This window comes from Oryx dammah, unplaced genomic scaffold (genome assembly GCF_014754425.2).
Source record: "Oryx dammah isolate SB20612 unplaced genomic scaffold, SCBI_Odam_1.1 HiC_scaffold_10, whole genome shotgun sequence".
NCBI lineage: Eukaryota > Metazoa > Chordata > Mammalia > Artiodactyla > Bovidae > Oryx > Oryx dammah.
The window spans coordinates 18836232-18897179 of record NW_024070194.1 but is presented as its reverse complement, the minus strand read 5'-3'; the positions used below and the strand labels follow the sequence as shown (position 1 = coordinate 18897179).

The 60948-nt window shown below is 43.8% G+C and overlaps 2 protein-coding genes across 2 annotated transcripts in view; one reads left to right on the top strand and one right to left on the bottom strand.

Moving 5' to 3' along the window:
- Positions 1–612: 612 nt before the first annotated feature.
- Positions 613–29408, bottom strand: EDEM2 (ER degradation enhancing alpha-mannosidase like protein 2). Its single transcript, XM_040247469.1, has 11 exons — positions 29212–29408; positions 28869–28979; positions 26118–26157; positions 24038–24143; positions 21054–21179; positions 17998–18209; positions 15527–15668; positions 12982–13106; positions 7639–7783; positions 3974–4095; positions 613–1175 (listed from the first exon to the last, which is right to left on the bottom strand). The coding sequence occupies exons 1-11, from the start codon at positions 29316–29318 to the stop codon at positions 675–677; spliced, it is 1737 nt and encodes a 578-aa protein (XP_040103403.1). The 5' UTR covers positions 29319–29408; the 3' UTR covers positions 613–674.
- Positions 29409–51317: 21909 nt separating this feature from the next.
- PROCR (protein C receptor) overlaps positions 51318–60948 on the top strand; it is a 10526-nt gene continuing 895 nt past the window's right edge. Inside the window, 5 exon segments of the mRNA XM_040247468.1 lie at positions 51318–51563; positions 54211–54299; positions 54301–54463; positions 54834–55112; positions 55368–60948. The exon segment at positions 55368–60948 is cut by the window's right edge and continues 895 nt beyond it. Of these exon segments, the coding sequence (XP_040103402.1) occupies positions 51488–51563; positions 54211–54299; positions 54301–54463; positions 54834–55112; positions 55368–55486 (726 nt within the window). The 5' untranslated portion in view covers positions 51318–51487 and the 3' untranslated portion in view covers positions 55487–60948.

The window sequence follows — 60948 nt, the reverse complement described above, 5'->3', positions numbered from 1 at the left end:
AAACAAAACAAATGAAATATAACAAAACAGAAACAGACTCATAAACACAGAGAACAAACTGGTGGTTGCCATGGGGGAGGTGGGGTCGGGGGGAGACTAAAATAGATGACAAATTAAGAGGTACAAAATTCCAGTTGTAAGTAAGTCATGGGGATGTAATATACAGCACAAGGAACATAGTCAATAATACTGTAATAACTTAGTATGGTGACAGATGGTAACTAGGCTTTTTGTGGTGATCATTTTATAATGTATAAAAGTATTTACTATATTCTACATACAGTATAGTTCTTATATAGTTCTATATTATATAAGCCCTATGGAATTTATAGAATATTGTAAGTCAACTACAATTAAAAAAATAAAAAATGAAAATATCTCCCCCTGACCCCCAAAAAAGGACTATTTACAACACCCTCCAGAAAATGGGAACCTTGAAAGGAAGGGAGATTCAAGTATCAAGCCCTGGGGTCTTTGAAGCTGGCTAACTTTATGTTCAGCTATTTCTCCAACCATAAGAGAAAAACTAGATTTGCGACTGTTTTTAGTTGTGCACCCTATCTTTGAATAAAATCTCATGAGAAACAACCCAATTTGTAAAATAGAAAACCATGATCATCAAAAGCAGATTTATTGTTACAGTTTAGTTTAAAAAACAAAATATCATCCAGTGGTTATGAGGAATCTAGGAAAACCTGTCCCAGTAATGCCAGCTTCGAGGTAAAAGGCTGACTAGGGCAGCTGAGAAGTGGGATTTTCTGCTTGGCAGGCTTCTTTTCCCTTGCCTGCTCATGGTTTTCAGGGGAGGAGAATGTTCCGGGCCCTGTTGGGGGTTCCCATGGCCCCGAGCTCATAGTTTTCTTCTGAAATCTCGACCTTTTCCGTTTGAGAGAGTAGAATTCCCTCATCAAATCTTCCACTTCCCACTGTTCTTCCTTCAGCCTCCGGCAACAGTGCAGGGCAGCGGGGTCAATGGGGTGCGCTTCTGTGTTGAAGATATAACCCCCAGCCCCCAAGACGCACTCCCCATAGGGGGTGATCACCGCATCGAAGGTGGAGCCGTTGTTGTGGATAAAGTTGTCCGGATCAAACAGCAGGTAGAGGTATTTCACAGTCTCGGCCAGGAAGAAAGACTCCATGCGGTTGTCAAGCTTGTGGTCCCGCAGATCTTTGATCTGCCATGTGGAAGAGGGAAGTAAGTCAGACTAGCATCAGAGCAGGAGAAAGGGTTGGGGGACCCCATTAGGACTTCCTGCCACTAGGCGGCTACGGATCTTTGAGCAAATCACTGTCATCTCTCACCAAGCTTATCACAATTTTCAACTGGGCTTCCTTCTTCCATTCTTACCCTAAAGGATTTGTTGTTGTTGTTTAGTTGCTAAGTTGTATCCTACTCTTTGTGACCCCATGGACTGTAGCCTGCCAGGCTCCTCTGTCCATGGGATTTCCCAGGCAAGAATACTGGAGTGCCATTTCCTTCTCTTCCCAACTCATGGATTGAACCTGTATCTCCTGCTTGGTAGGCAGATTCTTTACCACTGAACTACCTGGGAAATGCTATGCTTAAGGATATTTTTTATCTTAAGTCTTACCTGTCAATCCTCTATGGAAAACCCTTTGTTAACATCCCATTTCCCGCAAACTAAAATCAAAGTCCTTATCGTGGCCTAACAGGTGTTTGCTGATGTGGCTCCTGCTCCTTGCTGACCTGGCTCCTGCTCCTTGCTGACCTCATCTTTTTCCTGCTCCTTCTGTGGCTCTCGCAGGTCCAGCCACTCAGCATTTCTGTTCTGTGAACAAGCTCATGCCTGGCCCAGTTCTTTTCAGTGGTGGTCTTGAAGCCTGGAGCCATCTTCCTGCAGGTATCTTCCCCCTCCTTCACTTCCTGCAGTATCTGCTCAAATGCTGCCTCATCAGAACTGTCTTTCTTGGTCCCCTTACGTGATACAACAATATCCTAGCCCCTTTATCCTATCCTTTTGTGACTTCAAACATTTCTTAATGATGTAAAAATGTAGCATCATTTACTTATTGGACATTAAGATGGTTACCAAGTTTTTTGCTCTTGTACACAACTGATTAGGAGTCTTTACAAAGAAAAATTCATACTGAGTTTATAGTCGGGGATGAGTAGGTTTACTTGCTACATTTATTTTAGTTTCTAAAATAAGTATTTATTTTAGAATTAGCAATGCATTTTCTTAAACAAAACTAGTTCTCAGTAGACATCTATTTTATACCCCAAAAATGTGACTAAATTATGGACTTGATGTACCAGGAATTATTATTCTTTTGTCCTATTTGCCAAAGGCCAACGAGTCAGATGCTTATTCCCATCATTCACCTTGGCAGGGCTCCAAAAGACTTCACTTTCATGGAAGTAAGTCAAGAGTTCTAAGGCCCCACTGAGCTCATCCACTTTGGCTTTTTACAAAATACAACATACTAGAAATTAAAGCACATCGTTGCTTTATATTTCTCCTACACATACAGGTCTTCTCCTTAAAAATATGCATCTATGTTTTACTCATAGAATATAATCAATTACAACTTTTTGAAAAGGAAGAGTTTTTTTGATTTGATTGTTTTTAATTCCATATCCTAAAAAACTCTGTAGGCTTTTTGGTGAATCTCTTTCCAGACTATTTGCTTCAACATCTGGTTTTTACATGTCTGCAACCACTGTTTATTTCTATCTTGCCTGCTTGGGTCCTCTAAGGATGTGATATGGCTCTCCTCCTTGACCCTTTCAATCCATTCTCCACAGAGGGGCCAGAGTGATCTTATAAAACATAGCACGTCACTGCTCTGCTGTAAATCCTACCAAGGCTTCTCGTTCCCAGCAGAATGAAATCCCAGCTCTTCCTCATGGCTAATACAAAGCTCTATGTGATCTAGTCCCTGCCTACTTCTGGGGATGTATCTTCTCCCACTTTCCCCCTTGCTCACCCACCTCCAGCCACAGTGGCCTCCTTTCTGTCTCCTAGATACACATTCACTGTTTTTCCTACTAAAATGTCAGCTCAGGGGCTTGGTCTTTCTTCATTGCTATAATCCTCAGTCTAGCACAGCACTTGGCCCATGAAAGACACTCAGCAAATATCTGTGAGACCAGTAAGGCTGTTTCATTAAGGATCCCTGGGTTTGCAAATAAGGCTTATTGTTGTTGTTTTTCAGTCACTAAGTCGTATCCAACTCTTCTGCAACCCCATGGACTGTAGCCAGTCAGGCCCCTCTGTCCATGGGATTCTCCAGGCAAGAATACTGGGTTGTCATTTCCTTCTCCAGGAGATCTTCCCAACTCAGGGACTGAACCCACATCTCCTGTTGGCAGAGGGATTCTTTACTACTGAGCCACCAGGGAAGCTCGCAAATAAGGCTGTGTGCGTGTGTGTGTGCATGTGTGCTTAGCTGCTCCATCATGTCCAACTCTTTGTGACCCCATGGACTGCAGGCAGCCAGACTCCTCTGTCCATGGGAATTTTTCCAGGCAAGAAGACAGGAGTGGGTTGCTATTTTCTCCTCCAGGGGATCTTCCTGACCCAGGGATTAAACCCGCATCTCCTGTGTCTTCTGTATTGCAGGCGGATTCTTTACTGCTGAGCCATCAGGCTTCCCTGCAAATAAGGCTATGGGACTGTAATTCCCTTCTAAAATCCATTTTATAGGCCTTTTCACAAAATGTTTCACAAAACAATTCTTTGCAAAATAGCCTATTCAGATAGCTAGAGGGTCTCTGAAGTAGGGAGAAGGCCAAGGGCAGGGAGTCTAGACCCCTGGGAACGAATCCTAGCTCCACCTCTACCTGCTTTGTGACCTTTAGCCAGGCTCAACTTCTGTTCCTCAGCCTCCCCGTCTATAAAATAAAGACACTACTTACACCTTTAAGAGTCCTTCCAGTGTTAATATTCCAGAGGCTCTTTAGTGGCAGGGGGAGAGATTTCCCAATTCTTGGGCCCATGGAAACACTTACTGTGGCAAATCCACACTCCACCTTGCTGATTTTCTCGATGGATTCCACAGCATCTCTTCCAAGTTCTAAGAGAGTGGGATCCCCCGTGGCACGGTAGAGGTACATGGCACTCTCAATGAGTTCTGCAAAGTTCAAAGTGGACCCTTCTCAACCAGTGGCTAGGCAGGGAAGGCTGGGAGCCTGCCTGGAGCAGCGAGAGACTCCTCCCCTCCTTACTGTGTCCACAGGGTCCCAACGAGGGGGAAACGGAGGCAACTCCCTCAAATTGAATCTTCAGAGCCAATCCACCCACAATCTGAGGCTTAGTAGAGACCAGCATTAAAATGGATCATGGATTCCCATCCCAAGGGAGAGACAGGCAGCCAGTTTCTGGGATGAGGAAGGGGGCAGGGGCTGCTGCCCACCGCCCAATATCTGTTCCCTCCTTCTTCCTTAGTAACAGAATCGCTAACTTTACTCAAGCACAAGACTCTCTGGATTAACAACTATTCCCAGCAGGCAGGTGTGGGATTAAGGTCCCTGACACCAAAGAGTACCACATAAGGCCGGAAAATCAGAGAATACATTAAATTTCCTGTTTTTCTTTTGACCACATGGTGTGGCATCTTAGTTTCCCCACCAGGGATTGAACCCAGGCCCCTTGCAATAGAAGCGAGGAGTCTTAACCACTGGACCACTAGGGAAGTCCCCCCAAAATAAACTTCTATTTTAATTAAGCTACTATTTTTTCTCTGCCACTTACAGCCTAACCTGATCCTAAAGCTTCAAAGAGTATGAGTCTGTCATTATAAGGCCCTTTCCAAGATGGGATAGGCAAAAAGATGAAGGTTAAGATATTCAAGAATCCACTTACAATCTAGCAAAGATGCAGCCATCAGTTCACTGGGCCCAGAACAAGGCAACAGTCTTGCCTTGTTCTACACAATTGGAATCTGACATTCAGACATGAGCCCCATCATAAGATGAATATTAGCCAACTAGCCAACAGGAGCTGGACTAGATGGGACTATTTATCTGGAGAAAAGAAAACCCAGCACGATATGTTTGTTGCTTTCAGATATCTAGAAGGCTGTTACGGAAAAGAAAGATGTGACTTCTGGGGTGGGCCTGGTGGGTAGCAGGAAGCTACAGCTCCACAGACTTTGCTACTTATTCACCTGTCTTTACTTGGACGGGAAAGAACTCTTCTCCTCTCCCTACACCAGCCTCTCCTCCTCATGTTCTACTTCCTATTTCCTCCTGACTCCTGATGAGTACTTTTTTCCCTAATGATTTATTACTGTAAATTCTATTTCTGGTTTTGTTTTTTTTCTGGCCATGGCATGCAGGATCTCAGTTTCCTGACCAGAGATCAAATCTGTGCCCCCATCATGTAAACGCACAGTCTTAACCACTGGACCACCAGGGAAGTCCCTTGGGCATTTTCATGTGTAATTCAAGGAATTAAACACATTGGCTTTTATAGATTTTGTTTCAATAAGAATTATTATTCCATTTCATTTTGGCAGAGTTGAGAAGACATCAGAATTTTATATTCAATATCTTTTTTTTTAAGCCATGCCACACAGCATGTGGGATCCTAGTTCCCTGACCCAGGATCAAACACAGGCTTCCTGCATTGGAAGTACAGAGTCCTAACCACTGGACGGCCAGGGAAATCCCATCTGTTTCTTATTTTGAGAGAAAATACTGCTGCTGATCTCCCCAGTGTTCTCTTACTTCTCCCTCCCTTTAACCCATAGGCTCGTGGACACTTACTAATCTAATTGCTCATATTCTAAGCATAGATGGGGGTACATTTACTGGTAGATGAACACACTGTGTGTGTTCAGAGATGGAAAAGATGGTGCCCTCGTGGGAAGCCTCCCCTTATGCTTCTCGCAGCTGTCTGGCTCAGGGCACCCAGGGCCAAGCATCTTGTTTCTTGTTTTCTCTTCCTCACACATAGGCCTGCGTCTGCTAGTGACTGCTTTAATTTCAGGTGTATCTGGTCAACTCTCTAGAAGAGGGTGAGAGCCCAAGGTTTGACTTGGACTTAGGTGAAGGTGAAGGCCTTCAGAGGCTTTTAGGCTAGGTTCTGTGCTCCAACACTGCTGGTCAGAAGCATGCCCCAGAGCATCGGCACTGGCCAACCTAATTATAGAAGAGTCCCTTATCTCCCATTTGCTATTGTTTGGGGTAGGAACAGTGACTGGTCTAAGGCATTTCTGGATTCCTGGCTGTGGTGCCTTACTTTCTGCTGAGCCTTCCTGCCAGCCTATCCTGCAAACAAAACACATTGCCTCCGTAAGTAGTGAGCCTCCTGTCATTGTTGGTAACCGAACAAAGACACGAGATAACTACATGGTAGGGCTATTGCAGGGGGATATCAATTAGAACAGGAGTCCCCAACCTCTGGGATCTAATGCCCAGTGATCTGAGGTGGACCTGATGTAATAATAATAGAATAAAGTGCACAATAAATGTAATACACTTGAATCGTCCCCAAACCATCCCTCCCCCAACCTTGGTCTATGGAAGAATTGTCTTCCACGAAACTGATGCATGGTGCCAAAAAGGTTGGGGCCACTGGATTAGGAGACCTCTCAGGTTCCCTCTATCTTTGAGAATGCACAAGCCTAGGTCTCACATTTAGTCCCAAACTCTGTCTTCATCCTATTTATTAGTTACATGGCATCAATACAATCTGACCATTGTCGCTTTAAGAGGAAAAAAAAAAAAAAGCTATGAGAATAAATGCATGAGCAATAGTAAAAACAGCAGCCTCCAAGGAGTCAAAAATGACTAATTTGCTCTTTCCAGTTGCTGTTTTATTCCCACTTCTGTTGCTTCTCCAAGATTCCTACGACAATGATTGAGAAGATTAGCAGGTCAGAGGAGGAAGGAAGTGGGGTAAAGAAGGGCAGAATGGGCAGAAGCCACTAGAAGGCCCATCCCACAGCTAAAAGGCATTCAGGTGGGAAGAGTCAAAAACAATGGGAACATAAGCTATTTTGGGGTGTGTGTGGGGGTGTCTGTGTGCTGACTCAGCTTCCTTCCTCTGCCCCCCTTTCCTTTCCCCTCCTTGTAATGTTTAACTTTCTTTCAGTGAATCAGAAGATTGGAGCTGGAAAAGAACATAAGAGAGTTATTGAGCATATGAGCCCTTCCTTCTCTACGTCTTGAAGACTGAGCTGCAAATGAGGAGGTGGAGGACAAGAGATGATTCACTCCTAAAGTCCATTCCTAAAGTCCCAACATTCCACAGATGCACAGTTTATCTGACCTGACCCATTGACTTATGATTAAGATTGCCTATGCATCCAAAATCCCAATGGCAGGAACTCAAAAGGTATCAACCTGGCTTTGTCCATCTCACTCACTTGTCCAAGTTTGAAGGAGCATAAGATATAATGAGGAGACCTGGGTTCCAGTCCTAGCTCCTACACCTAACAGCCTTGGGGAAGCCATTGCAACCAACCAGGCTTCCATTTCCTTCTCTGAAAATAAAAGGGATATAGAATTCCTAGCAAGAAAACTACCCAGAGTCACTGGAAGAAGCAGATGGGGGTAAAAAATGGAGCTGTGAGCATTTGTGAGGCATGGAACCTCATAGAGATGTTGAGGGCTTGGGGTTCGGAGAATTGGAGGCTGTGAGCTGGCCATGGGCCAGAGATGCTGCTTACCTGGCCGAAGCGGGTAGCCCTCTCGCTTCTCCACTGTATATCCCTGAGGAATGTTGTAGAATTCTGGGAGCCCCCCAAACTGCTTCCAGACAGTGTAGTAGTTGAGGAAGGTCCTCATGGCATTGTCAATGTCCCCAATGAGGCTCTGCAGGAGAGAATTGGTTGTCAGGAAAGCAGCCACCAGGCAGGAAACCCACATACAGAACCTCACACACACCCTCGGGGGAAAGAGAAGGCAAAGGCTTTGGAGCTCAAGACCTGTGATCAAACCCTGAGTTGGCCATTTACTCACTGTGCAACCTCAAATCAGATACTTAACTTCTCTGAGCCTCATGTACCATGTGCAATTATAATGTATATTTTATTTTGCTGTAAGGGACACAGGGTGTATACAAAGTCCCTGCCCACCAGTACTTGCTCAGTCAATACTGGCTACTAATAGTTAAATAGGTAAGTCAGCCATCTGATTTGAAATTCTAATAAGAAAAAGGTTGATTATACTAAGTTTCACTCCTACCCTACACCCCAGCAAGTAATCATTTGGCATTAGTTTGCAACATAAGCAAAGGTGTATAAGTATATATTACTTCCCCTACATGAAATGCAGCTTATTCAATATACTCTTCTGCAGTTTCCTTTATTCATTTAACAATACATCTCAATTTTTCCAAGTAAGTGCATCTCCCTCCTCCTGTTTGTACAGTTGCATAGTATTCCACTGCTTGGAGCACAATTTAATTAGCTCCTTATTGATAATTAGTTGACTTGCTTCCAATCTTTTGCTGTTTGCTATAATAATCAGTGCTACAACAAATAACCCTGTACTTATGTCACCTCAAACATGCGAAGTGTATCTGTAAGATACATTTCCGGAGTTAGGGGCTTCCCTGGTGGCTCAGACGGTAAAGTGTCTGCCTGTAATGTGGGAGACCCGGGTTCGATTCCTGGGTCGGGAAGATCCCCTGGAGAAGGAAATGGCAATCTGCTCCAGCACTCTTGCCCAGAAAATTCCATGGGCGGAGGAGCCTGATAGGCTACAGTCCATGGGGTTGCAAAGAGTCGGACATGACTGAGAGACTCTGTCCTTCTGTCCACAGGGAAGCAGCTGACCTTCCTGACATCTCTACTGGATGTCTCAGGAATAGAACAAATAACGTTTTCCAGGCTAAATTCTTGGTTCCCTTACTCTCTCACAAATTTGCCTCTCTATTTTCACCTCTCTCCCTTTTCAGTAATTGGCACCGCCTTCCACTGATTCCACTCTGGGGGTCATCCTTGGCTCTTCCTTCTTCCCCAACCCTTACATCCATTCTACCAGCAAAACCCATCAATTCCCTCTCTCTGAAACATCAATATTTTTCTCTACTTATCTCCAGAGCCACCACTTGTTCACTAGCATCTTGCACTGGGATGACCTCAAAGGCCTCCTCACTGGCTGGTTCTGACTTGTCTTCTCTAGTCCACTCTCCCCAGTACAGCCAGAGTAACTGTCTTACTCAGAGGCTTATGCTGACCAGACTCAGCATAAGGTCAAGATGCCACCATGGCGCTCAAGGCCCTGTGCAATCTGGCCACTGCTGACTTTCCATTAACTGTTCTTTTCCTTCCTTGGACTGTGGCCATCCTGCTTTTGTCTCTGATAAACACCCAACTCCTTCCTGCCTCCAAGACCTTCACACATCATGTTTCCTCTGCCTGGAACATCACCCCCCCCTCCTACTTCTTCACATATCAGCTTCAGCATTACCACTTCTGAGAGTCCTCCGTATCTAAAGTAAGTCCCCATCTAATATTCTTTTAGCCTCTTATTTGTTCCTTAATTGCAACTTATTATTTTATGAATTTGTCTTAAGTTTTTCTTTGTGTTTCACTCTCTATGAACTTTGTGAAGGCACCCAAATATCTGTTGAGGATATGAACAAATTTAGTGTCCTCCTTTCTTCATCTATGGAACATCACCTCAATGGACTATGATGATTCTGTATAAAATGCCCTATACATAAATCATTCTTTCATAAATATTTATCACCTCTATGTACCAAACTGTCAACTAAATGTTAGCTATTAGTGCTATTATAACCTCACAGAGAAATAACCCCAGAAACCTTTCTCAAAGCAGGAAAAGTGCCACACACAAAGCACACAAATCCTATACAAACTGGGATGGCAAAGTGTGATACATACTCACAAAGGCATATTATTCAGCCCAGAAAAGAAGGAAATTCTGATATAGGTTACAAGCATGAAACTTGACATTATCCTAAATGAAATAAGCCAGTCACAAGAAAACAAATACCATGTGATTCCACTGATATGATACCTGGAGTAGTCAATATCATAAAGACAGAAGTTATAATGCTGGTTGTCAAGAGGCTTGGGAAAGACAGAAAAGAGAGTTAGTGTTTCAAAGGTGTAGAGTTTTAGTTTTACAAGATGAAAAGAGTTATGGGGATGGATGGTGGTCTGCATAACAACATGAATATAAATTCCATTGAACTGTACACTTAAAAGGATTAAGATGGTAAATTTTATGTTGTGTGAATTTTGCCACAATTTTAAAAAAGGAAAAAAAAACAATCATTTATTTTTCTCTCATTACGAGACATCTGGATCATTTCCAGTTTTTCTTTGTCATAAACTTTGCTGCTAGAAATACCCATGTATGAGTTGCATCTTTCCCTGATCAATTATTTTCCTGGAAAATATGCACAGAAATAAAATCATGCAAAGTCAATAGGTGTGATCAGTTATATGGCTGGCTGGTACAAGCAGGTTTTTTAAGGAGAATGTAGTCACAAATGGTTTTAAGGAACTAGATTTCCAGATCCTCAACTTTTCTAAAATGTATCACCAACACAAAGGCAGGCTACCCATTCTGTCTCTTTCACAACTGTCCTTCTACCACTTGACAAAAGCAAGGTGCACCCCCCAACAATCTCCAACCTTACTGCGGAACACTGAACACTCAACTAGGTTAAATTTAAAACATTAGTGTAATGAAAAACAAAACCAAAAAATATTAGCTTAGGTGTTAAGAAAAATGACTGACTCTAACCACTGGGTAACAAATCCTTCTGCAAATCAGATGGCTTTCAACTCTTTGCTTTCAAAAAATGGAGAGAGGAACTGGTCAAGTTGTCAGCAGAGACATCATTAAAAATAATTTTTGATGACAGATCATTATGTGATTTTCTTTGAACAATATAATATTGCTACTTCTTCAGGTCAAAAAATGGTTGAATGCTGGCAATTTTATACAGTTCAATCTATTAACGCAATGATTTCAAAGAACTGAATGATACTGCAATTATCAAACTCCTTCCATCTCCATCTACTTATTTATGTGCTCAGGCTCCTCGGCACTTATATCTAAAAAAAGTGAAAAGCAGGAATAAAATTGATGTGTAACTGTGCCCCATTTCAGCACATTTGGGTTGCAAAAGAGTCGGACATGACTGAGCAACTAAAACAACAACATTCTTCATGCACAAATACATGAACTACTTAAAATTTTTAAAAGCCCCAAAAATCTCATTAAGAAATGAACCTCCAATTAAGTTGCTTTCAGGTTAATAATCATCAAAAATTGTAAGCTATAAATGTTGTTTTAATCATTTACATACTAATGATAACTAAATCCAGAAAAAAATAAATACTCAGAGCCTGTGAGCACAGGACATTTTAAAATATTTTAAATTTCTACATATGAATAAATTTTGTCACAGAGACATATATAGGGTGTCCAATAAAATGCTTTCAGCATAAAATTATAATTAGGATAAAATCCTATTGAGGTAGTAGAATGGAAATATGAGTTGGAGGAGAAAAAGGAATGGTATGCCACTATTTAAATTCATAAGATTAAAAACATGCAAGGGACACTATAATTTTTTTAAATCCTTTTAGGGGATACTCAAGTAATAAAATTTGAAGATCTTAGAAAACCAATACAGAATTGTAAAGTAAAATAAAAAATAAATAAATTAAAAAAAAAAAAAAAAAGAGCTGGACCAATATTCAATATTATCCACAAGTTCTCTCTGAGCTTCTTTCCCCATCTATAAAATGAAAGGTTTGGCTAAAAGTATATAATGGGGAACTAGTTAAATAAATGATGCTATGTCTGTTCAATGGAATATATGCAACTGTTTAAAAAAGTAAAATTGGGGGGGTTCAGTGTTGGGAACTCATGTACACCTGTGATGGATTCATGTCAATGTATGGCAAAACCAATACAGTATTGTAAAGTAAAAAAAAATTTTTTTAAATAAATAAATAAGAACTACCATAAAAAAAAATTAAAAAGTAAAATTGATCTATATGTATCAGTAAAGAATGATCTCCAAGACAGTCAGTGAAAAGTAATAAAATACTCCTATTTATATAAAGAAAAAAAGAGGCCATAAATATACACATATCTATGTATACGGATTTCTGGAAAGAGGTACAGAAAACTGGCAATAAGGGCTGGCTTGGAGAGAGAATCTGAGGGTGGGGGCTTGAGACTTATTTATCACTGTATTCCTCTTTTGGGGGGCATTTCTTTTTATGCTGAAAAAATTTACTACCATCTATGTGTCTGACTCTTTGCGACCCGATGGACTGTAGCTTGCCAGGCTCCTCTGTCCATGGAATTCTCCAGGCAAGAATACTGGGGTGGGTAGCCATTCCTTTCCCCAAGGGATCTTCCCAACCCAGGGATCGAACCCAGGTCTCCTGCAATGCAGGCAGATTCTTTACCATCTGAGCCATCAGGGAAGCCCCTACATGTTATAACCTTTTTTTAACTTCTTAAGGCTGAAAAGAAGTTTATAAAAATATTTTAAATATAAAGTATTTTAAAATATTTACAGCTTATAAAAATATTTTAAATATTTGAGGACACCCACAGGGTGGATTAGATGGGCTCTAAGATCCCTTCCCACTGCGATGCTGTCAGACCATGTAATGGGAAAGCATAATGATGGCAGCAGAGTGGCCCCAGATGCATTCACGCCCTTCTCAGGCCAGCTGTCAAGAATGAGGATATGTGACAGAAATGTCCAATGGAGAAATGGTCATTGCCAATGGCTATGACCGCCCAACCCAGAAAAGACACTGTGTACTTTAAATGGTACAACATTCCACAGCAAACTAGAAGCTCAGTTCCTGATACCTGAAAGCTCCCCCTGAAAAACTCAGTCTGGCAGAACTTTTAGATCTGTCTGACTCACTCTAAGCCTCTCTTCCCTCCCCAATCCACCCCTCTAATAAAACGTACTCAAGAGCTTTTGATTACACATCAGAATGAGCTTGTTTTGCCCGTTCCATAGAAAAAGGATCACCCTCTCTGACTGCTCCTACCTGAAGACCAGGCCAGTAGGCCTCCAGAGACTGGAAGACTGGCATGGACACAGTCCCCTTGTACATCTGCACCCACAGGTACCAGTCATCGAAGCGGGTGTAATTCCGAATGGCTTTGTTATATTCTGCAGAAGTAAGACAACAGACATGTCAATGATGAGGGACACAGAAGGCAGGCTTTGGCAACTGAGGAATGGATTCAAACATTTGAAAGACCCTCGGGTGACCCAGCCTAAAAGTAGACAAGGATGCAAGGAGATAGATGAAGGAATGTGGATTCTGGAGTCGAACTTCCAGGTTCAAATTTCAGCTCCAGGTCTGCTACTTGCTAGCTGTGACCCTGGGACAAGTTTTTCCCCTCTTAAGCTTCAGTTTTTGGTTTAATTTAAAATATTTTTATTGGAGTACAGTTGATTTACAATGTTGCGTTAGTTTCAGGTATACCAAAAAGTCAACAGTTATGCTGTTGTTGTTCAGTTGCTAAGCTGTGTCTGACTCTTTGTGATTCCATGAACTGCACCATGCCAGGCCCCCATGACCTTCACTGTCTTCCGGAGTTTGCTCAAATTCATGGCCATGCTATCTAACCATCTCATCTTCTGCCTCCCTCTTCTCCTTTTGTCTGCAATCTTTCCCAGCATCAGGGTTTTTTCCAGTGAGTTGGCTCTTCGCATCAGGTGACTAAAGTATTGGAGCTTCAGCTTCAATCCTTCCAATAAATATTCAGGTTTGATTTCCTTTAAGATTGACTGATTTGATCTCCCTGCGGTCCAAAGGACTCTCAAAAGTCTTCTCCAGCGCCACAATTCAAAGGCACCAATTCTTCAGCACTCAGCCTTCTTTACAGTCCAACTCTCACATGTGTACATGACTACTGGACAAACTATAGCTTTGACTATATGGACCTTCGTCAGCAAAGTGATACCTTTGCTTTTTAATACCCTGTCTAGGCTTGTCATAGCTTTCCTTCCAAGGAACAAGTGTCTTTTCATTTCATGGCTGCAGTCATCGTCTGTAGTGATTTTGGAGCCCAAGAAAATAAAATCTGTCTCATATACATATATCCACTCTTTTTCAGATTTAAGCCTCAGTCTTATTATCTATAAAGTGATGAAAGTAATGTTATACATCTCATGGGATTATGCACTCATTTGTTCACTCAACAGTATTTACCGAGCACCTCTAGGTTCCTGGGTCTGGAAGATCCCCTGGAGAAGGAAATGGCAACCCACTCCAGTATTCTTGCCTGGAAAATCTCATGGACAGAGGAGCCTGGTGGGCTACAGTCCATGGGGTCACAAGAGTCAGACACAACTTAGGGACTAAACCACCTAGGTTCCAGATATCTAGGGAGTGACAAACAAATCAAAGTTAAACCCTGAGGGAGCTTGCATTCTGAACTTATAACAACCCCTAGAGCGTAAAGCCATGAGAGTTAGGACTTTGTTTTGTTGATTGCAGGATCCCCAACATGAAGATAGGACATAATAAATATGCACAATAAACATTATCTGGGGACTTCCCTAGTGGTCTGGTGGTTAAGAATCTGCCTTGCAATGCAGGAGACAGACGTTTGATCACTGGTCAGGGAACTAAGATCCCACATGCCACAGAGCAACCAGAGAGTCCATGCATCTCAGTGAAAGATCCCTCATGATGCAACAAAGATCCTGCAGGTTGAAACTAAGACCCAATGCGGTCAAATAAATAATTTTTTTTTAAGGCAGATATTTAAAATAAAAACAAAACATTATCTGAATGATTGAAGTACCAAAAATACATCCAAATAAATAAGACAATCTCAGTGTTCTAAGGATTAAAAGAAATAGTCCATATTCAGTGCTTGGCACTGCAGTCGACACATCAATGGTACCCTACAAATGTTTGCTGAATAAATGAATGGTAGCCATAATTATTACTGCTGCTAAGTCACTTCAGTCATTTCCAACTCTGTGCGACCCCATAGATGGCAGCCCACCAGGCTTAATTCCTCAGTATCACTATTGCTAGTGACATTCATCTGCTAGCTACTTCCTGGAAAACACTGTGGGAAGTACAAAGATGAATAAGGCCTGGATGTTGCACTCAGCTGGTAGAGCTGTAACTTGTGATGACAGCTGATGGCCAAAAAAAGATGCTGAAGGTCCTAAATTCTGAGGAAGCATCAAGCTATTTCCTGGCCAAAATGACATTTAAGCTGAGCCGTAAAGGGTGAACAGAATTTGAACACATAATGGCAGGAAAAAAAGGCATTCAAGGCAAAGGAAACACAGTATGTGCAATGGCCAGGAAATTAAAAAAAAAAAAAATCCAGGGCCACCTACAGGCAGGCAGCATGGTTCAGCCGGGCTCTCACAGAACAGCATGAAGAGGTGTGAGGGGCCTCAAGTGGGCAGTGTAAGTCCATGGTAGTTTTGAATGCAGACTCTGGTACTCAGAACTAATTGTGTACGCAGGCCCTTGGGAGCAATTGAAAGTTTATAAATAAACGATATTTCAACAGGGGAAACCAAGAGGAAAAGCCCCCCTTCCCCGCCCTCTTTACCTAGAAACATGGCCATGAGCTTTTTATCCTGAAGCAGGATGGCTCCTTTCACCAGGTACTCAAAGTAGGAGTCCACGCCAGCCCCAATGCCTGCGTCCTGGGCCACCCATTTGCCAGTGAGCACATCGATATGGTTGCCAACCTAGGAGAAAGATACGTGGTCTCAAAGGAGGGCCCAAGATGAGCAAGGAGATGCACCCCCTGGCTGCCTGGTGAGATGTAAAGTAGGCACACCAGCGCTTCTTGGGAGACATGGATGTGCTTGGGGTACAGGGTTGGGGATCAAGGCTGGATCACAGCCAGCCCTCCTGCATATCTGTACAATGGAGACACATCTCATGTACATTTAGGGGGACTTAATTATACAAAACTGGTCAAAAACTGAAAAAAGTACTAGACTTGGAGTGTTCGTGCCAAGAACGTGTTCACATCTGGAATGTGCTCACACCTAGTGTCTAGAGTGAGTATGAGCTGGGATATGAGAGCATGCTGTTCCCACAGTCTGTCTCAGACTTCTCAGCCTGAGAATCTGCATGCGATTCCAGTGTCTAAAGACACAAGGCACACTCTGTACTTCTGTTAATCATTTTGGGCAGGACATCCAAGAAACAGAGCAGTTGCTTGCAAGGAGAGGAATTGGGTAACTAAGGGTACTTTCTTGTATTCTTTGACTTGTGAACCACTTAAACATAAATTTTAGGGACTGCCTTAATGGTCCAGTGGCTAAGACTCTGTGCTCTCAATGCAGGAGGCCCAGGTTCAGTCTCCGGTCAGGGACCTAGATCCTGCGTGCTGCAACTGAAGATTCCCCACGCTGCAGTGAAGATCGACGATCCCATGTGAGGCAAGGAAGACCTGGCGCAGCCAGATAAAACAGAAATACACTTTGAAGATTTAAATGAAGAGGTATGTTGTCCATATAACTGCAACCCCGATGGATGCTAAGAGCTTCACCTGGTATTCAAAGAAACAGCTAACTGTCCTGTTAGTTTGGGCAGGAAGTAGTTGATTTGGAAAGTGAGTTCCTGGAAACTCTGGTAGAGGAGAGGGAAAGTGAGGCAGGGCAGGGAGGCAGCCCAGGAAAGGTGTGCCATCAGGAAAGTTACCACCATGAGAACTGGAGCTCCATCCTGCTGGGCAACTTTGGGACTCAGTGTCGAGCGTGAGCCTCAACCCTTGGGTGGGATGGGGAAGTGAGGTGTTTATCGACAAACTCCCATCAGCATCTGTCACTGATTGAGAACTGCTCCAGGGGAGAATTAAGTTTTGGCTCTTTCAGCCAAGGACAAGCAAAGCAGGATCCAGGTACCAGAAAAAGGCAAAGAGACCTGGGTGATAGCAGCTGGAAGACAGGCCAGCATGCAGGGAAATGGTAAAGGGCTGAGGGAGTGTGGGCAGGCCAGCCATGGAGTCCACCATGGTTCCAGGGCTGGAGAAAAGACTGCCTGTGTTGGACTCACTAAGGGAGTTACTTGAGGACCCCAAAGTGGCACCCTTTTAAGGAAATGTTAAGGATTCCTCACACAACTTTCACTTTCAAGCTGACTTAGAACCAGAATTGGTATAAAACATGCCCCTACCTGAATCATTTTCAGACCACACAGTCTTCATCTGTCATAAAGACTCAGTGAGGAGGTATAAGTATGTCACGTTACTACTGAGGTAACTGTGGATAAGAAAGGTTGAGTGACTTGGCCAGAGTCACACAGTTTCAACAGAGTAAAGCCAGAACTCAACGTCAGTTCTGACGAAATCCAGAGCTATTTCCTGGACAGCTCTGGCTCAGTTACTGTTAGTTTCATTGGATGGTCCGGTTTAGGAACTGCAATCGACCTCAGAGATGACTGGTCACCTTTTCGTGGGTTAGTAGGCGTGGAGAGGAAAGGGAAGCCCTGGTATCACATAAGTTTATGAAACACTGTGTTAAGCAAAATTAAACAGATGAATTTATCAGAGGTTTTCATAACCTTTACACTGTTTGTGTTCATTATGACTCTTCAAACAAAAGATACTATTTATAATATCCCCCAAACATAACTGACCAGGAATCTTTTCTTTTCATGGAACAGCCATTTGGTGTCTCTTATATTTTCTGGTTCCAGGAAACATAGTTTCACAAAAATATATAAAAATGAGGGCCAGACAGGCTGATTATCTGTCACTGAGTGAGTCAGGGCATGAAGCATGCGACCCACTCCCTGGAAATCAGAAGCTCAAGGAGTCAGAGCTCGTCACAGCCCCCCTTCCTGGTAAAGGATGTGTGCTCATGCTCCCCTCCTCGCTGTGCCAAAGCAGGAAGTGGAGCTCTCATCTACTTTCCATGTCGTGAACCTAAGTCTTGGACCACTCCTGAGGTCACCCTTAGTTTCCTTCAGCTGAACTGCAATCTGTTGCTCAGAGCCCCAAGCCGCGTAAGCACGGGCCAAGGTGGCCAACTTGACCTTGATGGGAAGGGTGGCGGCGGGACCTACCAGGCCAATGTCAGACCGGCTCTCCCAGAGGCGCGTCAGGGCCACTCTGGCCACGTCTTCAAACACGGGGTCACCGGTGAGGCTGCTGAGGGTGGCAAACTCCACAATGAAGGTCCCGATGCCCGCTGTACAGGTGACAGGAGTCTCTCCCGGGTTCACGCCGTGAAGCAGGTTCACCGTGCCATACGGCATGCCAGTGGGGGTCTGAAAGGCTGAACAATCACAAAATTAAGACCCCAGACAGAAGCAGAGAGGTGGAGATGGTTGGATACATGCCTAAAGCCTGAAGCTCTGGCCAGTGCTTCCTTCTTGTACCCTAGATCCGCAGTCCACAACCTTTTTGGCACCAGGGACCGTTTCGTGGAAGACGGTTTTTCCACAGATTGGGGCAGGGGGATGTTTCAGGCAGTCATGTGAGTGATGGGGGCAGATGGGAAGTGGCAGATGAGCTTCACTCGCTTGCCCACCACTCACCTCCTGCTGGGTAGCCCGGTTTCTATCAGCTTGCACACCAGTACCGGTCAGCAGCCAGGGGTTTGGGGACCCCTGCCCTAGGTGATCTGCTAGAGACTGAGCGAGGGAAGGATAAATGTCACAACTGGAGACCTCAGTGGCCACTTAATCCAGATGCTGCCAAACACCGCTCCCCATGCCTCGGGCTCTTGCCTGTGGTGCGGAGGGGAATGAACAGCAGGCTGTGCTCCGGGTTTGCACGCATGCTCACTGCAGCTTGAGCAGCTCTACTTTTACTTATTTTATACTGTGCCTTCAGAGGCTAGGCAGGTAACTCAGTGTGAAGCAGGTGGGACTTAAGCCATAGGCAGTGGTGGGGCTGTTGGCACAAGGAGGGAGCCATTCATCTACTTTTTAAAACACCATTCTGGGAGGGGGGCTCATGTTTGGGAACGCATGTACACCTGTGGTGGATTCATGTCAATCTATGCCAAAACCAATACAGAATTGTAAAATAAAAATTAAAAATAAATAAATAAACTTAAAAAAAAAAAAAAAACACCATTCTGACAAATGAACCGTATCTGCAGACTCCAAACAGTCCCAGAGGAGCCAGTTCAGGATTCCTGCTCTAAAGAGTCTTAGGGGCTATTTTTTTTCTTTCTTTTTTTTAAATTGGTGTATACTGCTACTGCTGTCACTTCAGTCGTGTCCGACTCTGTGTGACTCCATAGACGGCAGCCCACCAGGCTCCCCCGTCCCTGGGATTCTCCAGACAAGAACACTGGAGTGGGTTGCCATTTCCTTCTCCAATGCATGAAAGTGAAAAGTGAAAGTGGAGTCGCTCAGTAGTGTCCAACTCTCTGCGACCCCATGGACTGCAGCCCACCAGGCTCCTCTGCCCATGGGATTTTCCAGGCAAGAGTACTGGAGTGGGGTGCCATTGCCTTCTCCGAAATTGGTGTATAGGTGCTTTACAATGTTGTGTTAGCTTCTACTGTACAACAATGTGAATCAGCTATACATATACATACATCCCTTCCCTCTTGGGTTTCCCTCCCACTTCCCCTCACCCCACCCCTCCAGGTCATCACAGAACCCTGAGCTGAGCTCCCTGTGCTATACAGCAGCTTAGCATTGACACAGATACACTACCATGTGTAAAACAGATAGCTAGTGGCTATGTTTTTTTTTTTTTAAGGATATAAACCATGAACCTGCTGATTGTAGTCCAATTCTCAATTCACAGGTAGGAAAAGACATGCTTGCAAAGAAGTGACTCAAAGGTCATACAGAGAGCCAAATGGAGCTAAGACGGGAATGACTGCCACGCGCCCGCTCCCTGCTCCCTCCCCACAGGCCTAGTGCCCTGCCCACCCCACCTCAGTGCTTTCCGATTCAAGGCAAGGATCTAGACAGCAAGCCAGAGGCAGAGACTTCCTTTCCAGGCTGAAAGGTCAAACAACCCCAGAGCAGCCTGTGCATCACCAAACTGTGAACAAAGCTGACAAAACTTCCAAGAACCACAAGGCCCAGCAACTCTACTGTAGGAGGAGAAACTTGCTATCTGGCAGACATGAATGGAAAGCAAGGAGGATTCAAGTCACCACCAAGAAGGCCCCAAAGAGACAGCTCTTTGGGGAAGAGAAGTCAGGCAGTCTTAAAAAGAGAGGGGAGTGACTAAATCCTGTTTCTCGGCCTGAATGGTGAGACACGGGTGCCGACTTCATCACGCACTTTGCAATATGTATATTTCTCAATTTAAAAAAATTAATGCAAAAGAAAAGTTTCCTCCAAGGATGAGTCACACAGAACATGAAGCTTTAAGGACACCTGCAGGATGTGAGAGAGTGAGCCTGAACTGGGCTCGCTCATTCTCCTCAGCTCGTCCCCAAGGATGAGAAGCAAGTCCTGGGTGAAGGGGAGAAGTGACCTGGTCAGGAGGCTGGTGGAAAGCACAGCATGATGTGTTTGGGTGTGAACAGCACTCAGAACCTCCACCACACCCTGAAGAGAACACAGTGTCCAGCTGATGCTGCCGAGCCCAGCTACTGCCCCACCGGACAAACACTGTGGCTTGGCCTGCAGCCCTGGACATGGCTTAGCTACAAAACAAGTCCCTCTTGTGTCTCAGTGGTGTTTGAGGTCCTCCAAGAACTTTCTCCATTCTGACCTCATTTAATGTCTCCCCAGAGGGAGGAAGGAATCATGACTGTCATCTGACAGATGGGAAAATTGAACCATTGAGAGATATGGGTCAAGAGATTGGCTGGCAGAGCCGAATCTGGAATCTGGGGTTGCAGATGCTCAGACCTGGAATCCTTTCATCCCAGCAGTGTGTGGGCCTGGGAGGGGGCAATGGCACTCACTCAAATAAGGGCAAGAGCCTTGCAGCCGCCAGGCTCCCTGCCCACAGTCGTGAGGTCAGCTTGTCCATCCTAATCTAGCCCTCCAAATGCCCAGGACTCCCCTGATTTCCATGGTGGGTGCTGAAAGGTAGAAACACCAAGTGTCTGGTATAATAATTCAGCCACTCTCTTCTCCAGCAAGAGCAGCAAGACCTCCTGGACTTCCTCTCTGGCCTGTCTTGACATGGGTCTTACCTGGGAGGAGTTTCCGGGCTGCCGCCTCCGCCATCCTCAGGAGAGGCCCTGAGCAGGGCCATCCGGCCTCCACTTCCACCCCAGCCTTCTTTGATAGCAGGTGAGCCGACAGAAGTCCTCCTACCACTACAGATGGCACAAAAAGCAAGTGTCAGACTCCCAAGGACCAGTCTTTCCCTTGTGCAAATTAAACCCAATGCTCTGTTCAGTGGTTCACTGGGAAGCGGGTAGAACTACCAAGAAAAAGAAGAGTTCATAACACCCATATTGGTACAGTGTTTTAAAGACAAGTCTTTTTTCCTCTTGGTAGGTCACAAAAACAATGACTATCACTTTTAGTCCCTAGCGTATACCAAACAGGACTTCCCAGGTGGCACTAGTGGTAAGGAACCTGCCTGCCAGTGCAGGAGACATAAGAGATGTGGGTTCAATCCTTGGGTCAAGAAGATCCCCTGGAGGAGGACATGGCAACCCGCTCCAGTATTCTTGCCTGGAGAACCCCATGGACAGAGGAGCTTGGCAGGCTGCAGTCCATAGGGTTGCACAGAGTCAGACACGACTGAAGCAACTTAGGATGCACACACGTACACCAAACACCAGGTATTGTGTGCTCTCTTCAGACAAAGATACTGGGGTTCAGAGGGGTAAAGAAACTTGCCCAGGGTTGCCCGGTCTGCCTGACTCCAAAGCCCATGCTCACTGTACTTGGTCACTGTCTCCCAATCATCAGGAAAAGAAGGGAAAGATACTTATTACCTTCATTTTATTCATTTCTCTATTTCAATTTATTACATAATATTTAGGACTCATGAAAAGGACTTAAAGGTTACATATCTGGAAATATGGTGAAACTGGTGACCTTGGGCTTCAGTTTCCCCCCTTCAAAGGCCAAACAAAGGCAGTGAGATAAAGACATTTTCCTACTAAGAAAAGCTGAGAAAAAATGCACCTGCACTAAAGGACATTCAAAAGGAAGTTTTTCAGATAAAAGGAAAGGGACCACAGATGTAAGGTCTGTGATACAAAAAGGAAAGATGGTTCCAAAGTGGCAAATAGTAGTAAATCTAAACCTTCAATTCTATGGAACAATAATAATATATGGATGGCTTAAAAGAAATAATTAAAATATATAACTAAGGTGTACAGCTACAGATAATCCTCAGAGCCAGGTTTTATATTATTCAGGAGGAGAATAAAGATCTTCATTAATTTTAGACTATGTTTGTTAAATTTTCCAAGAAAACAAATAAGCTAGATATACTGCATACTTTCTAGATTAGTAAAGAAAAATGGGATGAGGGGGAAAACAACTCAACCTACAACCTACAAAAGGCATAAAAAGAGGGACTTCCGCAGCGGTCCATGCTTCCGTTGCATGGCGTGCGGGGGGCGGTTCAGTCCTGGTCGGGGGAACTAAGACCTCATATGCCACATGGCACAGCCAAAAAAAATAAAATTGAAAAGAAAAAGAGAAAGAGTAGAGAGAAAAATGGGACAAACAGCACAAAGTAATACTATAGAAATGAATGCAAATATATCAGTAGTTACAGTAAATGTAAATGAACTGAATGCTTCAGTTAGAAGAAAAGATTGTCAGAAGGGATAAACATACTATGTAAATTACAAAAGACAGAGCTAATCATAAAATACAGCAAGATAGAAAATAAAAGAGAAGAAAAAGACATACTGGGCAAATGTCAAGCAAAAGAAGGCTGATACAATTACACGAGTATCAGAAACAGAGACTTGAGGACAACCTTAACTTACAGATGACAATCTGGGCTCAGCAGTTCTGGGACACAGCACTGAGCAAGGCCTCGAACTCAGGTCTGATCCCTACACCAGGATTTTATACCATGCTGTCCCTCTGCTTCATAGTCTTTTTTTAATTAAAAAAAAATATATATATGTAATACAAATTTCATTGCACATAACATGTAAAATAAAGATGAGCAAAATAAGGAGGAAGAAATATAACTGTATCATCCAGAGGTGATGGCTGTTAAGCCACCAATGGTCTAGAAGCTCACTGAAAAGAAGGGCTGTACTACTTTCGTTAGAATCATTGGATCAAAATTCACTGAAATGTGTAAATCTGTGCATTTCAGTATATGTAAATGTACCTCAAAAAAAGGAATGAATCATTAAAAAAAAAAAAAGATTCATTGCCACCTGCTAAAAATACTGATTCTAGGACCCAACTCAAAGATTCCAATTCATTAGATTTAGAGTGGAGTCTAGACAGCTGAACTTTTAAAAAGGTCCCAGGTGCTTCTTCCAAACCAGCAGCCAGGTTTGGAAACTAATACCCAAGACTCACACTATGTAATACAGCAAGTAGTAAAAACATGCCATGATTTACATTTGCATTCATTAAAATTAAATAAAAATAAAAATTCAGTTCTACAGTTCCAGTAAACACATTTCCCCTGGAGATGGAAATGGCAACCCTCTCCAGTATTCTTGCCTGGAAAATCCCATGGATGGAAGAGCCTGGCGGGCTACAGTCCATAGAGTTGCAAAGAGTTGGACACAACTGAGCGACTTCACTTTCCCTTTCAAACATGTTTCAGATGTTGCTACTGGACTGGACAACAGAGATGTAAAACATTTCCATCATCAGTGCAGAAAGTTCTATGGGTAGTGCATCCTAGGCAATAAGCTATGAGAAGGCAAGGATTACATCTTTCTTGCTCTTGGCTGAAAGCCTAGTACCAAGTATATGTTAAATATGTGAGTAATCCTGGCATGTTTCTCTTCAGTCTTTTCTCTGTCCCCTGCTCACTTTCATGTCTAAAACTGATGAAGGATCCTGAGACCTCCCTACCCCACTCCCCAGGAGGGAAGACCTCTGTCAATCTGTTTTGAGTCAAGTGCCCTGGCAAGGCTGGCCCTTAAGATCCTATTTATCACTTCCTGGTTTATACAGAGGCCAAAACTCCACAGTCTCCTTTCTTACAAGGACCCTCGAAGGCACCCCTCACCTCGGATGTTTGTTTCAAACACAGAGGCATTCACGTCAATATCAAAGTCCACATTGTCCTGGAGCACTTCAACCACTCTTTGGAATTCTGAGACATTCCCCAAAATCTGTAGGAAAGAGAGACCTGAGAGTGAGGCTCCCAGGCTTGTAGGCACTGGAGATGCTAGATCAGAGTCTGGGATTTCATGCTGGTGTGACTCTCACTTTTTCAACTGAAGACCTACAGTTTCTGTTCTAGAACTGCTGGTAACAGTTCAAAACACTGAGAGCTGGAAATCACACAGACCCAGTATCGAGACATTAATAAATTCTTTGGTACCAATTTAAGGATCCTATGTACTCATTTAAATGAAACCAATATAAAGACTGTAGACCACATAAGGAAATCTTAGTTTGACATTTTCAGTGGATATCTGTTGTTTTTAACCTTGTCACATTCATCCTGGTGGAAAATGCTGCAGGTTGGTTGACTCAACACTGATTCCCAGTCTTCTTTATACTTGTAGCTTCTGGCCATAGAAGCTAGAAATCTGCATACTTGTTTCTCAGCCTCATTTGCTACTAGAGGTGACTGTGTTATCCAGTCAATTCTGAGTGTTGTAGTCTACTAAGGGCACTTCTCAGAAATGACCTAATAAAAAGAAACAAGACACCGGTGGCATGGCTTTTACTCTTTTCCTTTCTACTTTGAAAGCAGACTTGATTTCTGGAGCTATGGCAGCCATCCTACACCATGAGGTATTAAAGCATGAGAATGAAAGTCAATACACTAATGATGGCAGAACAGAAGGATACCAAGACCATGGGTTTCTGATGACACAGTTAAGCAGCTGACCCAATGCTAGAAATTATTAATACCTTCAGATTTACTTTTACTTGAGAAAACTAAACCCTTTTTGTTTAAACTGTCAGTCAAATGCAATCCCGATACCTTTTATTCTGATATGACTGCTCCAATTTTCCCTTGAGGAATCACCCTTCTTCCACAGTCACTCTTATAATCTGAAGAAGCTGATTCCATTCCTTCAGCTGCAAAAATGGGCACTTCACCTACACCAGCCAGCATACTAAATCTCTTGACCAACTGATTAGTTCAGGGATAGATGTGTAACCCAAGCCAGATCACTGAGACTCAGTCATTGCAATTAATGAAAAATAACTAATTCTTTCCACACACAGGTTACTAAACGAGTGGGGTGTGAGTCTGGAGTTACCATTGGTTACCCTGTCAGCTTAAGGAGAGCCTGAGAATACAGCCAGCAAAGAAGGCAGAAATAAGAGACTGAGAGAGATTCCTACTGACATTATTTATATTGTCTGGAACCAGCTGGGTCCGAGGCTAGTCTTTACCTGGACTTTTTAGCTATGTGACTCAGTAAATTTCCTTCCTGTCTAAATCTATCACTTGCAATGCAAACAATCCTATCTCAGCATTTAAAGCCTTCTATGATTTAGACCTAATCTATCCTTTGTGTCTCTCATTGTTCATCTAGCCTTGTCTCATCCACTTGAGTAGAACTGTATCTACTATTCCTTGATTTTCTAACCTCAGACATGCTGTTCTCTCTACCAGAAATCACACCTTGTGTCTTCCCATTTACAAATCCAACTTACCCTCAATTGTCTACCTGTTACCTTCTCTAGAAAGTCTTTGAGTCCCCCAGCTGAAATTGATCTCTTCTTCCTTCAAAAGACTCCAGTTAAGTTTATCCCCACAACTCTGAGGCATCTATTTCTTTCCATGTGATGAGAATCTTTGCACAGGCAGGAGCCTCACTCGTTTCTACACTCCCCCAGAGGGCTGAGCACAGTGCATGAAGCAATTACTCAAAAAATATTTGTTAAATGAGTGCATGAATCTTTCTCCACATTATAGCCAGTGATCGTCTCAAAATGGAAATCTAATTTCCTGCCCTCATCTTGGAAAAGGCTTTCCACTGCCCTCAAATTAAAGATCAAAATCAAAGATGAAACTCAAAGGCCCAAATGAAGAATTCACTTTTCACCCACAGCCAAGCTACCAAAAGAAGGATATTGGTTATGCAATGTCGGAGAGAAAAAGGAATAGATGAGACACTTACCAGCAAGGTATCCAGAGCATCAATCAGAGTCAGAGAAAAACTGTAAAAGGACAAAAATATCAGCTGCTTGGTAACAAAATCAAACACCAGATATCAAGGCCTCAGATCAGATACCCCAGAAACTAGTAAGTGAGGCACAGCAATGCTTCTGCCAGTCCCACTTGCTGTCACAACAGAGATGCCATAGTGCAAATTGCCAGGAACCTCTGACCCTTTTAAGGCACTTGGGAGGTGGGCAGATGCAGCTGACTGTAGTTAAACACATCACCTATATTCTCTGGAATTCTTCTCCACCATAGGGAGGCAGTATAAGATTGCAGCTCACAGCACAGACCTCCCACATCTATGACTTTATCTCACAGTGCACAGAACTGTAGCCTTGAGAATACTTATGGCAGTATTGTTTTTAGAACAGCAAAAAGCTAGAAATAACCCAAATGTACACCAGTTGAAGATTGAGTAACCAAATCATAATATATTCAAATAATGCAAAACTATGAGGTTGTCAAAAACATTGTTATCAAGAGTTCTATGAGCTAATGTGAAAATATTCAAATTACCTAGTTCAATGAAAAAGACAAGCTACAGAATGCTGCTGCTACTGCTAAGTCGCTTCAGTCGTGTCCGACTCTGTGCGACCCCATAGACGGCAGCCCACCAGGCTCCCCTGTCCCTGGGATTCTCCAAGCAAGAACACTGGAGTGGGTTGCCATTTCCTTCTCCAATGCCTGAAAGGAAAAGTGAAAGTGAAGTCGCTCAGTCGTGTCCAACTCATAGCGACCCCATGGATTGCAGCCCACCAGGCTCCTCCGTCCATGGGATTTGCCAGGCAAGAGTACTGGAGTGAGGTGCCATTGCCTTCTCCAGCTACAGAATAGATAGCTACAGAATAGGTAGTGTCATAAGTTCTAACTGGATTTTCAAAGACATATATACAGAAAGCAGATTAGCAGTTTTTTGGGCCAGTGGTGGTGGAGGGATTAACTATAAAAGGCCACAGGGGACCTTTTTAGGGTGACAGAAATGGTTCTCTATCCTATGATGGTTGCTACACACTTAAAGTGGGTGCATTTCATGTAAGTTACACCTTAAAAAAGTTAATTTTAAAAGATACATATATACATATCTATACTGCTGCTAAGTCACTTCAGTCTTGTCCGACTCTGTGCGACCCCATAGATGGCAGCCTACCAGGCTCCACCATCCCTGGGATTCCCCAGGCAAGAACACTGGAGTGGGTTGCCATTTCCTTCTCCAATGCATTAAAGTGAAAAGTGAAAGTGAAGTTGCTCAGTCCTGTCCGACTCTTTGCGACCGCATGGACTGCAGCCTACCAGGCTCCTCCATCCATGGGATTTTCCAGGCAAGAGTACTGGAGTGGGGTGCCATTGCCTTCTCCTATAGATACATATCTAAGGATGGTATAAATCAAAAATTTTCTGGAAGGAGCCACAAGAAAGTTAATAGTGATTGGAGTTCTACCATATGGGAGATAATTATTTTTTTATATGACATTGTACTGCTTAAATTCGCCATTCGCATGCATTACTTTTTCAACTAAAAAACAACCCAACAAATTTTGGGGGCTTCCCACATAGCTCAGTTGGTAAAGAATCCGCCTGCAATGCAGGAGACCCAAGTTCGATTCCTGGGTCGGGAAGATCCGCTGGAGAAGGGATACCTACCCACTCCAGTATCTTGGGCTTCCCTTGTGGCTCAGCTGGGAAAGAATCTGCCTGCAATGCAGGAGACCTAGGTTCGATCCCTGGGTTGGGAAGATCCCCTGGAGAAGGGAAAGGCTACCCACTCCAGTATTCTAGCCTGGAGAATTCCATAGACTGTATAGCCCATGGGGTCCCAAAGAGCTGGACACGACTGAGTGACTTTCATTTTCACTTTACTTAATTTCTCCAGTTCTTAGCATATTCATTTGTAAAATGGAGATAACAGCACTTAACACCTAGGGATGTTAATTACATAAGATGAGGCAAGGAAAATGCTTAGCACAGTGTTTCATCAATGTCAGTTTCACCTAAATGCAATGATTCTTCACTCACTCAGCAAGGACCAAGACAGAGGATTCCATATCCTAGATTTTTTTTCATAGATTTTTATTCTAGTGGAAGTGAGAAACACAAACTAGCAGATAAGTGAAAATGACAGTATCAGAGTGAGAAGTGCTACAAAGAAGATAAAAAAGTGTGTTTGTGGGACTGACTAGTAAGTGATGAGTATTTAAGGAAACTGACACTAAGGTGACAGTTTGAGCTGAAATATCAAGAAGCAGTCAAGGATGTGAGGATAAAGGAGGAAGTGCATTTCAGTTACACTTACCAAGGCTCTGAAGTTTCACCTTTGGGAGAGTTATAGCTCCTCCTGGGCCTGTTTGACCACTTACAACATGAAGGGGTTGGGTCTTCTGACTTCTTGAAGTCCTTCCACACATCCTATGGCTCCAGAGATTTGCCCAAGTCCTAACAGCTGATGTCTGTTACTGCTGTGGCCAGAGCCCAGAGATCCAGCCCACTAGGATAACCCAGCCTTTTCCCACCTTGTGATACAAATTTCCAGGAGGCTGGGTGGATCCTGGTGGCGTGGGCCTGAATTGAGGGGAATGCGACCCCACCCTGGCTAGGAGCTTTTTCTGGAACCCCGTGAGGAGGCCATGAAGCCACCAGTCCCAGCAGACCCGCGGGCCTAGGACCAGACTGCTAGACCCAGGCCTCCCCCTTGCTCCTCCCCTCGCACTACCTGCCCCAGGTGTCGTGCCCGTCACAGGTGAGAGGTCGCAGCTCATCGTAGGGAAAGGCATTCTCCAGGTAGCTGTCGTAGGCGTGGTAGAACATGGCTTTGACTCGCTCCCTGTGCAGGGTACGAGAAATAAGGCAGAGAGTCGCCAAATGAAACCAGGCAGGGGAAAGGACAAGCAACAGGACGGAAAGTGGGAATTATCACTTGGTTTCTGCCAGCCCAGTAGCTGGGTCCCAGCAGGTCAGGATGGGGGTCCCGGGATGGAGGGACTAGGGAAGGGACCAAGTCTGGGCTTCCTATTCCCCAACTATGGAAGGGCAGGGAGCTTGACCACCCACTTCACCTGTAGTGGGCGGGATCGGGTGCGGTGCCATCAGGGCCGGGTGCACCATGGTGCAGGGGCAGCAGTGCACACAGGAGGCCAAGCGGGACGAGCAGCCGGAAAAGCATAGAGCTCGTGTCCTGTCAGCGCCGCCGCTGCAGCAGCAGCCGCCACCACCCGCTCATCCTGAGAGCCGCAGCGGGTTCTTCCGGGAGTTTGCGGCACTACGCCTGCGTGCCCATGAATCAGCCACTCACTTCCGGACTACAAGCCCCAGAATGCAATGGGCGGTGGAACTCAAGCGAAGAGAAGCTTGGGATATATAGTCTCTGAAGCGAAGATCAACGTGTCTTAAAGACAGTGGCTGTTATAGCTACTATTATTAATGAATGTTTTAGCAACAGTATGTTTTAAAGCTTTGTTAAATTTAATTATTTTTATTGACGTACAGTTGATGTATATTATATGTTATAGTATGCTGCTCCTGCTAAGTCGCTTCAGTCGTGTCTGACTCTGTAGACGGCAGCCCACCAGGCTCCCCCGTCCCTGGGATTCTCCAGGCAGGAATACTGGTGTGGGTTGCCATTCCTTCTCCAATGCATTAAAGTGAAAAGTCAAAGTGAAGTCGCTCAGTCGTGTCCGACTCTTAGCGACCTCATGGACTGCAGCCTACCAGGCTCCTCTGTCCCTGGGATTTTCCAAGCAAGAGTACTGGAGTGGAGGGCCATTGCCTTCTCCATGTTACAGTATAGTGATTCACAATCTTTAAGAGTTATACGAGATTTATAGTTACTATAAAATATCATCTATATTCCCTGTGTTGTAAAATGGATCCTTGTAACTTATTTTATACATAACAGTTTGTACCTCTTAATCCCCTACCCTTAAAACATTGATGCTCCTCACTTCCCTCTCCCCAGTGGTAACCACTAGTTTGTTCTGCATATCCATGAATCTGTTTCTTATTTGTTATAGTCACTAATTTGTTGGGTTTTTAAAAACTATACTTCTATGTATAAGTGATATTATACAGTATTTATCTTTCTTTGATTTAGTTAGCATAATGCCCTCAAAGCTAGTGGAGGTGATGGAATTCCAGTTGAGCTATTTCAAATCCTGAAAGATGGTGCTGTGAAAGTGTTGCACTCAATATGCCAGCAAATTTGGAAAACTCAGCAGTGGCCACAAGATTGGAAAAGGTCAGTTTTCATTCCAATCCCAAAGAAAGGCAATGCCAAAGAATGCTCAAACTACTGCACAGTTGCACTCATCTCACACGCTAGTAAAGTAATGCTCAAAATTCTCCAAGCCAGGCTTTAGCAATATGTGAACCGTGAACTTCCAGATGTTCAAGCTGGTTTTAGAAAAGGCAGAGGAACCAGAGATCTAATTGCCAATATCCGCTGGATCATGGAAAAAGCAAGAGAATTCCAGAAAAACATCTATTTCTGCTTTATTGACTATGCCAAAGCCTTTGACTGTGTGGATCACAATAAACTGTGGAAAATTCTGAAAGAGATGGGAATACCGGACCACTTGACCTGCCTCTTGAGAAACCTATATGCAGGTCAGGAAGCAGCAGTTAGAACTGGACATGGAACAACAGACTGGTTCCAAATAGGAAAAGGAGTACGTCAAGGCTGTATATTGTCACCCTGCTTATTTAACTTCTATGCAGAGTACATCATGAGAAACACTGGGCTGGAAGAAACACAAGCTGGAATAAAGATTGCCAGGAGAAATATCAATAACAGCGTCTGCCTCCAATGTGGGAAACCCAAGTTCGTTCCCTGGGTCGGGAAGATCCCCTGGAGAAGGAAATGGCAACCCACCCCAGTATTCTTGCCTGGAGAATCCCATGGACAGAGGAGCTTGGTAGGCTACAGTCCACGGGGTCACAAAGAGTTGGACATGACTGAGTGACTTCATTTTCATTTTCAGATATGCAGATCACACCACCCTTATGGCAGAAAGTGAAGAGGAACTAAAGAGCCTCTTGATGAAAGTGAAAGAGGAGAGTGAAAAAGTTGGCTTAAAGCTCAACATTCAGAAAACAAAGATCATGGCATCTGGTCCCATCACTTCATGGGAAATAGATGGGGAAACAGTGGAAACAAGTGTCAGACTTTATTTTGGGGGGCTCCAAAATCACTGCAGATGGTGATTGCAGCCATGAAATTAAAAGACGCTTACTGCTTGGAAGGAAAGTTATGACCAACCTAGATAGCATATTCAAAAGCAGAGACATTGCTTTGCTGACTAAGATCTGTCTAGTCAAGGCTATGGTTTTTCCAGTGGTCATGTATGGATGTGAGAGTTGGACTGTGAAGAAGGCTGAGCGCCGAATTGCTGCTTTTGAACTGTGGTGTTGGAGAAGACCCTTGAGAGTCCCTTGGACTGCAAGGAGATCCAACCAGTCCATTCTAAAGGAGATCAGTCCTGGGTGTTCGCTGGAAGGACTGATGCTTAAGCTGAAACTCCAGTACTTTGGCCACCTCATGCAAAGAGTTGACTCATTGGAAAAGACCCTGATGCTGGGAGGGATTGAGGGCAGGAGGAGAAGGGGACAACAGAGGATGAGATGGCTGGATGGCATCACCGACTCGATGGACGTGAGTCTGAGTGAACTCCGGGAGTTGGTGATGGACAGGGAGGCCTGGCGTGCTGTGATTCATGGGATCACAAAGAGTTCACACGCCTGAGCGACTGAACTGAACTGAATGCCCTCCCAAATCCATCGATGTTGCAAATGGCAAAATGTTCATTCTTCTTTATGACTGAGTAGTATTCCATTAAATAAATATATCAGTACCACATCTTCTTTATTCAATCATCTGTCGATTGACACTTAGGTTTCCTCCATATCTCGGTAATTGTAAATAATACTGGTATGAACATTAGGGTGCATGTATCTTTTTCAATTAGTGTTTTCATTTTTTTCAGATGTATATCCAGAAGTGAAATTGCCAGGTCATATGGTAGTTCTATTTGTGGTCCTATTGATGACAGCCATTCTTTCAGATGGGAGGTGATAGCTCACTGTGGTTCTGCTTGCATTTCCCTGATGATTAGCAGTTTTGAGCCTCTTTGCATGTGTCTTGGTAATCTGCATTACCTCTTTAGAGAAATGTCTGTTCAGATCTTCTGCCCATTTTTTAACTGGGTTGTTTGTTTTTTTTGATATTGAGTTGTATGAGCTGTTTATATATTTTCAATAAACCTATCATTGGTCATATCATTTGCAAACATTTTCTTCCATTCAGTGAGAGTGAAGTTGCTCAGTCGTGTCCGACTCTTTGGGACCCCATGGACTGTAGCCTACCAGGTTCCTCCATCCATGGAATTTTCCAGGCAAGAATACTGGAGTGGGTTGCCATTTCCTTCTCCAGGGGATCTTCCTGACCCAGGGATTGAACCTGGGTTTCCTGCATTGCAAGCAGATGCTTTTACTGTCTGAGCCACTAAGGAAGTGACTCCATTCAGTAGGTTGTCACTTTGTTTTGTCAATGGTTTCCTTTGGAATGCAAAAGCTTTTAAGTTTGATTAGGTCCCATTTGATTATTTTTGCTTTTATTTCCTTAGCTGTGGAAGACTGATCCAAAAAATACTGCTATGATTTGTGTCAAAGAATGTTCTGCCTATGTGAACTGAGTGAACTCCGGGAGTTGGTGATGGACAGGGACGCCTGGCGTGCTGCGATTCATGGGGTCGCAAAGAGTCGGACATGACAGAGCGACTGACCTGAACTGAACTGAACTGAACTTCCATTTATTTGTCCAAAGCTGCTACTGTCGAGATTTTCAGAAATCTCTTCAGTTCTAGGAATTCATGAGTTCTTGTCATATCTTTTTCCCCATTTGGGATGTGGTCACATTGTCATGGTCTCTTCAGTCTCTGTCCCAGTGCAGAAGCTTCTCACTCCCACTCCTCTGGACCAGCTCAGTGGCTGCAGCCCTGTGGGTTATCCCAGGTGAAAATCAGGCACCTTAGCTTCAAGAAAGGTGGGACCCATTTTTCCATTTTTCTGCTTGCAGGTTCCCAGAATTTCATCAGCTTTTTAGACCATAGCAACACACTTGACTGAAGAGTGCAGCATAATCAACCCCAGGTTTGAAGTGCAACTGGGACTTCAATTCCAACTTTACCAGTTAGAGCCTCTGTAGGTGACCCTAAGCAAGCCCCTCTCCTTCTGTAAACCCAGCTTCATCTTATATAAAATGAAGAATTTGAATAAATGGATCTCTGATGTCTTTTTAAACTGAGCTTTCTGTGATGCTAGAATTGGCCATTCTCTTTTCTAAAAAATGGCACTTCGGTTCCTTGAGCTAGAACAAAGACATGTTTGGCCTCCGTTGGTACATACTCCTTGAAAATATCCCTCAGATGAACTTGCCGAAACATCAGCAGTAGATATGAAAATTAAAACCCTGATTTAACCCAGAGAGCTGGAGGTAGTACAATATAGAAGTTAAAAGTATGGGCTTTAAATCTAAGCAGACCTGAGTTGGAATATTAGCTCCATCACCTATTATGAGTATGGCTTCACTAGCTTCCCTTCTGAACTTCATTTTACTCATCTGTAGAACAGGAATAACTTTAGGATCTACCTAATAGGATTTATGAGGATTCAGTGAACCTGTAAAGTACTTGTCACAGTGCCTGGCAGAAGAGATAAACAAAACACCCTAGGATGCTTTTGGAAACTCTTCTTGGAAGTACCAGATGGAAGGGGAAGGCGATGACAGTAAACTAAGATTTGGATAACAACACTGGGGCATGGTATTAGCTTCCTGTGACCATGGTAACAAATTACAATTACCATAAACTTGGTAGTTTAAAGCAACAAGAAATGTACTCTCCCACAGTTCTGGAGGCCAGAAGTCTGAAATTTCAGTGGGCCAAAATCAAGATATTAGCAGAGGCACACTCCCTCTGGAGCCTCTGGAGAAGAATCTGCTGCTTGCCTCTTCAGCTTCTCCAGGAGAAGAGAATGTTGCTGGCATTCCTGGCCTGTATCATTCTAATCTCTGCCTCTATATTCACACCAACTCCTCCTCTGTGGATCTGTATCATATCTCCCTCTGCCTCTCTCTGCCTTTCTAAGGACACTTGTGACTGCACTTGGGGCTGACCTAGATGATACAGTGTAATCTCCCATCTCAAGATCCTTTACTTGATCACATTCGCAAAGACCCTTTTTCCAAATCCAAATAGGGCATACTTACAGATTCCAGGGACTAGGACCTAACTGGGCCTCACTGGTGGTTCAGACGGTGAGGAGACCACATATAATGCTGGAGACCTGGGTTCGATCCCTGGTTTGGGAAGATCCACTGGAGGAGGGAATGGCTACCTACTCCAATATTCTTGTCTGGAGAATTCCGTGGACAGAGGAGCCTAGTGGGCTACGATCCATGTGATTGCAGAGTCAGACACAACTGAGCAACTAACATACACACACAGAGGACCTAATTACCTTTAGGGGACCACTTTTTTTTTAGCTTAGCACAGGTATTAAGCATTTTTCAGGTCTGAGCCCTTTCATGCTATGAAACTTGCCCAGGCCTAATTGTTCTTCTCCATATAAGTCCTGTGGCTTATCTTGTCTCCATTCAAAACTCTAGCGTGATTAAATGTTCACAGGGAGAGTGGAATCAGGTTAACTGGATTTGGTAATGATAGGTTTCTCTTTATTAGCATGATTGAAATATTCATAATTTTTCTTTGTTTTTTCCTTTTTTATAATATAGATCTTTTTTAAAACATGTGTTTGGCCTTAGTTGCAGCACATGGGATCTTCACTGTGGCGTGCAGGATCTTACATTGTGGCCCATGGCTTAGTCGCCCCACTGTATGTAGGATCTTAGCTTCCCAGCCAGGGATGGAAGCTGCATCTCCCGCCTTGAAGGCAGATTCTTAACCACTGGATCACCAGGGAAGTCCCTGTTTTCTTTTTCTTGCCTTGATGAAAATGTATGTTTCCACGTTGTCAGAGCAAATACGATCATGACTTTTATTTTCACAATTTATATAGTGGATTTCATGGTTGTTCATGAGAAAAAAACTTTTTTTTTTTTTAACCTTCTGGAAAGTATTAGGTCTCTTCATTCCTGACTTTACCTCTCACTCCATGGTTATCATATGAGATTCTAAAAGGTTGTAGTTCACCAGAGAAATGTCAGTCTTGAATACTTACTCATGAAAACTCAGAGTAACCTTAATTTCTTGATTCAAAATCTGGAAATTGATAATGCTGTAAAGAATATTTGGGGAGGAAATGGAAGAGTGGTGAAAATTCTAATACAGGGACCAGAACATATTGATTTCTTAATATATATCTCTTTTCTCCACTATCTTATTCCTCTTTTTTTAAAGTGGGGGTGTATTAACTAGTCCTATTTATTGAGCATCTGCCCCTAACAATCTGAGGTGTTAGGCAATAATTTCTGCCCTCAAGAGCCTGAAGCATAGTGCTGGGCATACAATGAAGATGATAAGGTAGTCAAGCACAGACCTTTCCCTTGAAATGCTTGCGATTTTGATAGAAAGGAAAGACATCTTTTGGAGAATACCTGGAATCATAGAGCGTTCAAGTCTTCCTGTGGGTGTTTGGAGGATGGGCAGAGTGTTTGTATTAATATAAGGTCAGTATTCTTGGACTCTGTGTCAAGTGGAACAAGCTGTGGACTCATCAGAAGTCCTTTTTTAGTCACTGTCTCTGTGTGCTCTTGGGCAAGTCGCTTTCCCTTTTGGGGATTCAGTTTCCACTGGAAAATGAGAGAATAAGATTACCTTCAGTATACGGAAAATATTATTAACAGATTCATAGAGTTACTGCAAAAAATCAGAAAGCAGAATTCAATACACGTTAACTACATAAATTTTCCCCCAGAAACTATAGGAAGACACTCCAAATAAAATAAAATGTGATTATTTACCAACTAAATAATAATGGTAATAATAACAAAGAGGAAAGGAGGAGGAGGCAAAAATGTATTGATAAGAGTAAGAATTTATATAGCATTTACTATGTCCCAGGCACTGTTCTTGGGATATTAGTCCTCACCACAATCCTCTGAGACCATACTATTATTAGTACCATTTTAAAGATTTTAAAAATCGAGACATAGATTTTTAAAACTGAAGAGAAGTTTAGTAATAATCAGCGTCTCACACTGAACAAGTAATAGAGCCAAGATTCAGAGCTAGTCTATATTCTACTACATTAATGAAACTGATGACAATTGTATAAATAAAAGCCCAAAACAGAATTAAAAAGTCGGGATACATTCACTGTTCCCTTTCTTTGTGCTGGAATAGAAGGGGAAAAATGTTCAATTCCCTGAAGCTGGAAGCCAAGGCATTTTAGTCCTCATTTGACCCCATACTTCATTACTTTGATCAGGGAAGTATCCGGGAATTCCTTTTCTAGCATCAAGAGGTCGTGTGGTTCAAGTGGATTCTCCCAACTCCCAGAGCAGAGTTTGCAAACGACATACTTTTGGACTGCCAAGAAATAATTAGTTTATCCCTGGGAAAATTTCCATCTGTTGCTTTGTCGAAATGCTTGAATTCCCCTTATCCCCAGTGTATACACAATTTAGAGCACATCAGAGCCCCAGAACACGTTTTTAATACTCATATTCCATGTAAACAGGGACATGTGGCTAAAAATCTGCCTAGAGAAACCTAGTCATCCTGGTTGTATTAAGGCAAAAGTACAGAATCAAGAAGTGACTACAGATGGTCTCACAGTCTAGTCAGTCCCAGGCTCTGAGCCAGATTACAATATTTGAGATCTCAAGCCCTGAAAATGGTATCCATCCCTCAAATGCAATTCAAAACAAAAACAATCTTATACTATAAAATAAAAGAAGGCAATAGCCAAAAGATGGAAGCAATGCAAGCAACCATCAATGGATAACTGGATAAACAAAATGTGATATAAATACAATGGAATATTATTTACTGTTAAAAAAGAAAGAACTTCTGACATGTGCTACCTTGGATGAAGCTTAAAGACATGATACTAAGTTAAATAAGTGAGTCACAAGAGAACAAAGTTTTTAAAAATATTTTGATGCTATTTTATGTATGAAAAAAAAATTTTGGCTGCACCACACAGCATGTGGGATCTCAGTTCCCCAACTAAAAATCGAACCCGTGTCCCTTGGAAGCAAGGAGTCTTAACCACTGGACTACCAGGGAAGTCCCCAAGAACAAATATTGTGTGCCATTATCTATACGAGGTACTAAAGCAGTCAAATTCACAGAGACAGAAGGCAGAAGTATGGTTGGCAGGGGTTGGGGTAAGGGCCATGTGTTGTTTAACAGGTACCAAGTTTCAATTTAGCAATATGAAAAGAGTTCTGGAGATGGATGGTTGCACAAAAGTGTAACTATACTTAATGCCATTGAACTGTACACCTAAGATGGTTAGGATGGTAAGTTTAATGTTATACATGGTGGTGGTGGTTTAGTCACTAAGTCATGTCCGACTCTTGTGACCTCATGGACTGTAGCCCGCCAGGCTCCTCTGTCCATGGGATTCTCCAGGCAAGAATACTGAAGTGGGTTGCCATTTCCTTCTCCAATGTTATATATATTTTACCACAATTTTCTAAATTGAAAAATGGACCCCCTAAAAATAGATAGTATCAGTTCAGTTCAGTTCAGTCACTCAGTCGTGTCCGACTCTTTGCAACCCCATGAATCACAGCACGCCAGGCCTCCCTGTCCATCACCAACTCCCAGAGTTCACTCAGACTCACGTCCATCGAGTCAGTGATGCCATCCAGCCATCTCATCCTCTGTCGTCCCCTTCTCCTTCTGCCCCCAATCCCTCCCAGCATCAGAGTCTTTTCCAGTGAGTCAACTCTTTGCATGAGGTGGCCAAAGTACTGGAGCTTCAGCTTTAGCATCATTCCTTCCAAAGAAATCCCAGGGCTGATCTCCTTCAGAATGGACTGGTTGGATCTCCTTGCAGTCCAAGGACTCTCAAGAGTCTTCTCCAACACCACAGTTCAAAAGCATCAATTCTTCGGCGCTCAGCCTTCTTCACAGTCCAACTCTCACATCCATACATGACCACAGGAAAAACCATAGCCTTCACTAGACAGCCCTTAGTCGGCAAAGTAATGTCTCTGCTTTTGAATATGCTATCTAGGTTGGTCATAACTTTTCTTCCAAGGATAGTATAGTGGTACTCAAATTTTCTGATTTTTTCCCATGGTGTCTACTTCACTACCTTTTTGGAAATATCCAGTTCTTACCAAAAAAAAATTATCCTGGGAGAAGAGAGGGGTACATGCCTGCTTTACTGATGCCCAAAGCAGATACTTCCTCTGCCTATTTAATGACACATAATTAGCCTGACACCACCCCAGGCTGAGGGAAGAAAGAGCACAGGTCCCTGCAGGGATCCCCCCTCAGTCTACCAGCAATGTAGATGCTGGAGAGAAGGAAAAAAGCCTAACAGAACAAAAATTATTTCCACTAATATTTACTGGGAGCCTTATTATAATAATGGTATCTATTAAACTAAACTTACCAGTGTTAAGAAAAACTATCTAAAACATGTTACTAAACTAAAAAGATGATTAGTGACCTTTTGATGTCATAATAAAATGTTGATGAGCAAATCTACTTAAGAGTCATCTGCCTCAGAGACCTTCCTGGCAGTCCGTGTGTTAAGACCCTGCTCCCAATGCGGGAGGTAAGGGTTCTATCCCTGGTGGGGGAACTAAGATCCCACACAGCGTACAGTACAGTTAAAAAATAAAAACAAACCAACAAACTTACCAATTAGAAAGAAGTCATTTGCCTCCGAAGAGAAATTTAACACTATTTACACAAATGATTGGGGCCAGACATTTCACAATTCTGTGAAGTAATAAGATGAGATGATTTCCTTTTCCGTCTGGTAGAGAAGATGATTCTAAAGGTTATGCTTTTTAACCCCATAGGACATTAATCCTTTTGTATATAAATTAGCAATCTCATTGCAAAATTTTTCTTTTTCATTGACTACAAAAAAACTTTTTATATTCTATTTTGAACTGGCTTTGTCATCCTGCTAGCCCTCTTACTAATGAGTTAAATGAAATTTTGACCCAAGCTCACTGTCTATTTGTATGAGAATTATGTTTTTAACATGCAGAGAATTATCCTTTACACTAAGCGTTAGAACCTGGGTTAAGCAATTCACAGACCCATGATATCCGGTTGAGGTAATTTCTTTTTTATCCTCATTTTCCAGATGAAAAACTGATACATGCTAAAAGATTAAATCATTTTCTAAGGGCCAGTTTTGTGCCAGGCATTTTGCTGCTCATAATTTTCTCTCCTTCCATAGTTGTTCTATTTATTTGTTCATTCATCCAATAAATATCTATTGAGCACTTACTATGTTCCAGGTACTCTACTAGTCTTGTGTTATAGAAATGTTAAAGTATTCCCTGCTCTCTTACAGCTTTTGGTGTGGAAGAAAGATGCTTAGACAATTATCATGGAAAGAAGTTAGGGCTATGATGAGGAAAAAGAAAGGCCTATGGTAAAACAGAGGAAATATGCAAGACAGACATGGATGCATGTCAGGGAAGGCTTTCTGGAGTAGGTGACATGTACTCAGGTGTTAGGTGGGCCAAAGAAAAGGGTGAGAATTCGTTCAAGATAAAATCTGGTAGTCCAGTGGCTAAAACTCCAAGCTTCCAATGCAGAGGGCCCAGGATTCAGTCCCTGGTGCCACAACTAAGACCTGGCACGGCCAAATAAATAAATAATTTTTAAAAATAAAAAAAGAGATAAAGTCTCAATTCCTTAGTGTAGCATGACAGACTCTTCATCTGACTCCTGCTTACCTCTTCACACCACTTCTCCCTCCCCACCGCCTGGTCTGTTTTGGTCACGCTTCAGTCAGTCCAGTCACTCAGTCGTGTCTGACTCTTTGCAGCTCCATGGACCACAGCACGCCAGGCCTCCTTGTCCATCACCAACTCCCGGAGTTTACTCAAACTCATGTCCATTGAGTCGGTGATGCCATCAAACCATCTTATCTTCTTTTGTCCCCTTCTCCTCCTGCCTTCAATCTTTCCCAGCATCAGGGTCTTTTCCAATGAGTCAGTTCTTTGCATCAGGTGGCCAAACTATTGGAGTTTCAGCTTCAGCATCAGTCCTTCCAGTGAATATTCAGGAGGGATTTCCTTCAGGATGGACTGATTGGATCTCCTTGCAGTCCAAGGGACTCTCAAGAGTCTTTTCCAACACCACAGTTCAAAAGCATCAATTCTTCGGCTTTCTTTATAGTCCAACTCTCACATCCATACATGATTACTAGAAAAACCTTAGCCTTGACTAGACGGAACTTTGTTGGCAAAGTAATGTCTCTGCTTTCTAATATGCTGTCTAGGTTGGTCATAACTTTTCTTCCAAGGAGCAAGTGTCTTTCAATTTCATGGCTGCAATCACCATATGCAGCGATTTTGGAGCCCCCCAAAATAGTCTATCACTGTTTCCACTGTTTCCCCATATATTTGACATGAAGTGATCTTCGTTTTCTGAATGTTGAGCTTTAAGCCAACTTTTTCACTCTCCTCTTTCACTTTCATCAAGAGGCTCTTTAGTTCTTCTTCACTTTCTGCCATAAGGGTGGTGTCATCTGCATATCTGAGGTTATTGATATTTCTCCTGGCAATTTTGATGCCAGCTTGTGCTTCACAGCGTTTTCATTCCAGTGTTTCTCATGATGTACTCTGCATATAAGTCAAATAAGCAGGGTGACAATATACAGGCTTGACATACTCTTTTCTCTATTTGGAACCAGTCTGTTGTTTCAGCACATCCCAGAGTTGAGAACAGACAGTCCCCTGCAGCAAAAACCCTACTTAAAAGTCAGTTGAAAAAGGTGGCTGCGCAGCGCTTGAGCAGCTGTGAGAGATACCCCACATCCAAGAGCAAAGGAGAAGGCCCAGCAAAACAGTAGGAGGGGCAAATTCACGTTTAGAATCAAATCAAACCCCATACCTGCCAGAGACACTCAGAGGGCTCAAACAAACCTTGTGTGCACCAGGACCCAGAGACCCCACAGAGACTGAGACAGAACTGTGTTTGAGTGTCTCCTGTGAGAAATCTGTATGCAGGTCAGGAAGCAACAGTTAGAACTGGACATGGAACAACAGACTGGTTCCAAATAGGAAAAGGAGTACATCAAGGCTGTATATTGTCACCCTGCTTATTTAACTTATATGCAGAGTACATCATGAGAAACGCTGGACTGGAAGAAACACAAGCTGGAATCAAGATTGCCGGGAGAAATATCAATAACCTCAGATATGCAGATGACACCACCCTTATGGCAGAAAGTGAAGAGGAGCTAAAAAGCCTCTTGATGAAAGTGAAAGAGGAGAGCGAAAAAGTTGGCCTAAAGCTCAACATTCAGAAAACAAAGATCATGGCATCCGGTCCCATCACTTCATGGGAAATAGATGGGGAAACAGTGGAAACAGTGTCAGACTTTATTTTTGGGGGCTCCAGAATCACTGCAGATGGTGACTGCAGCCATGAAATTAAAAGATGCCTACTGCTTGCAAGAAAAGTTATGACCAACCTAGATAGCTTATTCAAAAGCAGAGACATTACTTTGCTGACTAAGGTCCATCTAGTCAAGGCTATGGTTTTTCCAGTAGTCATGTATGGATGTGAGAGTTGGACTGTGAAGAAGGCGGAGCGCCAAAGAATTGATGCTTTTGAACTGTGGTGTTGGAGAAGACTCTTGAGAGTCCCTTGGACTGCAAGGAGATTCAACCAGTCCATTCTGAAGGAGATCAACCCTGGGATTTCTTTGGAAGGAATGATGCTAAAGCTGAAGCTCCAGTACTTTGGCCACCTCATGCGAAGAGTTGACTCATTGGAAAAGACTCTGATGCTGGGAGGAATTGGGGGCGGGAGGAGAAGGGGACGACTGAGGATGAGATGGCTGGATGGCATCACCGACTCGATGGATGTGAGTCTGAGTGAACTCCGGGAGATGGTGATGAACGGGGAGGCCTGGCGTGCTGTGATTCATGGGGTTGCAAAGAGTCGGACACGACTGAGCGACTGAACTGAACTGAACTGTGGAGGTGTGCGTCAGCAGTGGACTGCCGCAGGGGCAGGGGCTCTGGGTGCAGCAGACTTGGGCATGGCATAAGCCCTCTTGGAGGAGGTCTCCATTAACTCCACTATAGAGCTGCCAGAACTTACACAGGACTGGGAAATAGACTACTGGAGGGCACAAACAGAAACTTGTGTGCACCAGGAGCCAGGAGAAAGGAGCAGTGACCCCACAAGAGACTGACCCAGACTTGCCTGGGAGTGTCCAGGAGTCTCCAGCGGAGGTGTCGGCAGTGGCCGGCGGCGGCCTGCTGCAGGGTTAGGGGCACTGAGTGTAGCAGTGCTTTCATGGGACCTTTTGAAGGAGGTCGCCATTACCTTCATTCCCAGGTAAATAACAGGCAGGGAACACAGCCCTACCCATCAGCAGAAGACTGGATTAAAGACTTACTGAGCGTGGCCCTGCCCGTCAGAACCAGATTCTGTCCGTCTCTCCCATCACGAAGCTTCCATAAGCCTCTTATCCTTCTCCATCAGAGGGAAGACAGACTGAAAACCACAGTCATAGAAAACTAACCAATCTGATCACATGAACCACAGCCTTGTATAACTCAATGAAACTATGAGCCATGCTATGTAGGGCCACCCAAGACGGATGGGTCATGGTGGAGAGTTATGACAAAATGTGGTTTCTACTGGAGAAGGGAATGGCAAACCACTTTAGTATTCTTGCCTTGAGAACCCCATGAACAGTATAAACGGGCAAAAAGATAGGACACTGAGAGATGAACTCCCTATGTCAGTAGGTGCCCAATATGCCACTGGAGATCAGAGGAGAAATAACTCCAGAAAGAATGAAGAGATGGAGCCAAAGCAAAAACAACACCCCGTTGTGGATGTGACTGGTGATAGAAGCAAAGTCCGATGCTGTAAAGAGCAATATTGCATAGGAACCTGAAATGTTATATCCATGAATCAAGGCAAATTGGTCATGTTTAAGTTCATTTCAGTTCAGTCGCTCAGTCTTGTCCGACTCTGTGACCCCATGAATCACAGCACGCCAGGCCTCCCTGTCCATCACCAACTCCTGGAGTTTACTCAAACTCATGTCCATCGAGTCGGTGATGCCATCCAGCCATCTCATCCTCTGTCGTCCCCTTCTCCTCCTGCCCCCAATCCCTCCCAGCATCAGGGTCTTTTCCAATGAGTCTACCAAGTTCTTAAGCATGTTATATTCTTTCTCTTTTTGCATTATTTTCTTTTGCATTTTCTCCTTCTATTTGAGACTACTTTTCCCACACCTTCTGCCTTCCCCCCACCTCCCATCCTTTACTCACCCTCCAGGACCAGCTTAGGCATCAAGCCCTCAGAGAAGTCTTCTCTAATACCCAGGCTAAATTAGAGGACTCTACTCACATAAACTCAATCCCTGTCCATGCTCCCCAATATACACCCCTGACATACTCCTTTTCCTGTTTGCAACCAGTCTGTTGTTCCATGTCCAGTTCTAACTGCTGCTTCCTGACCTGCATATAGGTTTCTCAAGAGGCAGGTCAAGTGGTCCGGTATTCCCATCTCTTTCAGAATTTTCCACAGTTTATTGTGATCCACACAAAGGCTTTGGCATAGTCAATAAAGCAGAAATAGATGTTTTTCTGGAATTCTCTTGCTTTTTCCATGATCCAGCGGATATTGGCAATTGGATCTCTGGTTCCTCTGCCTTTTCTAAAGCCAGCTTGAACATCTGGAAGTACATGGTTCACATATTGCAGAAACCTGGCTTGGAGAATTTTGAGCATTACTTTACTAGCATGTGAGATGAGTACAATTGTGCGGTAGTTTGAACATTCTTTTGCATTGCCTTTCTTTGGGATTGGAATGAAAACTGACCTTTTCCAGTCCTGTGGCCACTGCTGAGTTTTCCAAATTTGCTGGCATATTGAGTGCAGCACTTTCACAGCATCATCTTTCAGGATTTGAAACAGATGTATTATGGATTTGAAGATGTATTATGTTTATACTAATTGAGAGAATGTGGCATTGGGGCAGGGAGAGAAGAATAGGCCATCGAAACAAAAGAAACTAACTGTAAATCACAGATGTCACTGCAAATTAGTAAGGAAGGGCAGACTTTCAAGAAGAGGTGTTGGGACAATTGGCTATCCACATAAAGAAAACTAATCTTGATCTCTATTTCACACCATACACCTAAAGACAAAAGATATAACTATAAAGCTTTTGAAAATAGATAGGAGAATATCTTCATGATCCCAGGGTAGGGAAGGATTTCCCAGACTAACAGAAAAGATGATAAAATTGATTATTAGAAACTTCTGTTTATCTAAAGACAAGATAAAGTGAAAAGATAACATTTGTGTGTTCTCTGCTCAGGAAACCAAGAGGAGCAGATTTGGCTGAGACTGGAATACATGAAAAGATAAGGCTGGAAAGATGGGCAGGTGCCAAGCCAGGAATGCGAGGCTCAGGCTCCCACCACTTGCTGGGAAGGCAGGAGCTGGAACCATCCTACTTTAGGGGCATCTTTTCATGTTTCCTAAGCTGAGCTGTGCGAGTGTGTACAGGGTGAAATCTTGACTAAGATTCATCTCTATTCCTTTGCCTCTCTTTCAGGAAATCCTATTTAATATCTATCCTCCATTCTTCCTGCTATACAGTCAGTTCTGTTTGCTGCCCCCGAAGCCAATTCCTTTCTTATCTCTTCCACCTACTGAATAAGTACTGTGTTCTGGTACTTTGTATGAGTCATCTCATTTACCCTTTTAGGATGGCTTCATAGTTAAGAAAGCATATTTGGGATACAGCTCATCTGGATTTAAGATCTGTCTTTGCCAGCTGGGTGTCTTCCAGCAGGTCAGTTCACTGTTCTGTGCCTCTGTGTCCTCATCTGTGAAATGGGAGTAATGACTGTGACTTCATAGCTTTCATAGGGCACTAGTGAGAATAAAACACAAGTACTCTACTGACTTAACGCTTAGCACATAATAAGCTTCAATACATATTATTGTTATTTTTTCACATCCTCAGGGGGAGGTGATCCCTGAAGGAAGCACACTCTCCTGTAATTTGTTTTATCTGAGTTGGGCCTGGTTGGTTAAGCTGCCTCTCTTTAGTAGCTCACACAGAGGCAGAGGGCTGGTCCTCTGAAGTCCAGCCAGGCACGCTGCCAGTTCCCAGCTCAGCCCAGCTCCTGTGGCCCTGGCAGGGCCTCTCCTCACCCACTGGGGCTGCAGCAATGCTGGCCCCCACTCAGCTTCCTGTCTCCCTTATCTTTCCCCTGCAGGTGCTCTCCTCGTTTCCTTCACTTCCCTTCGCTCACAGGACCCTCATTCTCAGATCTCAGTCAAATCCCAGCGTCTGGCCCTGTGCCCACTCTGCTTGGTGGTTTTCTGCCCCCTCGGCCACCCAGGCCAGACGCAGCAGAGGCTCTGGCTCCAAGCGCAGCATCTCACTTCTCTTACCACTCTCATCCCTGGCTTTAGACAGGGAATGGGGACACCCCTTGAGCTGCCCCGACTTACCAGCTTCCTCACCCCTTGTTCTTCCTGTGCCCAATCCCATATCCCATCTCTTCGAGTTCCAGTTCCTGCTCTGCACTTCTCAGCTCTGTGACCTTGGGCATGTTCATTACCCTTTCTGTGTTTTAATTATCCAATTTGTCACATGGAGACAATGAGCCTGGGGCTACCTACCCCAGAGGAAGCTATAAGGGTCTAACACTTGGTATGAACTTTTGGCATGATATATATAACATAAATATTCAAGCATGTTGGAAACATGTGTTCAAAAATATATTGATGGAGAGTTAGCTCCCCCAGTTTTTGAGATACTATGTGGTCCTTAAATTCATGAACTTCAGCATCAGAGAGATGTGGTTTCCTATTAGAGCTTTTGCTGTATGATCTTAGGTTGGATGGCATTGCTGACTCGATGGACATGGGTTTGGGTGGACTCCTGGAGTTGGTGATGGACAGGGAGGCCTGGCGTGCTGCAGTTCATGGGGTCACAAAGAGTCGGACACGACTGAGCAACTGAACTGAACTGAACTTAGGTAAGTCATTTACCCTCTCGAAGCCTCTGTCTCTTTATTTATAAAATGACCTTAATAAAACCTACCTGGTAGGGCTGGCATATGAATAATGTGAGATTATTTGTGTAAAGATCTTAAAACTGTTCCTAGCCACGATAAATGTTACCTATAATAATTGCCATCTCTGCTGCTTAATTTTCAGGGCACTGGTGTGTGAAGAGGGTGCTTGGGAAACAGCTGTGGCTGCTGTCACTGTGTCCACGACAGATCTTAGCTTGGTAAGAAAGACCTCTCTGTAATTAGCTCTGTGTGTATTGGAGTGGATCCACTTTTTAAATTTTTTATTTATTTTTTAATTTATGTTTCTGGCCACTTGGCCATGTGTATGTTAGTTCCCTCCCTGACCCTCATCCCTTGCATTATAAGCATGGAGTCTTAAACACTGGACCACCGGGGAAGTTCTGGTATGGATCCACTTTAATAATCCTAGTAACCCAGGCCCTATCTACTTAGATCAAAGACTCACAGACTTCAATTCCGAATTGGTTCAATCATATACTTTATCCCAAAGTACCCTTCAAGCCCCCGAGGGAGACAAAAGGCAAAGCAAAAGTGCGCAAACTCACTAGGAACCAGATAAAGCAAAGGAAAACCAAAACAAAGTGCCATCTGACACCCAACATCTGACGATGTCTATAGCTGGCCAGGAGGTGGATGAGGGAACTCTCACACACTATGAGGGTATAAATTGGCCCAAACTTTTTGTAAAGCAGTTTGGCAATATCTAGTCAAACTGAAGACGTGCATATACCCTGCTGCTGCGAAGTCGCTTCAGTCGTGTCCGACTCTGTGCAGCCCCATAGACGGCAGCCCACCAGGCTCCCCCGTCCCTGGGATTCTCCAGGCAAGAACACTGGAGTGGGTTGCCATTTCCTTCTCCAGTGCATGAAAGTGAAAAGTGAAAAGTGAAGCTGCTCAGTCATGTCTGACTCTTAGCGATATCTAATCAAACTATGACTCAGCAATTCCACTCCCAGGTTTGTATCTACAAAAGCTCTCCCACACATGCACAAGAAAATGTTTATAAGAACATTCATGTCATTTATAATAGCAAAAAGCTAGAAAAAAAAGACTGAAATGTCTAACAACAGGAAAATGGATAAATAAATTGTGATATGTTCATAATCATGGCATGTCATAAAGCAGCAGAAATGAATAGACCAACACATGGCAGCGTGAATGGACCTTATTAATATGTCAGGTGAAAAAGAGCAAACTGCAGAGGAATACAAGCACTTCAATACCACTCACATAAAGCCCAACTTTTGCAGAATTTTTGCAGTAATATTGGCAGAATATTATGCAGTAATATTTGCATATGTTACTTAAGAGTAAATGCATATGCCATATAGGAATACAGAAATAAAGGCTGTAAAAAAATAACAAATTCTGATTAGTGGTTACTTTGGTGGTGGGCCGTGGGGGAGAGAGATGCATTAGAGAGGAGTATAGAAGGGGCTCCAATTATATTGGTAATATTTTACTCCTTATGCTGAATGCTGGGGGCTTGTGTGTGTATGTGATAAAATTCTTCAGGCGTGAATGACCTCTTCAAGTATGAATTATTTCATACTAATTTTGTATACATTTATATGCAGAGTACTTATAGGCAGAGTACAACATGAGAAACGCTGGGTTGGATGAAGCACAAGCTGAAATCAAGATTGTCGGGAGAAATATCATAACTTCAGATATGCAGATAACACCACCCTTATGGCAGAAAGCAAAGCACTAAAGAGCCTCTTGATGAAAGTGAAAGAGGAGAGTGAAAAAATTGGCTTAAAACCCAATATTCAGAAAACTAAGATCATGGCATCTGGTCCCATCACTTCATGGCAAATAGATGGGGAAACAGTAGACACAATGATAGACTATTTTGGGGGGGCTCCAAAATCACTGCAGATGGTGACTGCAGCCATGAAATTGAAAGACGCTTGCTCCTTGGAAGAAAAGTTATGACCAACCTAGGCAGCATATTAAAAAGCACAGACATTACTTTGTCAACAAAGGTCCAGCTAGTCAAAGCTTTGGTTTATCCAATAGTCATGTATGGATGTGAGAGTTGGACTATAAAGAAAGCTGAGTGCCGAAGAATTGATGCTTTTGAACTGTGGTGTTGGAAAAGACTCTTGAGAGTCCCTTGGACTGCAAGGAGATCCAACCAGTCAATCCTAAAGGAAATCAGTCCTGAATATTCATCGGAAGGACTGATGCTGAAACTCTAATACTTTGGCCACCTGATGTGAAGAACTGACTCACTAGAAAAGACCCTGATGCTGGGAAGGATTGAAGGCGGGAGGAGAAGGGGATAACAGAGGATGAGATGGTTGGATGGCATCACTGACTTGATAGACATGAGTTTGAGTAAGCTCTGGGAGTTGGTGACGGACAGGGAAGCCTGGCGTGCTGCAATCTGTGGGGTTGCAAAGAGTCGGACACGACTGAGCAACTGATCTGAACTGATCTGAGTTTCGTATAAAAGATGAGACAATATAATTGGCAGTGACTTAAATTCTGCTTTTTCTGAGCCCTAGTTCAGGAAAACAAGGCCCATCTTCTCCTTCAGACTAGATTGTTTTGATGAGCTGGAAAAAATTGTTATTTCTATGTTGTTTTATAATAGCTGAGAGGTGAATATGGATACTCCTGCATATTTTCAGCTCAGAAACTGGGAGCCTGGTATGTACCCAAGGTCTGCCCCAATTCTATGACATCAACTCTCCCTCTGAGAAACAGTATGTAAAATAGAAAGTTAAAATCCCCCCATCAGCCCTTTACCTAATCCCATTTCCCAGAGGTACTCCCTACTGATCCCTTGCAGGCATTTTTTTCTATGCATATACAAATACATAGGCACACATATAAAGTTTCTTTTAATATAATAATCAAATTATATATGGATTACATGGACAGAAGTAAAATTTTTAAACTAAAAATAAATGGAATTGTATTGGGTTGGCCAAAAAGTTTGTTTGGGTTTTTCTGTAATATCTTACAGAAAAATTTGAATGAACTTTTTGGCCAACCCAGTGCTATAGGCGGGAGACGTGGATTCCATTTTTGGGTTGGGAAGATCCCCTGGAGGAGGGCATGGCAACCCACTCCAGTATTCTTGCCTGGAGAATCGCCATGGACAGAGGCGCCTGGTGGGCTACAGTCCGTGGGATGGCAAAGAGTCAGACACGACTGGGTGACTAAATACAGCACAGCAATACTGTATGTGTTGTTCCACGCTTCCTTTTTTCACTTAGCAGGGTCTCATGTCAACACAGCAGCTCATAGTGATTTGCTGCCTTCTTCTACCACAATTTGTTACTGAAACGTCTGTTTTTAATTCAACAAGAGATACATAATCACATTCTAGATGCAAAATGTTCAAACAATACAGATAGAATGATAAAATCCTTCACAACATAGAGAAAACCTTTCACAAACCTGCCATCCTTAACACATATACCACACACACACACTCTTTTAATCTCAGGCCCCTCCCTGGAGATAAACCATTGCTCTATTTGATGTATAACCTTCCAGATTCATTTACTCCCACAAAGAAATAGGTTGTTTAGTTGCTGTGTATATGGTTGACACGTAAGTGGTTCTAAACTGTACATAATGTTCCATAACTTACTCTTGATGATTTCTACATCTTATAACTATCTCATTCTGTCCTCCACTAACTGATGTTTATTATTTATTATGCTATTATTTGCACTGTTCTAGGTATAGAAGCAAATAAGATGGACAGCCTCTATCCTCATGGAGCTTACATTCTGATGGGACATTCAGACAATAAGCCATGTAAATGAGTAAGTAATATAATTTCAGGTAGTGCTAAGTAATATGATGAAGATAGAGTGGGCATTGGTAGTAAGTTCCCTACATATGAATTTGCAAGTTGCAAATGTTCAAAGATGCAAACATGCATGCCAGTCCCTGTATGCCAACTGTTATATTGTACTACTGTACTTTTCAAGGAACTGTACCAGAAGATTAAAAATTTTTTGTTTTTTGTGTTTGCTTTATTTGTCTGAAAAGTATTATAAATCTATTACAGTACAGTACTATATAGCCAACTGTATTAGTTGGGTACCCAGGCTAACTTCATTGGACTTACAAACACACTCTCGAAACAGAATTCATTTATGTATAGGGGCCTTACTGTATTTGCTTCCTAGAGTAAGAAATACACTTTATACTGCTACTTAATATCCATCATAGAAACCTACACGCACAAAACCAATACACACACGTACAGTTGAACAAATATTTCATGAAATAATATTTACTCTGATTAAGGGTGATGCACTGAAAATTTTTATACTGTTCTATTTCATTCAAAGGAAAAACCCTGCTAATCATAATCTGCCTAATTGTCTTCATTGCCCACTAATAGTTTGCAACTTCATTTTGAAAAATATTACTGCAAGGAACCAGTTCTGTACTGAGAATTAGATTGTTTATAATTCTCTCCTGTTTCAAACAATGCTTCATGAAGCTGCTTTATCTTCATTTTGTGACTATTTCTGAGAACAAGATCCCTGACTGTATAATTACCATTTACTAAAAATTCCGATAAAATGTAGTCAACATATTGGAAAACTGAATTCTAACCCCGGATCTGTCATCACCATGATGTATACACTTTGGGTAATCTCTGGGCCTCAGTTTCCCCATCAGAAGCATGCTGATCTCAACATCCTAAAATCTGCTCTAAGTGGATGCCCCACCCCCTGACTCATCGAAGGCAGGACTTCTCTCTGGCCCTTCTCCCCCTTTTCCGCTCACTGTTCCTCGGAAGCGGCCCAGGGAAAAGGGAGAAGGCAGGTCTGGGCGGGAGGGTGTGATGCCGGGCGGGGCAGAGGGAGGGGAAGAGGGAGGCCGGCCCCCCAGTAGGAAATGAGACAGGGTAAGAATAACACTTTATAAGCCTGCCGCCCTCTTTCCCCTCCCAAGCCCTGGCCACCTTCCAGCCTCCTCCATCCAGCCTCCTCCCCTCCCAGACAGTCCTCATTTCTTCTTTCCCTAGGCAGCAGCCGGCCAGAGCCCCCAGTCGGCCAGAGCCAAGAGCCCGGGTGGGGTTGAGAATCTCAGCACAGAATGTTGACAACACTGCTGCCCCTGCTGCCACTGCTCCTGCCTGGCTGGGCCCTCCGCAGCCAGGAAGCCTCAGATGGTGAGTCAAGGGCATGTGTCCTGTCCTGGGATGGTTCCAGGGACTCTCAGCCTGTCTGAGTACCTGGGCAAGACCAGAGGAGAGTTTATCCCCCAGGTTCTGGGCCTGCAGCCAGCTGGATCTCTCCAGAGGGCAGGCGATCCTGGGGACAGGTTTGTGTCCCCAAGCCAAGGTGAGGGAGTTACAGTTCAGCTCCTGGGAAGGGGGAGATGGAGGAGGCTAGGGGGAAACAAAGCTAGACAAATGGGAAAGGGGCTGGTAGAAAGGGTGAGAGAATTAGCCATGGGGAGAGGGGAGAGGTGGGTGGGTGAAGTCTGGAGAGGGAGAGGTCTGAGGGTGATGGTGGATGGAGGTGAGTTTAGGGAAGATGGGAAAAGAGATGAGACGAGAGATAGAAGGAATGAGAGACATTGGGAGAAGTGATGGGAGTTTTGGGGAGAGACTAGGACTGAGCTGGGAGGCAGAAGAGGAGACTAGAGATGGTGGAGGAAGACTGGTGAGGGGAAACTCGGGGGAGAGACAGGTTGCAGTCAGTAGGAAAACTCAGTGGGGATCAGGCTGTCACAGCGGCTCCACGTAAGCAGAGAAGGGGAGTTTCTACCCTGCATTATAATTGCTCCCCCACCCCCTGCCCCAGAGAGACAGCAAATAACCAGTATTCAATGAGTGCTCACTACACTTAATACGTGTATTAACTCACTTAACCTCAACAAAATCTTTGCAAGGTGGGCAATACTATTATCTCCATTTTACAAAGGAGACTGGTCACCTAGCAGGTAAGAACCTTGTCTGGGGGTGACCCACACAGATATACTTATTCACATCTACAGATACAGAGCACAACTTCTCAGATGCAGACATGGACAGAGACACGCCCCCACACACACAGATTTACAACCTGGGACTCATTCCCTCCTCAAACATTCTCTGGGCACCAATTCCATGCCAGGCCCTTGGCGGGTGTAGGAGGCAGAGATAACCAGACATGATTCCAATGCCAAGAGGGATGGAAGTCTGTGTGTTTGAAGATAGTTATGGAGAATCTGGGATCTCTGAAATTGACTCACTGTGTATGGGAGGGTAAAGAGGAGAAGCATTAGGAAAACTTCTCTAAGGAGAGGGCAACAGAGCTGGGCCTTAAAGCATGAATAGAAGTTTGCCAAGAGGCAGAGCAACCCTGCCATGCTATTCACATGTCAGCTGAAAGGCAGCATGACAGACTTCAAGCACTGAAGTACTTTCTAAGCATAGGAAAGAGACCAAAAGAGCTGGGAGGAGGGGGAGATGGGGGTGAGGGGTGCGGGAACCAGCCTTCGGGAAGCTTTGAATGTCAGGCTAAAGACTGGATTGATTCTATAGACAGATAGCTTATAGGGAGACAGTGTAGTTGAGTGGCTAAGAGTGCTGGATTCAGACGGCCTGCATGCTAATCTTAACTCTCCTATGCCACTTGTCTGTTTTCCATATGGATGGGGTTAATAACAGTAGCTACTACATCAACTAAATGGGAGGAAAGCACAAATAAGATAATAGTGCATGTAAAGTATAGTGCCCAGGTCATAATAAGCACTTAATAGCTATTATTTGGAGAAGGCAATGGCAACCCACTCCAGGACTTTTGCCTAGAAAATCCCATGGGCAGAGGAGCCTGGTAGGCTGCCGTCCATGGGGTCCCAAAGAGTCGGACACGACTGAGCAACTTAACTTTCACTTTCATGCATTGGAGAAGGACATGGCAACCCACTCCAGTGTTCTTGCCTGGAGAATCCCAGGGACTGCGGAGGCTGGTGGGCTGCCGTCTATGGGGTCGCACAGAGTCGGACATGACTGAAGTGACTTAGCAGCAGCAGCAGCAGCAGCAGCAGCTATTATTGTCATTGCTGTTGATTGAGGAGCGTGTCCCTGGAAGATTTTAAGCAGAAGGATGTAATGTTATTTCTGGGCCAGGTGGAGGTCAGATAAAAAGGAGTGAGACTAAAGGATGAGTGGAGGGGACGAGGAAATCACTACTCCAGTCCAGATGAGAACGACTAGACCTGAAGTAGGGCAGTGGCAGAAGAGGCAGAGACTAGGAGATGAAATTGGGTCTTCATGTGAAAATGTGTTAGTCCCTCAGTCGTGTCCGATTCTTTGCAACCCCATGGACTGTAGCCCACCAGGCTCCTCTGTCCATGGGAATTCCCAGGCAAGAATACTGGAGTGGGTTGCCATTTCCTTCTCCAGGGGATCTTCTGGACCCAGGGATTGAACCCAGGTCTCCCTCATTGCAGGTGTCTGAGCCACCAGAATTTAATAACCAACTGGAAATGGCGGGGGGATGGAGAGGGGTTGGGGGGAGGAAGGGGTGAGAGCTTGAAAGGAGGTCAGAGTGGCTCTTCCACTTGTCTGGATTATCCTGGGGCAAGTGGCTTCTGCACGTCTAGCCTCAGTTTCCTCACCTGTAAAACAAAGATAATAACCCCTGTCCTGCCCTCCTGACAGGGTTACTTGACAGCGTCAAATGGGTGGAAGGGTGGGAGGGCAATTTATGTTTATAAAGGGCCAAGAAGGTGGGCCGCTGACTTCTGGGTGGGGGGTTATTATCTCGAATTACACGCTGACCCCTCCCACGCCAGCCCGGACCAGACGCTCTGACTTCCGCCCCCAGGCCCGTGGGAGCTCCTTATGATCCAGGTCTCCTACTTCCGCAACCCGTCTCAAGTGTGGCACCGGGGCAACGCGACGCTGGGGGGGGGTCCTGACGCACGTGCTGGAAGGCCCAGGCCACAACGTCTCGATCCAACAGCTGCAGCCCTTGCAGGAGCCCGACAGCTGGGCACTCACGAAGAGATACCTGAATCGCTACCTGGAGGAGTTCGTGGGCTTGGTGCAGGTGGTGCACCAGGAGCGGGGCGTGACCTGTGAGTGACGCACACGGGGGCGGGGCTGGCGCGGACGGCCCTTGAGGTGGGAGGCGTGGCCTGTGGGCTGGCCATAACGAGGGGGGCGGGCTTATGGAAGAACGAGGCGGGGCCGAGTACTGGGATGGGTGTCCCTGCCCGGCGTTGCCTTTGCTGATTGCTGGGTGGGTGCTTGAGGCTAGAGAAGACTCGGTATCCTAGCTGACGTACTGTACTGTCCATCAGGCCCTTTTCCTGCTTGGCAAGACTTCGAGGTAGTCCCTGTTGGGAGTCCCTGTCCCTGGTCCACCTTGCACCCTGACCTCCGTTTCCCCCTCACACCTGACACCTTTTCCACACTGTCCCCTGATCCTGAATCCCCTACCTACAGTTCCTCTGATCATTCGCTGCTTCCTGGGCTGCGAGTTGCCTCCTGAGGGCTCGGAAGCCCGTGTCTTCTTCAAAGTGGCTGTGAATGGGAGCTCCTTTGTAAATTTCCAGCCAAAGACAGCCTCATGGGTGGCGGAACCTCATGCCCCGTCCAGAGTGGTCACCTACACGGTTGACCAGCTAAACAAGTACAATCGAACTCGGTACGAACTGCGGGAATTTCTACAGGACACCTGTGTGCAATACATACAGAAACACATCACCGCGAACAACATGAAAGGTATGATGGGCTCAGGGAGGGACCTATGTGTTGGTGGGTTCCAGGCAAATGGGTGGAACTGAAAGATGGATACCTTGAGCAACAGGAGGCCCAAGGCTGGTGATTTGGGACCGAGTACACACATCTTATGTGAATTGGTAAACTAGCCCCTCCCCTACTTCCTTTGGGGAAGAAATCCTTTGGGGTTTGACTCAAACCATGGACTCACTTGTTTGGGGGTATGTTCTTCAAGCTAACTTTTCCCACGTTCAGCAGGAAGCCAAACAGGCCGTTCCTACACTTCACTGGTCCTGGGCGTCCTGGTGGGCTGTTTCATCGTCACTGGAGTGGCTGTAGGCATCTTCCTGTGCACAGGTGGACGGCGGCGGTGTTGATTACCTCCAGCCTTCGCTGGAAAAAGGCTAGACTGATTCAGCTCACTGCAGAACTGTGCAGACTCTCCATCTGGGACGTTATATTCCAGAAGATTTAGAGTGGCAGCTCATTTGTTCTCTGAGATCTGCCCGCCAAGAGTTTGGGGGAAGGAAGGGGAGGAGTCTAGGTAGACAGGGTACTCGGCTTGCTAAGAACCAAAGAACTCCTATATTTTGCTGAATTGGTCTGGGAAGTGAATGCTTATTTGTATTTGTGGAAAACAGATGATGGAGTTGGGGCAACGGAGGTGGTCTATGGCCCTTCTTTCAAAGACAGAATCTGAGGCACTCAAAACACACAACGAAGTAAAACAAGTCATCTGCAACCCAAATAACCAACATTCTGTGCTTTCAGTTATGTTAGTTAGATTTGGGAAGAGACACTGGTGCAATAGAGGTAGTGGTAACCAGAGAAATGATGGAAGTGTGAAATTCAAGTAATATGGGACCAAGGAGTTATTAAGTAATCAATAATAATAACTAATAAAATTCCTTACTTATGTATACAGCATTATTATTTCCTCTACTTTGCAAAACTTTGGGGAAAGTAGCTTATACCACCCCCCCACCCCACCTTTTTTTAAGAAAGAGAGAACTTCTTTTTTAAAAAAAATACTTATTTGGTTGTGCCAGGTCTTAATTACAACATGTGGGATCTTTAGTTGCAGCATGTGGGATCTAGTTCCCTAACCAGGAAATTCCTTAACCTATAGCCTTTGCTTCTGCTTCCTCATCTCCCACTCACTATCCAACCCACTACAATCTGACTTGTCTATAAACTGCTCTAAGATCATCAGTGACCTCTACATGTGAAACCTTCATCTTCCATGACGTTTGCAACAATTCACTTTGTGGACTAGGAATTTCTTTTTACCCTAACTTCTGAGATAGCATACTTCTCACTTTTAAAAACTGTTCTGGCCACTCAGTCCATTTGTGTGTGTCAGCTTCCTCAATTCACCTTTGAAATGTTGACTTCCTTAAAATTCCTTTTTTGGCTCCTTTTGTCCCCCCTTAAACTGTACCATTTCCGGTGACCTATTAACTTCCATGACTTCAAATACTGTCTACATATGGTTGTTTCCGTGGGGAAACATCATGGTGTCTTTGAGAGCATGTGCTTTGTCATAAGAGAGACTCAAGTTTTACCTCCTTGAGCCAGGCACTTAACTTCCTCACTTCATAAACAAAAGGTATAATAAAATATACAAAAAGAGTGTAATAAATAACCCTTAAGGGTATAACAATACTTACCTCATAGAGGCATTATACATATTAAATTATATATATATATAAGATAAATGGGCTTTCTGGTGGCTCAGCAGTAAAGAAACTGCCTGCAGTTCGATTCCTGGGTCGGGAAGATGCCCTGGAGGAGGAAATGACAACCCACCCTAGTTTTCTTGCCTGGGAAATCCCATGGACAAAGGAGCCTGGCGGGTTACAGTTAATGGGGGTCACAAGAGGCAGACTCAACTTAGTGACTAAACCACCACCATACCACCATATAAGACAATATATGTATATTTAATAAATCTGGCACTTGCTGCTGAGCTCCTGATCCGCCCCCATTTGCCTTGACTTTTGAAATCATCTCTACCTCAATATTTTGCAGACATTTCAGAGTCAACATGTTCAAAATGAAATTCCTTATCTTTCTCTTCAATCCTGTTCTCTCTCATCTGTTGTTAACCCAGGTTAAACAGAATTACCATCAAATCATATCAATGTAGAGACCTCAGTGTTAACCTTTGTTTACTCCCCCTTCATCCCCACCTACAAAATACAGTATCTGTAGAATCCGCTCCTTCCTTTCCACTCTATTGCTTTGTTCACAATGTCACAATTCATCTCTTTCTCTGGTAGGCACAACAGGTGTGTCACCCAGTTTTGCCTTCAAGGAAAGATGTACTGTTTAGCTATAGAGAGTATAATCAGCTGCTAACCTCTAAAGGCTCCCGTTCCTTTAGTGTCTGTCTCACTGCAGAGCACAGTCCTGTACAAGGTCGTGCTCATCCTGGGAGTGTTCTCACCCAGTGACTGAGCAAAGCCAGGGTATAAAGTGTAAAGGTTCAGCCATTCTGACCCACTGTATTTCTTTTTAAATTGTATTTATTTGTTTATGGCTCTGCTGGGTCTTTGTTGTGTGCTCGGGTTCTCTCTAGTTGTGGCAGGTGGGGGCTACCCTTCATTGCGGTGTATAGGCTTCTCATTGCGATGGCTTCTCTTGTTGTGAAGCACAGGCTCTAGGCTCACAGGCATCAGTAGTTGCAGCACTCGGGCTCAGTAGTTGCAATTCACAGGCTCCAGAGTGCCGGCCCAGTGGTTGTGACACAAGGGGCTTACTTGTTCCAGCGCATGTGGAATCTTCTCGGACCAGAGATCAAACTTGTTTCCTGCTTGGCCGGCAGATTTTTAACCAGTGGACTACCAGGGAAGTCACTGAAATACAGGGAAACACCACTGTATTTCTGATGAGCTGCATTTACTCCAGAGCTCTCCACCAGGTTGGCTGGGTCTTTGTCAGACCTACATTATAGTTTGATTTCTTCTCTTTTCAGTCCTATTTCCTGACCCTAGTTAATGTCTTCCACCTCAAACCCTGTCTTGGCATCTGCTTCCCAAAGTTCCAACCTGTGACTGACTCTCTACGTGTCTGTTTCCAAACTGAGAAAATTTCTCAGTCTTTTGACTAGACCATGATGATAGACTCTTCCTCATTTTTGTAATGATCTAGTTAAGGAAACCACAGCTGGAGTCACTGCTTTCATCACCACTGCATGATGTCATCTTAAAGAAATTCTACCCTGTGTCTTACACTATTTGTTCAAGATTCAAAGTCCTGGTGAAAGCATTCAAATGGCCATGCCTGGATCATGTTGCCTTTGCCATAGTTACAAGGGGGTGATGGAGAGGGAAACTTTAAGCATCTTTGGTTTCTCTTGTGGGAGGTGGGACCCTATCTCTCATTAAGATTTGCACAGAGGACAGGCTTTCAGATGTTGGCAAACCAAAACAAAACCCTAAATGTTCCTATATCGCTTATTGTATTTACTCATTTATTTCTCAATGCATTTATTCATCCAGTAAATGTTTGTCAGTACGATACTAAATGATTAAGACATGATCCTTCTTGAGGAGCTCATTGTTTACTTGGCAAGATAAAACATACACAAATAAAAATAATACAAGACAAGGGACTTCCACGGTGGTCCAGTGGTTAAGAATCTGCCTTGCAATGCAGGGGACTCGGGTTTGATCCCTGGTCGGGGAACTAATATCCCACATGCCATGGGGCAACTAAGCCCACAGACTGCAGCTACTGAGCCCACATGCTCTGGAGCCCATGTGCCTCGACTAGAGAAAGCCCAAGCACCACAGCAAAGACCCAGGGCCAAAAAAAAAAAAAAGTGTTGAGATATCCTAATATCTGGAAGAAACATATAAGATGCTATGGTGTGGTTTACATAGTGCTTTATAGTTTTTAAATTCTTTAACTTTCATTTATAGTTTAATACTGCATAAGATCTCTTAAGAAAGGCAGTCTCCTCATTTTAAATTAGGAAACAGGCTTAGTTAGAAGAGTATAAAAAGTAAAGTAAGTAAACAAAGTAAGTGGCAGAGTCAGAATTCAAACCCATGCCTTCATGTTCTAGAATTTATGCTTTTTCAACTCTTTCCAAAATAGAGCATCAGAGGAATGTGTGGGGGGAAGGGATGGGTTTTATGGAGGCTAAGATCTGACTGTGCACAGATAGAAAACATAGAGCAGCTTAAATAATGGCTTAGAGTTAGAAAAAAAAAAACAAACAGAGTAGATGTTAGGAAGGATAACCAGCCCAGTGGGACTAGAGAATAGGAGAGTAGAAAATGAGACTCGAGAGTAGGCTGGGGTTTTGTTGTACTGAACCTCTAATACCTGGTGAAGGAGTGTTCTCTAGGTGGTAAAAAAAAAAAAAAAAAAAAACCTGGAAAATTATCACATGTTGTTGGATAGAAAACTGCTGAAGTTTTCTTTCCCCTTTCAGCTGCATTGTATTTATTTATTTATTTTGGACACACCCTGCAGCATGTGGGATCTTAGTTCCCTGAGCAGAGACAGACCCCTGTCCCCTTGCAGTGGGAGCGTGGAGTCTTAACCAGTGGACCACCAGGGAAGTCCTTGGCTGCTGATAGACTAAGACCCATCGACCCTAAGTTTAAGGGCCTGGCATGGACACTGTCCAGATCAAGACTGTACCAACCCTTCTCCCAAGTGAGGAGGCAAAACGGAAAGGAGAAGGTGGGAAGAAACCAGCCCGGGAGAGTGAAGTCTTGGACTGTGAGTCAGATGTACTAATGCTCTGAGATGTTACATCACCCCTTTCATCAGTGCTGGAGCTGCAGTAGTTCAGGCTTTCACCAACTCTAACTTGAATTGTTAGAATTAGATCTGACTCTCTTTTAGTCCCCTTGAAAAATTGCCATCAGAATGCTTTTGATAACATGCCAGTCTTCAGTTCAGAATTCTTTAGTTCTTCCATCGTGTATAGGATAAAACTTAAATTCCTTAGTTTGGAGTTCAGGACTCTCCATAAACCAGCACCAACCTATCTTTTCTCTAGCTTCATCTTCAGCCCCTCTGTCTCAGTCTGTGCAGACTGGGTGGCTTAAATGAAAAGCATTTATTTCTCACAGTTCTCAAAGCTAGGAAGTTCAAGACTGAGCTGCTGGCATACTCAGTGTCTGATGAGGGCCTACTTCTTGGTCCACAGGTGCCCATCTTCTTAGTGTCCTCATAAGGTAGAACTGGGGAGGGAGCTCTCTGGAGTCTCTTTTCTAAGGGTACTTATCCCATTCATGAATGTTCTACCCTCATGACCTAATCACCTCCCAAATGTCCCACCTCCACATACCACCACAATGAGGATTAGGTCTCAACATCTGAATTTGGGAGGGGGAGACACAGACATTCGGTCTACAGTGCCCTCCCCCTCTCTCAACCTACCTTCTATCCCCTTCAAGCCCCCTTGTTTCCCCACCATACCTTGTCCTTTCTGGTCATGCCATTTCATGCTGTGTTCTTTTCTCTCCCTGGCAAATTCCTATCCAGCAATAATAGTTGCAGGCTTCAGTACTCCATTTTTAAATAATTACAGAAAATCGATAATGACACAGAAGACTTGAACAACAAGACCTAATACGCATCTATAGGATTCTCCATCCTACAACAGCAGAATATATATTCTTCTCAAGTTTACATGGATCATTTTCAAGGACAGATCATGTGTTAGGCCATGAAACAAGTCTCATAATTTAAAAAGAAAATCGTTAAAAGTATGTTCTGTGGGATTAAGTCGGAAATCAATAAAAAGAAAATTTGGAAAATTCACAGATTTGTATGTAAACAACACATTCCTAAATTTTAAAATGGGTCAAAAAAA

Excerpts from the sequence above, each read along its gene's own strand:
- EDEM2 (XM_040247469.1), bottom strand. The coding sequence starts at position 29,318 with ATGCTTTTCCGGCTGCTCGTCCCGCTTGGCCTCCTGTGTGCACTGCTG. Across the intron at positions 13,107-15,526 it reads GCTCATGGCCATGTTTCTAG|AATATAACAAAGCCATTCGG; the intron begins GTAAAGAGGGCG and ends TTACTTCTGCAG. Across the intron at positions 7,784-12,981 it reads CCTACTGGCCTGGTCTTCAG|AGCCTCATTGGGGACATTGA; the intron begins GTAGGAGCAGTC and ends TCTCTCCTGCAG.